The sequence below is a fragment of the Microcebus murinus genome, chromosome 10 (assembly GCF_040939455.1).
Source record: "Microcebus murinus isolate Inina chromosome 10, M.murinus_Inina_mat1.0, whole genome shotgun sequence".
In the NCBI taxonomy this organism is placed as follows: domain Eukaryota; kingdom Metazoa; phylum Chordata; class Mammalia; order Primates; family Cheirogaleidae; genus Microcebus; species Microcebus murinus.
This window is the reverse complement of record NC_134113.1, coordinates 102,761,767-102,817,952: the sequence shown is the minus strand read 5'-3', so window position 1 is coordinate 102,817,952 and position 56,186 is coordinate 102,761,767. Positions and strand designations below refer to the sequence as shown.

Genomic DNA, 56,186 nt, shown 5'->3' with positions numbered 1-56,186 from the left:
GTATTCCCGGGCGGTCTCCCATCCAAGTTCTAACCAGGCCCGACCCTGCTTAGCTTCCGAGACCAGACGGGATCGGGCGCGTTCGGGGTGGTGTGGCCGTGGACGGCGGAGGGCGCCCCTGCCCCGCTCAAGAAGCCGAGCCTCTCTGCGCTTCCCCGCCGCCTCCTCCCGCCCCAGGCCCCGCGCCGGGCCGGGCCTGTTGAGTTCGCCGGCCGGGTCCCGCGGGCTCCGAGGGACGGGGGTGACAGGCGGGGCGGGCAGGGAGCGGCGGGCCGGGGTTGGGGGCTGTCTCTGTATACACACACACTCACACTCACACTCACTCACTCACACTCACACTCACACAAGATGCGCCTCCACGGCTGGACCCGCCAAGGTGGAGACCTTCAAGCCCCCCTCCTCTCCTTGCCTGGCCTCCTTCACCTCCCCGCCCCCCACCCCCAGCGCGCCGGGGCCGCTGACTGCGCACGGGCGGGAGGGGCGGGGGGCTCGCCCTTTGACCCCAGCCAGGGGCGGCCCTCCCCCACAACCCCTTTCAGCTGCGCCCCCCACCCTGTGGCCCGGCGGCCGCCTATTCCCCGGGGCCAGGGCTGGGGCACAGCGCACGGGGGAGGGGAGCCAGTGTATGGGGCGTCTCTCTCTCTCTCGGGATGTGTCCCATGGGTGGGGTGGGGTGGCGTGGTTTGTGGGGCGCTGAAGAAATCAGTCCCCTCCATCTCCTCCCTCTGGAAAACACCCAAGCCCTTGGAGAACTGCCCGCACCGCTACCGTGGGGGCCGGGACCCTCCTCTGTGTCCTCCTGTGGCCCAGTCCAAGGGGCCTGGGCCTGGCCGGGGCTGCATTGGACCCCAACCACCCTGGCGTGTGGACTCGCTAAAAATCGGCGATTAGATATTGGATTCCAGCGTCATTGAGGTCATTTCACTAATGAGTGCACCGCAAAGAGTTTCCTAATCCATCTGTGAGGGTGGCAACCGAAAGAGAATTTTAGAGCTGACAGAATAGGCGAGGAAAGGCATAGGAGATTTCCACACCCAGTAAGGAAGCCTTTCCCGAAATGGAAGAAAGAAAGGAGCAAACAGAGACACCGGTAGCCCGCCCGGATGAGAGTCTGCCCCCGAGAGAAAGTACCCTGACCAGGTTCACCCGTGGGTGGGTCGCGAGCTAGCGGCATTCAGAAGAGCGAGGCCCGCAGTCTGTGCAGAAGACACCTGCACTCGGGTGTGTGTGGCGGCACAATTCACAAGCAGCTCCAGATGTTAAACCAAGGAGAAGCCAGGGAGTTCCCAACGCCCCAGGTGTCCTCAGCCCACGACTGGCTGCTGTGGGAATGCGAAGCCCGGCTCCTTGTCTCAGAGCGGGGCAACCAGGAGGTGTGATGTCCACCCCGGGGTTCCCAGGAGGATCAGGCTGAAGCTGGGACTTGGCCTCAAAGTGTCCCCTCGCATGGCCACCCCCTTCCCCTTCCTGCTCCTCTACTCCTGGTGCCCCTCCATCCAGGGGCCAGACCTTAAAGAGTCACCCGCAAGAGAATCCTGGTCCCAAAGGAGCCTTCTGGGGGACCCCTGCTGAGAGAGGTTGTGGGCATGGCCCGCTGGGGCTCTGCCCGACCCAGGGCTGAGAGATGCAACCTCCCAGCTCTGGGTCCCTGCAGGAAGTGTTGGCAAGCACAGGGCCAGTCCTCCAAAGGCCCAGGTGCAGGGAGCCCAGGCCAAGCAGCCTGTGGAAGAAGCCACATGCTGTGCCACCCCGGGGAACACGACTGCAGGCCACGGCCCTTCCCACCTCCTCCTCCTCCACCTCCTCCTCCTCCTCCTCCTCCTCCTCCTCCTCCTCCTCCCACCCCGCCCCCGCCCCCGCCCCCACATGGCACAGGGCCCAGAGACACCTCAGACACTTGCTACCCAAAGTGCAAAGGGCATCAGTTGCTCCTCCAAACCCCCCCCCAGCCCAGCAGACCGCGTTGTCCAGCCAGCCCCCGGGCCTCCCTGGGGTGCCCAGCACAAAAGTGCAGACACCCACCGGACCCTCAATCTCAGTTTTCGGATGTTTTTGCCACTCTAAGGATCCGCAGGCCAGCTGGGCCTTCTGGCAGGACAGAGAGCCCCGGAATCCGACGTGGAGAGCTGGGTATACATCCCCATGAGGAGGCGGTCCCCACCTCCGCGGCTATCCCCTTGCGGGGAGCGGCAGCCGCGGGGCCTCAGAGAAGACACCAGGCTGGGCCCCCACGGCACAGCGGGAGCACGTCCCCCGCAGGCCACTTAGCGACGGCGGCCAGCCGGCGGACGGTTGGGTTGCGCGAGACGCTGCGGCCGCCCTGCTACCGGGTTCCTGGGAGGGCGTCCTGGAACCAGCGTCCACACCAAGCCCTTGGAAGGCCCAGGCGACGGAGGAGCCCCGTCAGGCAGGGGCCGAGGACGGTGACGGCCCGGGCGGGGAGGAGCGTGTCAGGCAGGGGCAGAGGACGGTGACAGGTGATAGGCCGGGCGGGAAGGAGTCAGTCAGGCAGGGGCCGTGGAGGAGACGGGCTGGGTAAGGGTTAGGGTTAGTGTCAGGGCACAAGTCACAATCGCAAAGACCTGGAAGCCACCCGAGTGCCCATCGACCCACGAGTGGGTAAATAAAATGTGGCGCGTGGACACCACGGAGTGCTATTCGGCTATGAGGAGCAGCGGTGAGGGGGCACCTCTCGTGGTTCTCCTGGCCAGAGCTGGAACCCGTTCCAGTAAGCCAAGTATCCCAAGAATGGACACACGAGCACCACGTGCTCGCGCTCACCAGCAAATGGGTACGAACCGATGGACACCTAAGTGGACACAGAGGAATCACCTTCTTCGGGTGGGTGTCGGGCGGGTGGGGGGAGGGGATGGGCATACACATCCATTAGGAATGGGGTGGGTACGCACCGACTGGGGGATGGGCGCACTTGAAGCTCTGACCCGAGGGGGGAGGCTGGGAGAGGGCAACGCACCCGACCTTAACATTGGTGCCCCCACAATATGCTGGAACAACATGAGAGGTAAATGAATAAGAACACGGGGGGGGGGAGGGGGGCACGGGCAACACATGTCACCTTAATACTTGGACTCCCATCATCTGCTTGAAAAGAGAGAGAAAAGAAAATGCAATAATAGAGATAAGAGACACTTTTTCAAAATAATGAATCCGGCCGGGCGCTGTGGCTCACGCCTGTAATCCTAGCACTTGGGAGGCCGAGGCGGGCGGATTGCTCAAGGTCAGGAGTTCAAAACCAGCCTGAGCAAGAGCGAGACCCCGTCTCTACTATAAATAGTAAGAAATTAATTGGCCAACTGATATATATATAAAAAATTAGCGGGGCATGGTGGCGCATGCCTGCAGTCCCAGCTACCCGGGAGGCTGAGGCAGAAGGATCACTCGAGCCCAGGAGTTTGAAGTTGCTGTGAGCTAGGCTGACGCCACGGCACTCACTCTAGCCTGGGCAACAAACCGAGACTCTGTCTCAAAAAAAAAAAAAAAAAAAAAAATGAATCCGAAGAGAAAAGTAAAAGGAGGCCTGTGGAGCAGGTCTGGGTGTGACTCCGGATCCCCGAACATCAGGTGCCACCACCAAAGATTCCTACGTGTAGCTCATAGAACCCCAAAAGCAACGGGAGGAGTTCTGGTCACATACTCCCTCAAAATGACATCCTGGCCTTCTTCTGGAACTCCCTCCCCTCTCAGACTCTCAAGGTTTCCTCCAGCGTGTCGGCTCCCACAGAGCAGACCTTAGGTCTGAGACCTGACTGTCCAGAAGCCACGCATGCTGCCGCGTGGCGGCGGTGTCACGGCTCGGGACAAGAGGAGGCCCCACGGTGCGGGCTGGGGCGCCAGGCACCGCGGCGGGCGCTGAGGGTGGGGGTCACCCCCACCCCGGGCCGCCCCCGCACTCCCAGAAACGCTACAGAACCAGAGGCAAAAAAAAAAAAGAAGAAGCCTACGGCACCCGGTATTCCCGGGCGGTCTCCCATCCAAGTTCTAACCAGGCCCGACCCTGCTTAGCTTCCGAGACCAGACGGGATCGGGCGCGTTCGGGGTGGTGTGGCCGTGGACGGCGGAGGGCGCCCCTGCCCCGCTCAAGAAGCCGAGCCTCTCTGCGCTTCCCCGCCGCCTCCTCCCGCCCCAGGCCCCGCGCCGGGCCGGGCCTGTTGAGTTCGCCGGCCGGGTCCCGCGGGCTCCGAGGGACGGGGGTGACAGGCGGGGCGGGCAGGGAGCGGCGGGCCGGGGTTGGGGGCTGTCTCTGTATACACACACACTCACACTCACACTCACTCACTCACACTCACACTCACACAAGATGCGCCTCCACGGCTGGACCCGCCAAGGTGGAGACCTTCAAGCCCCCCTCCTCTCCTTGCCTGGCCTCCTTCACCTCCCCGCCCCCCACCCCCAGCGCGCCGGGGCCGCTGACTGCGCACGGGCGGGAGGGGCGGGGGGCTCGCCCTTTGACCCCAGCCAGGGGCGGCCCTCCCCCACAACCCCTTTCAGCTGCGCCCCCCACCCTGTGGCCCGGCGGCCGCCTATTCCCCGGGGCCAGGGCTGGGGCACAGCGCACGGGGGAGGGGAGCCAGTGTATGGGGCGTCTCTCTCTCTCTCGGGATGTGTCCCATGGGTGGGGTGGGGTGGCGTGGTTTGTGGGGCGCTGAAGAAATCAGTCCCCTCCATCTCCTCCCTCTGGAAAACACCCAAGCCCTTGGAGAACTGCCCGCACCGCTACCGTGGGGGCCGGGACCCTCCTCTGTGTCCTCCTGTGGCCCAGTCCAAGGGGCCTGGGCCTGGCCGGGGCTGCATTGGACCCCAACCACCCTGGCGTGTGGACTCGCTAAAAATCGGCGATTAGATATTGGATTCCAGCGTCATTGAGGTCATTTCACTAATGAGTGCACCGCAAAGAGTTTCCTAATCCATCTGTGAGGGTGGCAACCGAAAGAGAATTTTAGAGCTGACAGAATAGGCGAGGAAAGGCATAGGAGATTTCCACACCCAGTAAGGAAGCCTTTCCCGAAATGGAAGAAAGAAAGGAGCAAACAGAGACACCGGTAGCCCGCCCGGATGAGAGTCTGCCCCCGAGAGAAAGTACCCTGACCAGGTTCACCCGTGGGTGGGTCGCGAGCTAGCGGCATTCAGAAGAGCGAGGCCCGCAGTCTGTGCAGAAGACACCTGCACTCGGGTGTGTGTGGCGGCACAATTCACAAGCAGCTCCAGATGTTAAACCAAGGAGAAGCCAGGGAGTTCCCAACGCCCCAGGTGTCCTCAGCCCACGACTGGCTGCTGTGGGAATGCGAAGCCCGGCTCCTTGTCTCAGAGCGGGGCAACCAGGAGGTGTGATGTCCACCCCGGGGTTCCCAGGAGGATCAGGCTGAAGCTGGGACTTGGCCTCAAAGTGTCCCCTCGCATGGCCACCCCCTTCCCCTTCCTGCTCCTCTACTCCTGGTGCCCCTCCATCCAGGGGCCAGACCTTAAAGAGTCACCCGCAAGAGAATCCTGGTCCCAAAGGAGCCTTCTGGGGGACCCCTGCTGAGAGAGGTTGTGGGCATGGCCCGCTGGGGCTCTGCCCGACCCAGGGCTGAGAGATGCAACCTCCCAGCTCTGGGTCCCTGCAGGAAGTGTTGGCAAGCACAGGGCCAGTCCTCCAAAGGCCCAGGTGCAGGGAGCCCAGGCCAAGCAGCCTGTGGAAGAAGCCACATGCTGTGCCACCCCGGGGAACACGACTGCAGGCCACGGCCCTTCCCACCTCCTCCTCCTCCACCTCCTCCTCCTCCTCCTCCTCCTCCTCCTCCTCCTCCTCCCACCCCGCCCCCGCCCCCGCCCCCACATGGCACAGGGCCCAGAGACACCTCAGACACTTGCTACCCAAAGTGCAAAGGGCATCAGTTGCTCCTCCAAACCCCCCCCCCAGCCCAGCAGACCGCGTTGTCCAGCCAGCCCCCGGGCCTCCCTGGGGTGCCCAGCACAAAAGTGCAGACACCCACCGGACCCTCAATCTCAGTTTTCGGATGTTTTTGCCACTCTAAGGATCCGCAGGCCAGCTGGGCCTTCTGGCAGGACAGAGAGCCCCGGAATCCGACGTGGAGAGCTGGGTATACATCCCCATGAGGAGGCGGTCCCCACCTCCGCGGCTATCCCCTTGCGGGGAGCGGCAGCCGCGGGGCCTCAGAGAAGACACCAGGCTGGGCCCCCACGGCACAGCGGGAGCACGTCCCCCGCAGGCCACTTAGCGACGGCGGCCAGCCGGCGGACGGTTGGGTTGCGCGAGACGCTGCGGCCGCCCTGCTACCGGGTTCCTGGGAGGGCGTCCTGGAACCAGCGTCCACACCAAGCCCTTGGAAGGCCCAGGCGACGGAGGAGCCCCGTCAGGCAGGGGCCGAGGACGGTGACGGCCCGGGCGGGGAGGAGCGTGTCAGGCAGGGGCAGAGGACGGTGACAGGTGATAGGCCGGGCGGGAAGGAGTCAGTCAGGCAGGGGCCGTGGAGGAGACGGGCTGGGTAAGGGTTAGGGTTAGTGTCAGGGCACAAGTCACAATCGCAAAGACCTGGAAGCCACCCGAGTGCCCATCGACCCACGAGTGGGTAAATAAAATGTGGCGCGTGGACACCACGGAGTGCTATTCGGCTATGAGGAGCAGCGGTGAGGGGGCACCTCTCGTGGTTCTCCTGGCCAGAGCTGGAACCCGTTCCAGTAAGCCAAGTATCCCAAGAATGGACACACGAGCACCACGTGCTCGCGCTCACCAGCAAATGGGTACGAACCGATGGACACCTAAGTGGACACAGAGGAATCACCTTCTTCAGGTGGGTGTCGGGCGGGTGGGGGGAGGGGATGGGCATACACATCCATTAGGAATGGGGTGGGTACGCACCGACTGGGGGATGGGCGCACTTGAAGCTCTGACCCGAGGGGGGAGGCTGGGAGAGGGCAACGCACCCGACCTTAACATTGGTGCCCCCACAATATGCTGGAACAACATGAGAGGTAAATGAATAAGAACACGGGGGGGGGAGGGGGGCACGGGCAACACATGTCACCTTAATACTTGGACTCCCATCATCTGCTTGAAAAGAGAGAGAAAAGAAAATGCAATAATAGAGATAAGAGACACTTTTTCAAAATAATGAATCCGGCCGGGCGCTGTGGCTCACGCCTGTAATCCTAGCACTTGGGAGGCCGAGGCGGGCGGATTGCTCAAGGTCAGGAGTTCAAAACCAGCCTGAGCAAGAGCGAGACCCCGTCTCTACTATAAATAGTAAGAAATTAATTGGCCAACTGATATATATATAAAAAATTAGCGGGGCATGGTGGCGCATGCCTGCAGTCCCAGCTACCCGGGAGGCTGAGGCAGAAGGATCACTCGAGCCCAGGAGTTTGAAGTTGCTGTGAGCTAGGCTGACGCCACGGCACTCACTCTAGCCTGGGCAACAAACCGAGACTCTGTCTCAAAAAAAAAAAAAAAAAAAAAATGAATCCGAAGAGAAAAGTAAAAGGAGGCCTGTGGAGCAGGTCTGGGTGTGACTCCGGATCCCCGAACATCAGGTGCCACCACCAAAGATTCCTACGTGTAGCTCATAGAACCCCAAAAGCAACGGGAGGAGTTCTGGTCACATACTCCCTCAAAATGACATCCTGGCCTTCTTCTGGAACTCCCTCCCCTCTCAGACTCTCAAGGTTTCCTCCAGCGTGTCGGCTCCCACAGAGCAGACCTTAGGTCTGAGACCTGACTGTCCAGAAGCCACGCATGCTGCCGCGTGGCGGCGGTGTCACGGCTCGGGACAAGAGGAGGCCCCACGGTGCGGGCTGGGGCGCCAGGCACCGCGGCGGGCGCTGAGGGTGGGGGTCACCCCCACCCCGGGCCGCCCCCGCACTCCCAGAAACGCTACAGAACCAGAGGCAAAAAAAAAAAAGAAGAAGCCTACGGCACCCGGTATTCCCGGGCGGTCTCCCATCCAAGTTCTAACCAGGCCCGACCCTGCTTAGCTTCCGAGACCAGACGGGATCGGGCGCGTTCGGGGTGGTGTGGCCGTGGACGGCGGAGGGCGCCCCTGCCCCGCTCAAGAAGCCGAGCCTCTCTGCGCTTCCCCGCCGCCTCCTCCCGCCCCAGGCCCCGCGCCGGGCCGGGCCTGTTGAGTTCGCCGGCCGGGTCCCGCGGGCTCCGAGGGACGGGGGTGACAGGCGGGGCGGGCAGGGAGCGGCGGGCCGGGGTTGGGGGCTGTCTCTGTATACACACACACTCACACTCACACTCACTCACTCACTCACACTCACACAAGATGCGCCTCCACGGCTGGACCCGCCAAGGTGGAGCCCTCCCAGCCCCCCTCGTCTCCTCGCCTGGCCTCCTTCACCTACCCGCTGCCCACCCCCAGCGCGTCGCCGCCGCTGACTGCGCACGCGCGCACCGGCACCGGGCGCTCGCCCTTTGACCCCAGCCAGGGGCCGCCCTCCCCCACAACCCCTTTCAGCTGTGCCCCCCGCCCTGTGGGCGGGCTGCCGCCTATTCCCCCGGGCCAGGGCTGGGGCACAGCGCAAGGGGGAGGGGAGCGAGTGTATGGGGCATCTCTCTCTGGGGATGTGTCCCATGGGTGGGGTGGGGTGGGGTGGGGTGGCGTGGTTTGTGGGGCGCTGAAGAAATCAGTCCCCTCCATCTCCTACCTCTGGAAAACGCCCAAGCCCTTGGAGAACTGCCGGCACCGCGACCGTGGGGGCCGGGACCCTCCTCTGTGTCCTCCTGTGGCCCGGTCCAAGGGGCCTGGGCCTGGCCGGGGCTGCATTGGACCCCGACCACCCTGGCGTGTGGACTCGCTAAAAATCGGCGATTAGATATTGGATTCCAGCTTCCTTGAGGTCATTTCACTAATGAGTGCACCGGAAAGAGTTTCCTAATCCATCTGTGAGGGTGGCAACTGAAAGAGAATTTGAAAGCTGACAGAATAGGCGAGGGAAGGCATAGGAGATTTCCACACCCAGCAAGGAAGACTTTCCCGAAATGGAAGAAAGAAAGGAGCAAACAGAGACACCGGTAGCCCGCCCGGAAAAGAGTCTGCCCCTGAGAGAAAGTACCCTGACCAGGTTCACCCGTGGGTGGGTGGCCAGCTAGCGGCATTCAGAAGAGCGAGGCCCGCAGTCTGTGCGGAAGACACCTGCACTCGGGTGTGTGTGGCGGCACGATTCACAAGCAGCTCCAGATGTTAAACCAAGGAGAAGCCAGGGAGTTCCCAACGCCCCAGGTGTCCTCAGCCCACGACTGGCTGCTGTGGGAATGCGAAGCCCGGCTCCTTGTCTCAGAGCGGCACAACCAGGAGGTGTGACGTACACCCCGGGGTTCCCAGGAGGATCAGGCTGAAGCTGGGACTTGGCCTCAAAGTGTCCCCTCGCATGGCCACCCCCTTCCCCTTCCTGCTCCTCTACTCCTGGTGCCCCTCCATCCAGGGGCCAGACCTTAAAGAGTCACTGCAAGAGAATCCTGGTCCCCAAGGAGCCTTCTGGGGGACCGGTGCTGAGAGAGGTTGTGGGCATGGCCCGCTGGGGCTCTGCCCGACCCAGGGCTGAGAGATGCAACCTCCCAGCTCTGGGTCCCTGCAGGAAGCGTTGGCAAGCACAGGGCCGGTCCTCCAAAGGCCCAGGTGCAGGGAGCCCAGGCCAAGCAGCCTGTGGAAGAAGCCACTTGCCCTGCCACCCCGGGAACACGACTGCAGGCCCCGGCCCTTCCCACCTCCTCCTCCTCCTCCTCTTCCCCCCCCGCCCCCCCCCGACATGGCACAGGGCTCAGAGACACCTCAGACTCTTGCTACCCAAAGTGCAAAGGGCATCAGTTGCTCCTCTAACCCCCCCCCCCCCCCGCCCAGCAGACCGCGTTGTCCAGCCAGCCCCCGGGCCTCCCTGGGGTGCCCAGCACAAAAGCGCAGACACCCACCGGACCCTCAATCTCAGCTTTCGGATGTTTTTGCCACTCTAAGGACCCGCAGGCCAGCTGGGCCTTCGGGCAGGACAGAGAGCCCCGGAATCCGACGTGGAGAGCTGCGTGTACGTCCCCATCAGGAGGCGGTCCCCACCTCCGCGACTCTCCCCTTGCGGGGAGCGGCAGCCGCAGGGCCTCAGGGAAGACACCAGGCTGGGTCCCCGCGGCACAGCGGGGGCCCCGCACGCGACTTAGGGACGGCTGCTGGAGACTGCTGCGGCCACCCTGCTGCCGGGTTTCTGGAGGGCTTCCTGGAAGCAGCGTCCACACCAAGCCCTTGGAAGGCCCAGGCGACGGAGGAGCCGGTCAGGCAGGGGCCGAGGACGGTGAGAGGCCGGACGGGCGGGAAGGAGCATGTCAGGCAGGGGCAGAGGACGGTGACAGGCCGGGCGGGAAGGAGCCGGTCAGGCGGGGGCCCGGGACAGTGACGGGCCTGGGCCTGGCCGGGGAGGAGTGCGTCAGGCAGGGGCAGAGGACACGGGCTGGGTAAGGGTTAGGGTGACAGTTAGGGCACAATTCACACAATCGCAAAGATGTGGAAGCGACCCGAGTGCCCATCCATCCAGGAGTGCATTAATAAAATGTGGCGCGTGGACACCACGGAGTGCCATTGGGCTGTGAGGAGCAGCGGTGAGAGGGCGCCTCTCGTGTTCTCCTGGCCAGAGCTGGAACCCGTTCCAGTAAGCCAAGTATCCCAAGAATGGACACACGAGCGCCCCGTGAGCGCGCTCACCAGCAAATGGGTACGAACGGATGGACACCTAAGTGGACAGAGAGGAATCACCTTCATCATCGGGTGGGTGTCGGGCGGGTGGGGGGAGGGGAGGGGCATACACCTCCATTAGGAATGGGGTGGGTGCGCACCGACTGGGGGATGGGCGCACTTGAAGCTCTGACCCGAGGGGGGAGGCTGGGAGAGGGCAACGTACCCGACCTTAACATTGGTGCCCCCACAATACGCTGGAACAACATGAGAGGTAAATGAATAAGAACACAGGGGGGAGGGGGCACGGGCAACACATGTCACCTGAATACTTGTACTCCCATCATCTGCTTGAAAAGAGAGAGAAAAGAAAATGCAATGAGAGAGGTAAGAGACACTTTTTAAAAATAACGACTCCAAAGAGAAAAGTAAAAGGAGGCCTGTGGAGCAGGTCTGGGTGTGACTCCGGATCCCCCAACATCAGCTGCCACCACCAAAGATTCCTACGTGGAGCCCATAGAACCCCAAAAGCAACGGGACGAGTTCTGGTCCCATACTCCCTCAAAATGACATCCTGGCCTCCTTCTGGAACTCCCTCCCCTCTCAGACTCTCAAGGTTTCCTCCAGCGTGTCGGTTCCCACAGAGCAGACCTTTGGTCTGAGACCTGACAGTCCAGATGCCACGCATGCTGCCGCGTGGCGGCGGTGTCGCGGCTTGGGACAAGAGGAGGCCCCACGGTGCGGGCTGGGGCGCCAGGCACCCCACGGCGGGCGCTGAGGGTGGGGGTGACCCCCACCCCGGGCCGCCGCCGCGCTCCCAGAAAGGGGACAGAACAAGAGGCAAAAAAAAAAAAAAAAGAAGAAGAAGCCTACGGCACCCGGTATTCCCAGGCGGTCTTCTCCCATCCAAGTACTAACCAGGCCCGACCCTGCTTAGCTTCCGAGACCAGAGGAGACCGGGGGGCGTTCAGGGTGGTGTGGCCCTAGACGGCGGAGGGCGCCCCTGCCCCACTCAAGATCCCAGCGTCTCTGCGCTTCCCCGCCGCCTCCTCCCGCCCCAGGCCCCGCGCCCGGCAGGGCCTGTTGAGTTCGCCGGCCGGGTCCGGCGGGCTCCGAGGGACGGGGGTGACGGGCCGGGCCGGGCGGCCGGGGCGGGCCGGGGCGGGGGGCTGTCTCTCTCTCCACACACACACACTCACACTCACTCACACTCACACAAGATGCGCCTCCACGGCTGGACCCGCCAAGGTGGAGCCCTCCCAGCCCCCCTCGTCTCCTCGCCTGGCCTCCTTCACCTACCCGCTGCCCACCCCCAGTGCGTCGCCACCGCTGACTGCGCACGCGCGCACCGGGCGCTCGCCCTTTGACCCCAGCCAGGGGCCGCCCTCCCCCACAACCCCTTTCAGCTGTGCCCCCCGCCCTGTGGGCGGGCTGCCGCCTATTCCCCCGGGCCAGGGCTGGGGCACAGCGCAAGGGGGAGGGGAGCGAGTGTATGGGGCATCTCTCTCTGGGGATGTGTCCCATGGGTGGGGTGGGGTGGGGTGGGGTGGCGTGGTTTGTGGGGCGCTGAAGAAATCAGTCCCCTCCATCTCCTACCTCTGGAAAACGCCCAAGCCCTTGGAGAACTGCCGGCACCGCTACCGTGGGGGCCGGGACCCTCCTCTGTGTCCTCCTGTGGCCCGGTCCAAGGGGCCTGGGCCTGGCCGGGGCTGCATTGGACCCCGACCACCCTGGCGTGTGGACTCGCTAAAAATCGGCGATTAGATATTGGATTCCAGCTTCCTTGAGGTCATTTCACTAATGAGTGCACCGGAAAGAGTTTCCTAATCCATCTGTGAGGGTGGCAACTGAAAGAGAATTTGAAAGCTGACAGAATAGGCGAGGGAAGGCATAGGAGATTTCCACACCCAGCAAGGAAGACTTTCCCGAAATGGAAGAAAGAAAGGAGCAAACAGAGACACCGGTAGCCCGCCCGGAAAAGAGTCTGCCCCTGAGAGAAAGTACCCTGACCAGGTTCACCCGTGGGTGGGTGGCCAGCTAGCGGCATTCAGAAGAGCGAGGCCCGCAGTCTGTGCGGAAGACACCTGCACTCGGGTGTGTGTGGCGGCACGATTCACAAGCAGCTCCAGATGTTAAACCAAGGAGAAGCCAGGGAGTTCCCAACGCCCCAGGTGTCCTCAGCCCACGACTGGCTGCTGTGGGAATGCGACGCCCGGCTCCTTGTCTCAGAGCGGGACAACCAGGAGGTGTGACGTACACCCCGGGGTTCCCAGGAGGATCAGGCTGAAGCTGGGACTTGGCCTGAAAGTGTCCCCTCGCATGGCCACCCCCTTCCCCTTCCTGCTCCTCTACTCCTGGTGCCCCTCCATCCAGGGGCCAGACCTTAAAGAGTCACCGCAAGAGAATCCTGGTCCCCAAGGAGCCTTCTGGGGGACCGGTACTGAGAGAGGTTGTGGGCATGGCCCGCTGGGGCTCTGCCCGACCCAGGGCTGAGAGATGCAACCTCCCAGCTCTGGGTCCCTGCAGGAAGCGTTGGCAAGCACAGGGCCGGTCCTCCAAAGGCCCAGGTGCAGGGAGCCCAGGCCAAGCAGCCTGTGGAAGAAGCCACTTGCCCTGCCACCCCGGGAACACGACTGCAGGCCCCGGCCCTTCCCACCTCCTCCTCCTCCTCCTCTTCCCCCCCCGCCCCCCCCCCGACATGGCACAGGGCTCAGAGACACCTCAGACTCTTGCTACCCAAAGTGCAAAGGGCATCAGTTGCTCCTCTAACCCCCCCCCCCGCCCAGCAGACCGCGTTGTCCAGCCAGCCCCCGGGCCTCCCTGGGGTGCCCAGCACAAAAGCGCAGACACCCACCGGACCCTCAATCTCAGTTTTCGGATGTTTTTGCCACTCTAAGGATCCGCAGGCCAGCTGGGCCTTCTGGCAGGACAGAGAGCCCCGGAATCCGACGTGGAGAGCTGGGTATACGTCCCCATGAGGATGCGGTCCCCACCTCCGCGGCTATCCCCTTGCGGGGAGCGGCAGCCGCGGGGCCTCAGAGAAGACACCAGGCTGGGCCCCCACGGCACAGCGGGAGCACGTCCCCCGCAGGCCACTTAGCGACGGCGGCCAGCCGGCGGACGGTTGGGTTGCGCGAGACGCTGCGGCCGCCCTGCTACCGGGTTCCTGGGAGGGCGTCCTGGAACCAGCGTCCACACCAAGCCCTTGGAAGGCCCAGGCGACGGAGGAGCCCCGTCAGGCAGGGGCCGAGGACGGTGACGGCCCGGGCGGGGAGGAGCGTGTCAGGCAGGGGCAGAGGACGGTGACAGGTGATAGGCCGGGCGGGAAGGAGTCAGTCAGGCAGGGGCCGTGGAGGAGACGGGCTGGGCAAGGGTTAGGGTTAGTGTCAGGGCACAAGTCACAATCGCAAAGACCTGGAAGCCACCCGAGTGCCCATCGACCCACGAGTGGGTAAATAAAATGTGGCGCGTGGACACCACGGAGTGCTATTCGGCTATGAGGAGCAGCGGTGAGGGGGCACCTCTCGTGGTTCTCCTGGCCAGAGCTGGAACCCGTTCCAGTAAGCCAAGTATCCCAAGAATGGACACACGAGCACCACGTGCTCGCGCTCACCAGCAAATGGGTACGAACCGATGGACACCTAAGTGGACACAGAGGAATCACCTTCTTCGGGTGGGTGTCGGGCGGGTGGGGGGAGGGGATGGGCATACACATCCATTAGGAATGGGGTGGGTACGCACCGACTGGGGGATGGGCGCACTTGAAGCTCTGACCCGAGGGGGGAGGCTGGGAGAGGGCAACGCACCCGACCTTAACATTGGTGCCCCCACAATATGCTGGAACAACATGAGAGGTAAATGAATAAGAACACGGGGGGGGGAGGGGGGCACGGGCAACACATGTCACCTTAATACTTGGACTCCCATCATCTGCTTGAAAAGAGAGAGAAAAGAAAATGCAATAATAGAGATAAGAGACACTTTTTCAAAATAATGAATCCGGCCGGGCGCTGTGGCTCACGCCTGTAATCCTAGCACTTGGGAGGCCGAGGCGGGCGGATTGCTCAAGGTCAGGAGTTCAAAACCAGCCTGAGCAAGAGCGAGACCCCGTCTCTACTATAAATAGTAAGAAATTAATTGGCCAACTGATATATATATAAAAAATTAGCGGGGCATGGTGGCGCATGCCTGCAGTCCCAGCTACCCGGGAGGCTGAGGCAGAAGGATCACTCGAGCCCAGGAGTTTGAAGTTGCTGTGAGCTAGGCTGACGCCACGGCACTCACTCTAGCCTGGGCAACAAACCGAGACTCTGTCTCAAAAAAAAAAAAAAAAAAAAAAATGAATCCGAAGAGAAAAGTAAAAGGAGGCCTGTGGAGCAGGTCTGGGTGTGACTCCGGATCCCCGAACATCAGGTGCCACCACCAAAGATTCCTACGTGTAGCTCATAGAACCCCAAAAGCAACGGGAGGAGTTCTGGTCACATACTCCCTCAAAATGACATCCTGGCCTTCTTCTGGAACTCCCTCCCCTCTCAGACTCTCAAGGTTTCCTCCAGCGTGTCGGCTCCCACAGAGCAGACCTTAGGTCTGAGACCTGACTGTCCAGAAGCCACGCATGCTGCCGCGTGGCGGCGGTGTCACGGCTCGGGACAAGAGGAGGCCCCACGGTGCGGGCTGGGGCGCCAGGCACCGCGGCGGGCGCTGAGGGTGGGGGTCACCCCCACCCTGGGCCGCCCCCGCACTCCCAGAAACGCTACAGAACCAGAGGCAAAAAAAAAAAAGAAGAAGCCTACGGCACCCGGTATTCCCGGGCGGTCTCCCATCCAAGTTCTAACCAGGCCCGACCCTGCTTAGCTTCCGAGACCAGACGGGATCGGGCGCGTTCGGGGTGGTGTGGCCGTGGACGGCGGAGGGCGCCCCTGCCCCGCTCAAGAAGCCGAGCCTCTCTGCGCTTCCCCGCCGCCTCCTCCCGCCCCAGGCCCCGCGCCGGGCCGGGCCTGTTGAGTTCGCCGGCCGGGTCCCGCGGGCTCCGAGGGACGGGGGTGACAGGCGGGGCGGGCAGGGAGCGGCGGGCCGGGGTTGGGGGCTGTCTCTGTATACACACACACTCACACTCACACTCACTCACTCACACTCACACTCACACAAGATGCGCCTCCACGGCTGGACCCGCCAAGGTGGAGACCTTCAAGCCCCCCTCCTCTCCTTGCCTGGCCTCCTTCACCTCCCCGCCCCCCACCCCCAGCGCGCCGGGGCCGCTGACTGCGCACGGGCGGGAGGGGCGGGGGGCTCGCCCTTTGACCCCAGCCAGGGGCGGCCCTCCCCCACAACCCCTTTCAGCTGCGCCCCCACCCTGTGGCCCGGCGGCCGCCTATTCCCCGGGGCCAGGGCTGGGGCACAGCGCACGGGGGAGGGGAGCCAGTGTATGGGGCGTCTCTCTCTCTCTCGGGATGTGTCCCATGGGTGGGGTGGGGTGGCGTGGTTTGTGGGGCGCTGAAGAAATCAGTCCCCTCCATCTCCTCCCTCTGGAAAACACCCAAGCCCTTGGAGAACTGCCCGCACCGCTACCGTGGGGGCCGGGACCCTCCTCTGTGTCCTCCTGTGGCCCAGTCCAAGGGGCCTGGGCCTGGCCGGGGCTGCATTGGACCCCAACCACCCTGGCGTGTGGACTCGCTAAAAATCGGCGATTAGATATTGGATTCCAGCGTCATTGAGGTCATTTCACTAATGAGTGCACCGCAAAGAGTTTCCTAATCCATCTGTGAGGGTGGCAACCGAAAGAGAATTTTAGAGCTGACAGAATAGGCGAGGAAAGGCATAGGAGATTTCCACACCCAGTAAGGAAGCCTTTCCCGAAATGGAAGAAAGAAAGGAGCAAACAGAGACACCGGTAGCCCGCCCGGATGAGAGTCTGCCCCCGAGAGAAAGTACCCTGACCAGGTTCACCCGTGGGTGGGTCGCGAGCTAGCGGCATTCAGAAGAGCGAGGCCCGCAGTCTGTGCAGAAGACACCTGCACTCGGGTGTGTGTGGCGGCACAATTCACAAGCAGCTCCAGATGTTAAACCAAGGAGAAGCCAGGGAGTTCCCAACGCCCCAGGTGTCCTCAGCCCACGACTGGCTGCTGTGGGAATGCGAAGCCCGGCTCCTTGTCTCAGAGCGGGGCAACCAGGAGGTGTGATGTCCACCCCGGGGTTCCCAGGAGGATCAGGCTGAAGCTGGGACTTGGCCTCAAAGTGTCCCCTCGCATGGCCACCCCCTTCCCCTTCCTGCTCCTCTACTCCTGGTGCCCCTCCATCCAGGGGCCAGACCTTAAAGAGTCACCCGCAAGAGAATCCTGGTCCCAAAGGAGCCTTCTGGGGGACCCCTGCTGAGAGAGGTTGTGGGCATGGCCCGCTGGGGCTCTGCCCGACCCAGGGCTGAGAGATGCAACCTCCCAGCTCTGGGTCCCTGCAGGAAGTGTTGGCAAGCACAGGGCCAGTCCTCCAAAGGCCCAGGTGCAGGGAGCCCAGGCCAAGCAGCCTGTGGAAGAAGCCACATGCTGTGCCACCCCGGGGAACACGACTGCAGGCCACGGCCCTTCCCACCTCCTCCTCCTCCACCTCCTCCTCCTCCTCCTCCTCCTCCTCCTCCTCCTCCTCCCACCCCGCCCCCGCCCCCGCCCCCACATGGCACAGGGCCCAGAGACACCTCAGACACTTGCTACCCAAAGTGCAAAGGGCATCAGTTGCTCCTCCAAACCCCCCCCCCAGCCCAGCAGACCGCGTTGTCCAGCCAGCCCCCGGGCCTCCCTGGGGTGCCCAGCACAAAAGTGCAGACACCCACCGGACCCTCAATCTCAGTTTTCGGATGTTTTTGCCACTCTAAGGATCCGCAGGCCAGCTGGGCCTTCTGGCAGGACAGAGAGCCCCGGAATCCGACGTGGAGAGCTGGGTATACATCCCCATGAGGAGGCGGTCCCCACCTCCGCGGCTATCCCCTTGCGGGGAGCGGCAGCCGCGGGGCCTCAGAGAAGACACCAGGCTGGGCCCCCACGGCACAGCGGGAGCACGTCCCCCGCAGGCCACTTAGCGACGGCGGCCAGCCGGCGGACGGTTGGGTTGCGCGAGACGCTGCGGCCGCCCTGCTACCGGGTTCCTGGGAGGGCGTCCTGGAACCAGCGTCCACACCAAGCCCTTGGAAGGCCCAGGCGACGGAGGAGCCCCGTCAGGCAGGGGCCGAGGACGGTGACGGCCCGGGCGGGGAGGAGCGTGTCAGGCAGGGGCAGAGGACGGTGACAGGTGATAGGCCGGGCGGGAAGGAGTCAGTCAGGCAGGGGCCGTGGAGGAGACGGGCTGGGTAAGGGTTAGGGTTAGTGTCAGGGCACAAGTCACAATCGCAAAGACCTGGAAGCCACCCGAGTGCCCATCGACCCACGAGTGGGTAAATAAAATGTGGCGCGTGGACACCACGGAGTGCTATTCGGCTATGAGGAGCAGCGGTGAGGGGGCACCTCTCGTGGTTCTCCTGGCCAGAGCTGGAACCCGTTCCAGTAAGCCAAGTATCCCAAGAATGGACACACGAGCACCACGTGCTCGCGCTCACCAGCAAATGGGTACGAACCGATGGACACCTAAGTGGACACAGAGGAATCACCTTCTTCGGGTGGGTGTCGGGCGGGTGGGGGGAGGGGATGGGCATACACATCCATTAGGAATGGGGTGGGTACGCACCGACTGGGGGATGGGCGCACTTGAAGCTCTGACCCGAGGGGGGAGGCTGGGAGAGGGCAACGCACCCGACCTTAACATTGGTGCCCCCACAATATGCTGGAACAACATGAGAGGTAAATGAATAAGAACACGGGGGGGGGAGGGGGGCACGGGCAACACATGTCACCTTAATACTTGGACTCCCATCATCTGCTTGAAAAGAGAGAGAAAAGAAAATGCAATAATAGAGATAAGAGACACTTTTTCAAAATAATGAATCCGGCCGGGCGCTGTGGCTCACGCCTGTAATCCTAGCACTTGGGAGGCCGAGGCGGGCGGATTGCTCAAGGTCAGGAGTTCAAAACCAGCCTGAGCAAGAGCGAGACCCCGTCTCTACTATAAATAGTAAGAAATTAATTGGCCAACTGATATATATATAAAAAATTAGCGGGGCATGGTGGCGCATGCCTGCAGTCCCAGCTACCCGGGAGGCTGAGGCAGAAGGATCACTCGAGCCCAGGAGTTTGAAGTTGCTGTGAGCTAGGCTGACGCCACGGCACTCACTCTAGCCTGGGCAACAAACCGAGACTCTGTCTCAAAAAAAAAAAAAAAAAAAAAAATGAATCCGAAGAGAAAAGTAAAAGGAGGCCTGTGGAGCAGGTCTGGGTGTGACTCCGGATCCCCGAACATCAGGTGCCACCACCAAAGATTCCTACGTGTAGCTCATAGAACCCCAAAAGCAACGGGAGGAGTTCTGGTCACATACTCCCTCAAAATGACATCCTGGCCTTCTTCTGGAACTCCCTCCCCTCTCAGACTCTCAAGGTTTCCTCCAGCGTGTCGGCTCCCACAGAGCAGACCTTAGGTCTGAGACCTGACTGTCCAGAAGCCACGCATGCTGCCGCGTGGCGGCGGTGTCACGGCTCGGGACAAGAGGAGGCCCCACGGTGCGGGCTGGGGCGCCAGGCACCGCGGCGGGCGCTGAGGGTGGGGGTCACCCCCACCCCGGGCCGCCCCCGCACTCCCAGAAACGCTACAGAACCAGAGGCAAAAAAAAAAAAGAAGAAGCCTACGGCACCCGGTATTCCCGGGCGGTCTCCCATCCAAGTTCTAACCAGGCCCGACCCTGCTTAGCTTCCGAGACCAGACGGGATCGGGCGCGTTCGGGGTGGTGTGGCCGTGGACGGCGGAGGGCGCCCCTGCCCCGCTCAAGAAGCCGAGCCTCTCTGCGCTTCCCCGCCGCCTCCTCCCGCCCCAGGCCCCGCGCCGGGCCGGGCCTGTTGAGTTCGCCGGCCGGGTCCCGCGGGCTCCGAGGGACGGGGGTGACAGGCGGGGCGGGCAGGGAGCGGCGGGCCGGGGTTGGGGGCTGTCTCTGTATACACACACACTCACACTCACACTCACTCACTCACACTCACACTCACACAAGATGCGCCTCCACGGCTGGACCCGCCAAGGTGGAGACCTTCAAGCCCCCCTCCTCTCCTTGCCTGGCCTCCTTCACCTCCCCGCCCCCCACCCCCAGCGCGCCGGGGCCGCTGACTGCGCACGGGCGGGAGGGGCGGGGGGCTCGCCCTTTGACCCCAGCCAGGGGCGGCCCTCCCCCACAACCCCTTTCAGCTGCGCCCCCACCCTGTGGCCCGGCGGCCGCCTATTCCCCGGGGCCAGGGCTGGGGCACAGCGCACGGGGGAGGGGAGCCAGTGTATGGGGCGTCTCTCTCTCTCTCGGGATGTGTCCCATGGGTGGGGTGGGGTGGCGTGGTTTGTGGGGCGCTGAAGAAATCAGTCCCCTCCATCTCCTCCCTCTGGAAAACACCCAAGCCCTTGGAGAACTGCCCGCACCGCTACCGTGGGGGCCGGGACCCTCCTCTGTGTCCTCCTGTGGCCCAGTCCAAGGGGCCTGGGCCTGGCCGGGGCTGCATTGGACCCCAACCACCCTGGCGTGTGGACTCGCTAAAAATCGGCGATTAGATATTGGATTCCAGCGTCATTGAGGTCATTTCACTAATGAGTGCACCGCAAAGAGTTTCCTAATCCATCTGTGAGGGTGGCAACCGAAAGAGAATTTTAGAGCTGACAGAATAGGCGAGGAAAGGCATAGGAGATTTCCACACCCAGTAAGGAAGCCTTTCCCGAAATGGAAGAAAGAAAGGAGCAAACAGAGACACCGGTAGCCCGCCCGGATGAGAGTCTGCCCCCGAGAGAAAGTACCCTGACCAGGTTCACCCGTGGGTGGGTCGCGAGCTAGCGGCATTCAGAAGAGCGAGGCCCGCAGTCTGTGCAGAAGACACCTGCACTCGGGTGTGTGTGGCGGCACAATTCACAAGCAGCTCCAGATGTTAAACCAAGGAGAAGCCAGGGAGTTCCCAACGCCCCAGGTGTCCTCAGCCCACGACTGGCTGCTGTGGGAATGCGAAGCCCGGCTCCTTGTCTCAGAGCGGGGCAACCAGGAGGTGTGATGTCCACCCCGGGGTTCCCAGGAGGATCAGGCTGAAGCTGGGACTTGGCCTCAAAGTGTCCCCTCGCATGGCCACCCCCTTCCCCTTCCTGCTCCTCTACTCCTGGTGCCCCTCCATCCAGGGGCCAGACCTTAAAGAGTCACCCGCAAGAGAATCCTGGTCCCAAAGGAGCCTTCTGGGGGACCCCTGCTGAGAGAGGTTGTGGGCATGGCCCGCTGGGGCTCTGCCCGACCCAGGGCTGAGAGATGCAACCTCCCAGCTCTGGGTCCCTGCAGGAAGTGTTGGCAAGCACAGGGCCAGTCCTCCAAAGGCCCAGGTGCAGGGAGCCCAGGCCAAGCAGCCTGTGGAAGAAGCCACATGCTGTGCCACCCCGGGGAACACGACTGCAGGCCACGGCCCTTCCCACCTCCTCCTCCTCCACCTCCTCCTCCTCCTCCTCCTCCTCCTCCTCCTCCTCCTCCCACCCCGCCCCCGCCCCCGCCCCCACATGGCACAGGGCCCAGAGACACCTCAGACACTTGCTACCCAAAGTGCAAAGGGCATCAGTTGCTCCTCCAAACCCCCCCCCCAGCCCAGCAGACCGCGTTGTCCAGCCAGCCCCCGGGCCTCCCTGGGGTGCCCAGCACAAAAGTGCAGACACCCACCGGACCCTCAATCTCAGTTTTCGGATGTTTTTGCCACTCTAAGGATCCGCAGGCCAGCTGGGCCTTCTGGCAGGACAGAGAGCCCCGGAATCCGACGTGGAGAGCTGGGTATACATCCCCATGAGGAGGCGGTCCCCACCTCCGCGGCTATCCCCTTGCGGGGAGCGGCAGCCGCGGGGCCTCAGAGAAGACACCAGGCTGGGCCCCCACGGCACAGCGGGAGCACGTCCCCCGCAGGCCACTTAGCGACGGCGGCCAGCCGGCGGACGGTTGGGTTGCGCGAGACGCTGCGGCCGCCCTGCTACCGGGTTCCTGGGAGGGCGTCCTGGAACCAGCGTCCACACCAAGCCCTTGGAAGGCCCAGGCGACGGAGGAGCCCCGTCAGGCAGGGGCCGAGGACGGTGACGGCCCGGGCGGGGAGGAGCGTGTCAGGCAGGGGCAGAGGACGGTGACAGGTGATAGGCCGGGCGGGAAGGAGTCAGTCAGGCAGGGGCCGTGGAGGAGACGGGCTGGGCAAGGGTTAGGGTTAGTGTCAGGGCACAAGTCACAATCGCAAAGACCTGGAAGCCACCCGAGTGCCCATCGACCCACGAGTGGGTAAATAAAATGTGGCGCGTGGACACCACGGAGTGCTATTCGGCTATGAGGAGCAGCGGTGAGGGGGCACCTCTCGTGGTTCTCCTGGCCAGAGCTGGAACCCGTTCCAGTAAGCCAAGTATCCCAAGAATGGACACACGAGCACCACGTGCTCGCGCTCACCAGCAAATGGGTACGAACCGATGGACACCTAAGTGGACACAGAGGAATCACCTTCTTCGGGTGGGTGTCGGGCGGGTGGGGGGAGGGGATGGGCATACACATCCATTAGGAATGGGGTGGGTACGCACCGACTGGGGGATGGGCGCACTTGAAGCTCTGACCCGAGGGGGGAGGCTGGGAGAGGGCAACGCACCCGACCTTAACATTGGTGCCCCCACAATATGCTGGAACAACATGAGAGGTAAATGAATAAGAACACGGGGGGGGGAGGGGGGCACGGGCAACACATGTCACCTTAATACTTGGACTCCCATCATCTGCTTGAAAAGAGAGAGAAAAGAAAATGCAATAATAGAGATAAGAGACACTTTTTCAAAATAATGAATCCGGCCGGGCGCTGTGGCTCACGCCTGTAATCCTAGCACTTGGGAGGCCGAGGCGGGCGGATTGCTCAAGGTCAGGAGTTCAAAACCAGCCTGAGCAAGAGCGAGACCCCGTCTCTACTATAAATAGTAAGAAATTAATTGGCCAACTGATATATATATAAAAAATTAGCGGGGCATGGTGGCGCATGCCTGCAGTCCCAGCTACCCGGGAGGCTGAGGCAGAAGGATCACTCGAGCCCAGGAGTTTGAAGTTGCTGTGAGCTAGGCTGACGCCACGGCACTCACTCTAGCCTGGGCAACAAACCGAGACTCTGTCTCAAAAAAAAAAAAAAAAAAAAAAATGAATCCGAAGAGAAAAGTAAAAGGAGGCCTGTGGAGCAGGTCTGGGTGTGACTCCGGATCCCCGAACATCAGGTGCCACCACCAAAGATTCCTACGTGTAGCTCATAGAACCCCAAAAGCAACGGGAGGAGTTCTGGTCACATACTCCCTCAAAATGACATCCTGGCCTTCTTCTGGAACTCCCTCCCCTCTCAGACTCTCAAGGTTTCCTCCAGCGTGTCGGCTCCCACAGAGCAGACCTTAGGTCTGAGACCTGACTGTCCAGAAGCCACGCATGCTGCCGCGTGGCGGCGGTGTCACGGCTCGGGACAAGAGGAGGCCCCACGGTGCGGGCTGGGGCGCCAGGCACCGCGGCGGGCGCTGAGGGTGGGGGTCACCCCCACCCCGGGCCGCCCCCGCACTCCCAGAAACGCTACAGAACCAGAGGCAAAAAAAAAAAAGAAGAAGCCTACGGCACCCGGTATTCCCGGGCGGTCTCCCATCCAAGTTCTAACCAGGCCCGACCCTGCTTAGCTTCCGAGACCAGACGGGATCGGGCGCGTTCGGGGTGGTGTGGCCGTGGACGGCGGAGGGCGCCCCTGCCCCGCTCAAGAAGCCGAGCCTCTCTGCGCTTCCCCGCCGCCTCCTCCCGCCCCAGGCCCCGCGCCGGGCCGGGCCTGTTGAGTTCGCCGGCCGGGTCCCGCGGGCTCCGAGGGACGGGGGTGACAGGCGGGGCGGGCAGGGAGCGGCGGGCCGGGGTTGGGGGCTGTCTCTGTATACACACACACTCACACTCACACTCACTCACTCACACTCACACTCACACAAGATGCGCCTCCACGGCTGGACCCGCCAAGGTGGAGACCTTCAAGCCCCCCTCCTCTCCTTGCCTGGCCTCCTTCACCTCCCCGCCCCCCACCCCCAGCGCGCCGGGGCCGCTGACTGCGCACGGGCGGGAGGGGCGGGGGGCTCGCCCTTTGACCCCAGCCAGGGGCGGCCCTCCCCCACAACCCCTTTCAGCTGCGCCCCCCACCCTGTGGCCCGGCGGCCGCCTATTCCCCGGGGCCAGGGCTGGGGCACAGCGCACGGGGGAGGGGAGCCAGTGTATGGGGCGTCTCTCTCTCTCTCGGGATGTGTCCCATGGGTGGGGTGGGGTGGCGTGGTTTGTGGGGCGCTGAAGAAATCAGTCCCCTCCATCTCCTCCCTCTGGAAAACACCCAAGCCCTTGGAGAACTGCCCGCACCGCTACCGTGGGGGCCGGGACCCTCCTCTGTGTCCTCCTGTGGCCCAGTCCAAGGGGCCTGGGCCTGGCCGGGGCTGCATTGGACCCCAACCACCCTGGCGTGTGGACTCGCTAAAAATCGGCGATTAGATATTGGATTCCAGCGTCATTGAGGTCATTTCACTAATGAGTGCACCGCAAAGAGTTTCCTAATCCATCTGTGAGGGTGGCAACCGAAAGAGAATTTTAGAGCTGACAGAATAGGCGAGGAAAGGCATAGGAGATTTCCACACCCAGTAAGGAAGCCTTTCCCGAAATGGAAGAAAGAAAGGAGCAAACAGAGACACCGGTAGCCCGCCCGGATGAGAGTCTGCCCCCGAGAGAAAGTACCCTGACCAGGTTCACCCGTGGGTGGGTCGCGAGCTAGCGGCATTCAGAAGAGCGAGGCCCGCAGTCTGTGCAGAAGACACCTGCACTCGGGTGTGTGTGGCGGCACAATTCACAAGCAGCTCCAGATGTTAAACCAAGGAGAAGCCAGGGAGTTCCCAACGCCCCAGGTGTCCTCAGCCCACGACTGGCTGCTGTGGGAATGCGAAGCCCGGCTCCTTGTCTCAGAGCGGGGCAACCAGGAGGTGTGATGTCCACCCCGGGGTTCCCAGGAGGATCAGGCTGAAGCTGGGACTTGGCCTCAAAGTGTCCCTTCGCATGGCCACCCCCTTCCCCTTCCTGCTCCTCTACTCCTGGTGCCCCTCCATCCAGGGGCCAGACCTTAAAGAGTCACCCGCAAGAGAATCCTGGTCCCAAAGGAGCCTTCTGGGGGACCCCTGCTGAGAGAGGTTGTGGGCATGGCCCGCTGGGGCTCTGCCCGACCCAGGGCTGAGAGATGCAACCTCCCAGCTCTGGGTCCCTGCAGGAAGTGTTGGCAAGCACAGGGCCAGTCCTCCAAAGGCCCAGGTGCAGGGAGCCCAGGCCAAGCAGCCTGTGGAAGAAGCCACATGCTGTGCCACCCCGGGGAACACGACTGCAGGCCACGGCCCTTCCCACCTCCTCCTCCTCCACCTCCTCCTCCTCCTTCTCCTCCTCCTCCTCCTCCTCCTCCCACCCCGCCCCCGCCCCCGCCCCCACATGGCACAGGGCCCAGAGACACCTCAGACACTTGCTACCCAAAGTGCAAAGGGCATCAGTTGCTCCTCCAAACCCCCCCCCCAGCCCAGCAGACCGCGTTGTCCAGTCAGCCCCCGGGCCTCCCTGGGGTGCCCAGCACAAAAGTGCAGACACCCACCGGACCCTCAATCTCAGTTTTCGGATGTTTTTGCCACTCTAAGGATCCGCAGGCCAGCTGGGCCTTCTGGCAGGACAGAGAGCCCCGGAATCCGACGTGGAGAGCTGGGTATACATCCCCATGAGGAGGCGGTCCCCACCTCCGCGGCTATCCCCTTGCGGGGAGCGGCAGCCGCGGGGCCTCAGAGAAGACACCAGGCTGGGCCCCCACGGCACAGCGGGAGCACGTCCCCCGCAGGCCACTTAGCGACGGCGGCCAGCCGGCGGACGGTTGGGTTGCGCGAGACGCTGCGGCCGCCCTGCTACCGGGTTCCTGGGAGGGCGTCCTGGAACCAGCGTCCACACCAAGCCCTTGGAAGGCCCAGGCGACGGAGGAGCCCCGTCAGGCAGGGGCCGAGGACGGTGACGGCCCGGGCGGGGAGGAGCGTGTCAGGCAGGGGCAGAGGACGGTGACAGGTGATAGGCCGGGCGGGAAGGAGTCAGTCAGGCAGGGGCCGTGGAGGAGACGGGCTGGGTAAGGGTTAGGGTTAGTGTCAGGGCACAAGTCACAATCGCAAAGACCTGGAAGCCACCCGAGTGCCCATCGACCCACGAGTGGGTAAATAAAATGTGGCGCGTGGACACCACGGAGTGCTATTCGGCTATGAGGAGCAGCGGTGAGGGGGCACCTCTCGTGGTTCTCCTGGCCAGAGCTGGAACCCGTTCCAGTAAGCCAAGTATCCCAAGAATGGACACACGAGCACCACGTGCTCGCGCTCACCAGCAAATGGGTACGAACCGATGGACACCTAAGTGGACACAGAGGAATCACCTTCTTCGGGTGGGTGTCGGGCGGGTGGGGGGAGGGGATGGGCATACACATCCATTAGGAATGGGGTGGGTACGCACCGACTGGGGGATGGGCGCACTTGAAGCTCTGACCCGAGGGGGGAGGCTGGGAGAGGGCAACGCACCCGACCTTAACATTGGTGCCCCCACAATATGCTGGAACAACATGAGAGGTAAATGAATAAGAACACGGGGGGGGGAGGGGGGCACGGGCAACACATGTCACCTTAATACTTGGACTCCCATCATCTGCTTGAAAAGAGAGAGAAAAGAAAATGCAATAATAGAGATAAGAGACACTTTTTCAAAATAATGAATCCGGCCGGGCGCTGTGGCTCACGCCTGTAATCCTAGCACTTGGGAGGCCGAGGCGGGCGGATTGCTCAAGGTCAGGAGTTCAAAACCAGCCTGAGCAAGAGCGAGACCCCGTCTCTACTATAAATAGTAAGAAATTAATTGGCCAACTGATATATATATAAAAAATTAGCGGGGCATGGTGGCGCATGCCTGCAGTCCCAGCTACCCGGGAGGCTGAGGCAGAAGGATCACTCGAGCCCAGGAGTTTGAAGTTGCTGTGAGCTAGGCTGACGCCACGGCACTCACTCTAGCCTGGGCAACAAACCGAGACTCTGTCTCAAAAAAAAAAAAAAAAAAAAATGAATCCGAAGAGAAAAGTAAAAGGAGGCCTGTGGAGCAGGTCTGGGTGTGACTCCGGATCCCCGAACATCAGGTGCCACCACCAAAGATTCCTACGTGTAGCTCATAGAACCCCAAAAGCAACGGGAGGAGTTCTGGTCACATACTCCCTCAAAATGACATCCTGGCCTTCTTCTGGAACTCCCTCCCCTCTCAGACTCTCAAGGTTTCCTCCAGCGTGTCGGCTCCCACAGAGCAGACCTTAGGTCTGAGACCTGACTGTCCAGAAGCCACGCATGCTGCCGCGTGGCGGCGGTGTCACGGCTCGGGACAAGAGGAGGCCCCACGGTGCGGGCTGGGGCGCCAGGCACCGCGGCGGGCGCTGAGGGTGGGGGTCACCCCCACCCCGGGCCGCCCCCGCACTCCCAGAAACGCTACAGAACCAGAGGCAAAAAAAAAAAAGAAGAAGCCTACGGCACCCGGTATTCCCGGGCGGTCTCCCATCCAAGTTCTAACCAGGCCCGACCCTGCTTAGCTTCCGAGACCAGACGGGATCGGGCGCGTTCGGGGTGGTGTGGCCGTGGACGGCGGAGGGCGCCCCTGCCCCGCTCAAGAAGCCGAGCCTCTCTGCGCTTCCCCGCCGCCTCCTCCCGCCCCAGGCCCCGCGCCGGGCCGGGCCTGTTGAGTTCGCCGGCCGGGTCCCGCGGGCTCCGAGGGACGGGGGTGACAGGCGGGGCGGGCAGGGAGCGGCGGGCCGGGGTTGGGGGCTGTCTCTGTATACACACACACTCACACTCACACTCACTCACTCACACTCACACTCACACAAGATGCGCCTCCACGGCTGGACCCGCCAAGGTGGAGACCTTCAAGCCCCCCTCCTCTCCTTGCCTGGCCTCCTTCACCTCCCCGCCCCCCACCCCCAGCGCGCCGGGGCCGCTGACTGCGCACGGGCGGGAGGGGCGGGGGGCTCGCCCTTTGACCCCAGCCAGGGGCGGCCCTCCCCCACAACCCCTTTCAGCTGCGCCCCCCACCCTGTGGCCCGGCGGCCGCCTATTCCCCGGGGCCAGGGCTGGGGCACAGCGCACGGGGGAGGGGAGCCAGTGTATGGGGCGTCTCTCTCTCTCTCTCGGGATGTGTCCCATGGGTGGGGTGGGGTGGCGTGGTTTGTGGGGCGCTGAAGAAATCAGTCCCCTCCATCTCCTCCCTCTGGAAAACACCCAAGCCCTTGGAGAACTGCCCGCACCGCTACCGTGGGGGCCGGGACCCTCCTCTGTGTCCTCCTGTGGCCCAGTCCAAGGGGCCTGGGCCTGGCCGGGGCTGCATTGGACCCCAACCACCCTGGCGTGTGGACTCGCTAAAAATCGGCGATTAGATATTGGATTCCAGCGTCATTGAGGTCATTTCACTAATGAGTGCACCGCAAAGAGTTTCCTAATCCATCTGTGAGGGTGGCAACCGAAAGAGAATTTTAGAGCTGACAGAATAGGCGAGGAAAGGCATAGGAGATTTCCACACCCAGTAAGGAAGCCTTTCCCGAAATGGAAGAAAGAAAGGAGCAAACAGAGACACCGGTAGCCCGCCCGGATGAGAGTCTGCCCCCGAGAGAAAGTACCCTGACCAGGTTCACCCGTGGGTGGGTCGCGAGCTAGCGGCATTCAGAAGAGCGAGGCCCGCAGTCTGTGCAGAAGACACCTGCACTCGGGTGTGTGTGGCGGCACAATTCACAAGCAGCTCCAGATGTTAAACCAAGGAGAAGCCAGGGAGTTCCCAACGCCCCAGGTGTCCTCAGCCCACGACTGGCTGCTGTGGGAATGCGAAGCCCGGCTCCTTGTCTCAGAGCGGGGCAACCAGGAGGTGTGATGTCCACCCCGGGGTTCCCAGGAGGATCAGGCTGAAGCTGGGACTTGGCCTCAAAGTGTCCCCTCGCATGGCCACCCCCTTCCCCTTCCTGCTCCTCTACTCCTGGTGCCCCTCCATCCAGGGGCCAGACCTTAAAGAGTCACCCGCAAGAGAATCCTGGTCCCAAAGGAGCCTTCTGGGGGACCCCTGCTGAGAGAGGTTGTGGGCATGGCCCGCTGGGGCTCTGCCCGACCCAGGGCTGAGAGATGCAACCTCCCAGCTCTGGGTCCCTGCAGGAAGTGTTGGCAAGCACAGGGCCAGTCCTCCAAAGGCCCAGGTGCAGGGAGCCCAGGCCAAGCAGCCTGTGGAAGAAGCCACATGCTGTGCCACCCCGGGGAACACGACTGCAGGCCACGGCCCTTCCCACCTCCTCCTCCTCCACCTCCTCCTCCTCCTCCTCCTCCTCCTCCTCCTCCTCCTCCCACCCCGCCCCCGCCCCCGCCCCCACATGGCACAGGGCCCAGAGACACCTCAGACACTTGCTACCCAAAGTGCAAAGGGCATCAGTTGCTCCTCCAAACCCCCCCCCCAGCCCAGCAGACCGCGTTGTCCAGCCAGCCCCCGGGCCTCCCTGGGGTGCCCAGCACAAAAGTGCAGACACCCACCGGACCCTCAATCTCAGTTTTCGGATGTTTTTGCCACTCTAAGGATCCGCAGGCCAGCTGGGCCTTCTGGCAGGACAGAGAGCCCCGGAATCCGACGTGGAGAGCTGGGTATACATCCCCATGAGGAGGCGGTCCCCACCTCCGCGGCTATCCCCTTGCGGGGAGCGGCAGCCGCGGGGCCTCAGAGAAGACACCAGGCTGGGCCCCCACGGCACAGCGGGAGCACGTCCCCCGCAGGCCACTTAGCGACGGCGGCCAGCCGGCGGACGGTTGGGTTGCGCGAGACGCTGCGGCCGCCCTGCTACCGGGTTCCTGGGAGGGCGTCCTGGAACCAGCGTCCACACCAAGCCCTTGGAAGGCCCAGGCGACGGAGGAGCCCCGTCAGGCAGGGGCCGAGGACGGTGACGGCCCGGGCGGGGAGGAGCGTGTCAGGCAGGGGCAGAGGACGGTGACAGGTGATAGGCCGGGCGGGAAGGAGTCAGTCAGGCAGGGGCCGTGGAGGAGACGGGCTGGGTAAGGGTTAGGGTTAGTGTCAGGGCACAAGTCACAATCGCAAAGACCTGGAAGCCACCCGAGTGCCCATCGACCCACGAGTGGGTAAATAAAATGTGGCGCGTGGACACCACGGAGTGCTATTCGGCTATGAGGAGCAGCGGTGAGGGGGCACCTCTCGTGGTTCTCCTGGCCAGAGCTGGAACCCGTTCCAGTAAGCCAAGTATCCCAAGAATGGACACACGAGCACCACGTGCTCGCGCTCACCAGCAAATGGGTACGAACCGATGGACACCTAAGTGGACACAGAGGAATCACCTTCTTCGGGTGGGTGTCGGGCGGGTGGGGGGAGGGGATGGGCATACACATCCATTAGGAATGGGGTGGGTACGCACCGACTGGGGGATGGGCGCACTTGAAGCTCTGACCCGAGGGGGGAGGCTGGGAGAGGGCAACGCACCGGACCTTAACATTGGTGCCCCCACAATATGCTGGAACAACATGAGAGGTAAATGAATAAGAACACGGGGGGGGGGAGGGGGGCACGGGCAACACATGTCACCTTAATACTTGGACTCCCATCATCTGCTTGAAAAGAGAGAGAAAAGAAAATGCAATAATAGAGATAAGAGACACTTTTTCAAAATAATGAATCCGGCCGGGCGCTGTGGCTCACGCCTGTAATCCTAGCACTTGGGAGGCCGAGGCGGGCGGATTGCTCAAGGTCAGGAGTTCAAAACCAGCCTGAGCAAGAGCGAGACCCCGTCTCTACTATAAATAGTAAGAAATTAATTGGCCAACTGATATATATATAAAAAATTAGCGGGGCATGGTGGCGCATGCCTGCAGTCCCAGCTACCCGGGAGGCTGAGGCAGAAGGATCACTCGAGCCCAGGAGTTTGAAGTTGCTGTGAGCTAGGCTGACGCCACGGCACTCACTCTAGCCTGGGCAACAAACCGAGACTCTGTCTCAAAAAAAAAAAAAAAAAAAAAAATGAATCCGAAGAGAAAAGTAAAAGGAGGCCTGTGGAGCAGGTCTGGGTGTGACTCCGGATCCCCGAACATCAGGTGCCACCACCAAAGATTCCTACGTGTAGCTCATAGAACCCCAAAAGCAACGGGAGGAGTTCTGGTCACATACTCCCTCAAAATGACATCCTGGCCTTCTTCTGGAACTCCCTCCCCTCTCAGACTCTCAAGGTTTCCTCCAGCGTGTCGGCTCCCACAGAGCAGACCTTAGGTCTGAGACCTGACTGTCCAGAAGCCACGCATGCTGCCGCGTGGCGGCGGTGTCACGGCTCGGGACAAGAGGAGGCCCCACGGTGCGGGCTGGGGCGCCAGGCACCGCGGCGGGCGCTGAGGGTGGGGGTCACCCCCACCCCGGGCCGCCCCCGCACTCCCAGAAACGCTACAGAACCAGAGGCAAAAAAAAAAAAGAAGAAGCCTACGGCACCCGGTATTCCCGGGCGGTCTCCCATCCAAGTTCTAACCAGGCCCGACCCTGCTTAGCTTCCGAGACCAGACGGGATCGGGCGCGTTCGGGGTGGTGTGGCCGTGGACGGCGGAGGGCGCCCCTGCCCCGCTCAAGAAGCCGAGCCTCTCTGCGCTTCCCCGCCGCCTCCTCCCGCCCCAGGCCCCGCGCCGGGCCGGGCCTGTTGAGTTCGCCGGCCGGGTCCCGCGGGCTCCGAGGGACGGGGGTGACAGGCGGGGCGGGCAGGGAGCGGCGGGCCGGGGTTGGGGGCTGTCTCTGTATACACACACACTCACACTCACACTCACTCACTCACACTCACACTCACACAAGATGCGCCTCCACGGCTGGACCCGCCAAGGTGGAGACCTTCAAGCCCCCCTCCTCTCCTTGCCTGGCCTCCTTCACCTCCCCGCCCCCCACCCCCAGCGCGCCGGGGCCGCTGACTGCGCACGGGCGGGAGGGGCGGGGGGCTCGCCCTTTGACCCCAGCCAGGGGCGGCCCTCCCCCACAACCCCTTTCAGCTGCGCCCCCCACCCTGTGGCCCGGCGGCCGCCTATTCCCCGGGGCCAGGGCTGGGGCACAGCGCACGGGGGAGGGGAGCCAGTGTATGGGGCGTCTCTCTCTCTCTCGGGATGTGTCCCATGGGTGGGGTGGGGTGGCGTGGTTTGTGGGGCGCTGAAGAAATCAGTCCCCTCCATCTCCTCCCTCTGGAAAACACCCAAGCCCTTGGAGAACTGCCCGCACCGCTACCGTGGGGGCCGGGACCCTCCTCTGTGTCCTCCTGTGGCCCAGTCCAAGGGGCCTGGGCCTGGCCGGGGCTGCATTGGACCCCAACCACCCTGGCGTGTGGACTCGCTAAAAATCGGCGATTAGATATTGGATTCCAGCGTCATTGAGGTCATTTCACTAATGAGTGCACCGCAAAGAGTTTCCTAATCCATCTGTGAGGGTGGCAACCGAAAGAGAATTTTAGAGCTGACAGAATAGGCGAGGAAAGGCATAGGAGATTTCCACACCCAGTAAGGAAGCCTTTCCCGAAATGGAAGAAAGAAAGGAGCAAACAGAGACACCGGTAGCCCGCCCGGATGAGAGTCTGCCCCCGAGAGAAAGTACCCTGACCAGGTTCACCCGTGGGTGGGTCGCGAGCTAGCGGCATTCAGAAGAGCGAGGCCCGCAGTCTGTGCAGAAGACACCTGCACTCGGGTGTGTGTGGCGGCACAATTCACAAGCAGCTCCAGATGTTAAACCAAGGAGAAGCCAGGGAGTTCCCAACGCCCCAGGTGTCCTCAGCCCACGACTGGCTGCTGTGGGAATGCGAAGCCCGGCTCCTTGTCTCAGAGCGGGGCAACCAGGAGGTGTGATGTCCACCCCGGGGTTCCCAGGAGGATCAGGCTGAAGCTGGGACTTGGCCTCAAAGTGTCCCCTCGCATGGCCACCCCCTTCCCCTTCCTGCTCCTCTACTCCTGGTGCCCCTCCATCCAGGGGCCAGACCTTAAAGAGTCACCCGCAAGAGAATCCTGGTCCCAAAGGAGCCTTCTGGGGGACCCCTGCTGAGAGAGGTTGTGGGCATGGCCCGCTGGGGCTCTGCCCGACCCAGGGCTGAGAGATGCAACCTCCCAGCTCTGGGTCCCTGCAGGAAGTGTTGGCAAGCACAGGGCCAGTCCTCCAAAGGCCCAGGTGCAGGGAGCCCAGGCCAAGCAGCCTGTGGAAGAAGCCACATGCTGTGCCACCCCGGGGAACACGACTGCAGGCCACGGCCCTTCCCACCTCCTCCTCCTCCACCTCCTCCTCCTCCTCCTCCTCCTCCTCCTCCTCCTCCTCCCACCCCGCCCCCGCCCCCGCCCCCACATGGCACAGGGCCCAGAGACACCTCAGACACTTGCTACCCAAAGTGCAAAGGGCATCAGTTGCTCCTCCAAACCCCCCCCCCAGCCCAGCAGACCGCGTTGTCCAGCCAGCCCCCGGGCCTCCCTGGGGTGCCCAGCACAAAAGTGCAGACACCCACCGGACCCTCAATCTCAGTTTTCGGATGTTTTTGCCACTCTAAGGATCCGCAGGCCAGCTGGGCCTTCTGGCAGGACAGAGAGCCCCGGAATCCGACGTGGAGAGCTGGGTATACATCCCCATGAGGAGGCGGTCCCCACCTCCGCGGCTATCCCCTTGCGGGGAGCGGCAGCCGCGGGGCCTCAGAGAAGACACCAGGCTGGGCCCCCACGGCACAGCGGGAGCACGTCCCCCGCAGGCCACTTAGCGACGGCGGCCAGCCGGCGGACGGTTGGGTTGCGCGAGACGCTGCGGCCGCCCTGCTACCGGGTTCCTGGGAGGGCGTCCTGGAACCAGCGTCCACACCAAGCCCTTGGAAGGCCCAGGCGACGGAGGAGCCCCGTCAGGCAGGGGCCGAGGACGGTGACGGCCCGGGCGGGGAGGAGCGTGTCAGGCAGGGGCAGAGGACGGTGACAGGTGATAGGCCGGGCGGGAAGGAGTCAGTCAGGCAGGGGCCGTGGAGGAGACGGGCTGGGTAAGGGTTAGGGTTAGTGTCAGGGCACAAGTCACAATCGCAAAGACCTGGAAGCCACCCGAGTGCCCATCGACCCACGAGTGGGTAAATAAAATGTGGCGCGTGGACACCACGGAGTGCTATTCGGCTATGAGGAGCAGCGGTGAGGGGGCACCTCTCGTGGTTCTCCTGGCCAGAGCTGGAACCCGTTCCAGTAAGCCAAGTATCCCAAGAATGGACACACGAGCACCACGTGCTCGCGCTCACCAGCAAATGGGTACGAACCGATGGACACCTAAGTGGACACAGAGGAATCACCTTCTTCAGGTGGGTGTCGGGCGGGTGGGGGGAGGGGATGGGCATACACATCCATTAGGAATGGGGTGGGTACGCACCGACTGGGGGATGGGCGCACTTGAAGCTCTGACCCGAGGGGGGAGGCTGGGAGAGGGCAACGCACCCGACCTTAACATTGGTGCCCCCACAATATGCTGGAACAACATGAGAGGTAAATGAATAAGAACACGGGGGGGGGAGGGGGGCACGGGCAACACATGTCACCTTAATACTTGGACTCCCATCATCTGCTTGAAAAGAGAGAGAAAAGAAAATGCAATAATAGAGATAAGAGACACTTTTTCAAAATAATGAATCCGGCCGGGCGCTGTGGCTCACGCCTGTAATCCTAGCACTTGGGAGGCCGAGGCGGGCGGATTGCTCAAGGTCAGGAGTTCAAAACCAGCCTGAGCAAGAGCGAGACCCCGTCTCTACTATAAATAGTAAGAAATTAATTGGCCAACTGATATATATATAAAAAATTAGCGGGGCATGGTGGCGCATGCCTGCAGTCCCAGCTACCCGGGAGGCTGAGGCAGAAGGATCACTCGAGCCCAGGAGTTTGAAGTTGCTGTGAGCTAGGCTGACGCCACGGCACTCACTCTAGCCTGGGCAACAAACCGAGACTCTGTCTCAAAAAAAAAAAAAAAAAAAAAATGAATCCGAAGAGAAAAGTAAAAGGAGGCCTGTGGAGCAGGTCTGGGTGTGACTCCGGATCCCCGAACATCAGGTGCCACCACCAAAGATTCCTACGTGTAGCTCATAGAACCCCAAAAGCAACGGGAGGAGTTCTGGTCACATACTCCCTCAAAATGACATCCTGGCCTTCTTCTGGAACTCCCTCCCCTCTCAGACTCTCAAGGTTTCCTCCAGCGTGTCGGCTCCCACAGAGCAGACCTTAGGTCTGAGACCTGACTGTCCAGAAGCCACGCATGCTGCCGCGTGGCGGCGGTGTCACGGCTCGGGACAAGAGGAGGCCCCACGGTGCGGGCTGGGGCGCCAGGCACCGCGGCGGGCGCTGAGGGTGGGGGTCACCCCCACCCCGGGCCGCCCCCGCACTCCCAGAAACGCTACAGAACCAGAGGCAAAAAAAAAAAAGAAGAAGCCTACGGCACCCGGTATTCCCGGGCGGTCTCCCATCCAAGTTCTAACCAGGCCCGACCCTGCTTAGCTTCCGAGACCAGACGGGATCGGGCGCGTTCGGGGTGGTGTGGCCGTGGACGGCGGAGGGCGCCCCTGCCCCGCTCAAGAAGCCGAGCCTCTCTGCGCTTCCCCGCCGCCTCCTCCCGCCCCAGGCCCCGCGCCGGGCCGGGCCTGTTGAGTTCGCCGGCCGGGTCCCGCGGGCTCCGAGGGACGGGGGTGACAGGCGGGGCGGGCAGGGAGCGGCGGGCCGGGGTTGGGGGCTGTCTCTGTATACACACACACTCACACTCACACTCACTCACTCACACTCACACTCACACAAGATGCGCCTCCACGGCTGGACCCGCCAAGGTGGAGACCTTCAAGCCCCCCTCCTCTCCTTGCCTGGCCTCCTTCACCTCCCCGCCCCCCACCCCCAGCGCGCCGGGGCCGCTGACTGCGCACGGGCGGGAGGGGCGGGGGGCTCGCCCTTTGACCCCAGCCAGGGGCGGCCCTCCCCCACAACCCCTTTCAGCTGCGCCCCCCACCCTGTGGCCCGGCGGCCGCCTATTCCCCGGGGCCAGGGCTGGGGCACAGCGCACGGGGGAGGGGAGCCAGTGTATGGGGCGTCTCTCTCTCTCTCGGGATGTGTCCCATGGGTGGGGTGGGGTGGCGTGGTTTGTGGGGCGCTGAAGAAATCAGTCCCCTCCATCTCCTCCCTCTGGAAAACACCCAAGCCCTTGGAGAACTGCCCGCACCGCTACCGTGGGGGCCGGGACCCTCCTCTGTGTCCTCCTGTGGCCCAGTCCAAGGGGCCTGGGCCTGGCCGGGGCTGCATTGGACCCCAACCACCCTGGCGTGTGGACTCGCTAAAAATCGGCGATTAGATATTGGATTCCAGCGTCATTGAGGTCATTTCACTAATGAGTGCACCGCAAAGAGTTTCCTAATCCATCTGTGAGGGTGGCAACCGAAAGAGAATTTTAGAGCTGACAGAATAGGCGAGGAAAGGCATAGGAGATTTCCACACCCAGTAAGGAAGCCTTTCCCGAAATGGAAGAAAGAAAGGAGCAAACAGAGACACCGGTAGCCCGCCCGGATGAGAGTCTGCCCCCGAGAGAAAGTACCCTGACCAGGTTCACCCGTGGGTGGGTCGCGAGCTAGCGGCATTCAGAAGAGCGAGGCCCGCAGTCTGTGCAGAAGACACCTGCACTCGGGTGTGTGTGGCGGCACAATTCACAAGCAGCTCCAGATGTTAAACCAAGGAGAAGCCAGGGAGTTCCCAACGCCCCAGGTGTCCTCAGCCCACGACTGGCTGCTGTGGGAATGCGAAGCCCGGCTCCTTGTCTCAGAGCGGGGCAACCAGGAGGTGTGATGTCCACCCCGGGGTTCCCAGGAGGATCAGGCTGAAGCTGGGACTTGGCCTCAAAGTGTCCCCTCGCATGGCCACCCCCTTCCCCTTCCTGCTCCTCTACTCCTGGTGCCCCTCCATCCAGGGGCCAGACCTTAAAGAGTCACCCGCAAGAGAATCCTGGTCCCAAAGGAGCCTTCTGGGGGACCCCTGCTGAGAGAGGTTGTGGGCATGGCCCGCTGGGGCTCTGCCCGACCCAGGGCTGAGAGATGCAACCTCCCAGCTCTGGGTCCCTGCAGGAAGTGTTGGCAAGCACAGGGCCAGTCCTCCAAAGGCCCAGGTGCAGGGAGCCCAGGCCAAGCAGCCTGTGGAAGAAGCCACATGCTGTGCCACCCCGGGGAACACGACTGCAGGCCACGGCCCTTCCCACCTCCTCCTCCTCCACCTCCTCCTCCTCCTCCTCCTCCTCCTCCTCCTCCTCCTCCCACCCCGCCCCCGCCCCCGCCCCCACATGGCACAGGGCCCAGAGACACCTCAGACACTTGCTACCCAAAGTGCAAAGGGCATCAGTTGCTCCTCCAAACCCCCCCCCCAGCCCAGCAGACCGCGTTGTCCAGCCAGCCCCCGGGCCTCCCTGGGGTGCCCAGCACAAAAGTGCAGACACCCACCGGACCCTCAATCTCAGTTTTCGGATGTTTTTGCCACTCTAAGGATCCGCAGGCCAGCTGGGCCTTCTGGCAGGACAGAGAGCCCCGGAATCCGACGTGGAGAGCTGGGTATACATCCCCATGAGGAGGCGGTCCCCACCTCCGCGGCTATCCCCTTGCGGGGAGCGGCAGCCGCGGGGCCTCAGAGAAGACACCAGGCTGGGCCCCCACGGCACAGCGGGAGCACGTCCCCCGCAGGCCACTTAGCGACGGCGGCCAGCCGGCGGACGGTTGGGTTGCGCGAGACGCTGCGGCCGCCCTGCTACCGGGTTCCTGGGAGGGCGTCCTGGAACCAGCGTCCACACCAAGCCCTTGGAAGGCCCAGGCGACGGAGGAGCCCCGTCAGGCAGGGGCCGAGGACGGTGACGGCCCGGGCGGGGAGGAGCGTGTCAGGCAGGGGCAGAGGACGGTGACAGGTGATAGGCCGGGCGGGAAGGAGTCAGTCAGGCAGGGGCCGTGGAGGAGACGGGCTGGGTAAGGGTTAGGGTTAGTGTCAGGGCACAAGTCACAATCGCAAAGACCTGGAAGCCACCCGAGTGCCCATCGACCCACGAGTGGGTAAATAAAATGTGGCGCGTGGACACCACGGAGTGCTATTCGGCTATGAGGAGCAGCGGTGAGGGGGCACCTCTCGTGGTTCTCCTGGCCAGAGCTGGAACCCGTTCCAGTAAGCCAAGTATCCCAAGAATGGACACACGAGCACCACGTGCTCGCGCTCACCAGCAAATGGGTACGAACCGATGGACACCTAAGTGGACACAGAGGAATCACCTTCTTCGGGTGGGTGTCGGGCGGGTGGGGGGAGGGGATGGGCATACACATCCATTAGGAATGGGGTGGGTACGCACCGACTGGGGGATGGGCGCACTTGAAGCTCTGACCCGAGGGGGGAGGCTGGGAGAGGGCAACGCACCCGACCTTAACATTGGTGCCCCCACAATATGCTGGAACAACATGAGAGGTAAATGAATAAGAACACGGGGGGGGGAGGGGGGCACGGGCAACACATGTCACCTTAATACTTGGACTCCCATCATCTGCTTGAAAAGAGAGAGAAAAGAAAATGCAATAATAGAGATAAGAGACACTTTTTCAAAATAATGAATCCGGCCGGGCGCTGTGGCTCACGCCTGTAATCCTAGCACTTGGGAGGCCGAGGCGGGCGGATTGCTCAAGGTCAGGAGTTCAAAACCAGCCTGAGCAAGAGCGAGACCCCGTCTCTACTATAAATAGTAAGAAATTAATTGGCCAACTGATATATATATAAAAAATTAGCGGGGCATGGTGGCGCATGCCTGCAGTCCCAGCTACCCGGGAGGCTGAGGCAGAAGGATCACTCGAGCCCAGGAGTTTGAAGTTGCTGTGAGCTAGGCTGACGCCACGGCACTCACTCTAGCCTGGGCAACAAACCGAGACTCTGTCTCAAAAAAAAAAAAAAAAAAAAAAATGAATCCGAAGAGAAAAGTAAAAGGAGGCCTGTGGAGCAGGTCTGGGTGTGACTCCGGATCCCCGAACATCAGGTGCCACCACCAAAGATTCCTACGTGTAGCTCATAGAACCCCAAAAGCAACGGGAGGAGTTCTGGTCACATACTCCCTCAAAATGACATCCTGGCCTTCTTCTGGAACTCCCTCCCCTCTCAGACTCTCAAGGTTTCCTCCAGCGTGTCGGCTCCCACAGAGCAGACCTTAGGTCTGAGACCTGACTGTCCAGAAGCCACGCATGCTGCCGCGTGGCGGCGGTGTCACGGCTCGGGACAAGAGGAGGCCCCACGGTGCGGGCTGGGGCGCCAGGCACCGCGGCGGGCGCTGAGGGTGGGGGTCACCCCCACCCCGGGCCGCCCCCGCACTCCCAGAAACGCTACAGAACCAGAGGCAAAAAAAAAAAAGAAGAAGCCTACGGCACCCGGTATTCCCGGGCGGTCTCCCATCCAAGTTCTAACCAGGCCCGACCCTGCTTAGCTTCCGAGACCAGACGGGATCGGGCGCGTTCGGGGTGGTGTGGCCGTGGACGGCGGAGGGCGCCCCTGCCCCGCTCAAGAAGCCGAGCCTCTCTGCGCTTCCCCGCCGCCTCCTCCCGCCCCAGGCCCCGCGCCGGGCCGGGCCTGTTGAGTTCGCCGGCCGGGTCCCGCGGGCTCCGAGGGACGGGGGTGACAGGCGGGGCGGGCAGGGAGCGGCGGGCCGGGGTTGGGGGCTGTCTCTGTATACACACACACTCACACTCACACTCACTCACTCACACTCACACTCACACAAGATGCGCCTCCACGGCTGGACCCGCCAAGGTGGAGACCTTCAAGCCCCCCTCCTCTCCTTGCCTGGCCTCCTTCACCTCCCCGCCCCCCACCCCCAGCGCGCCGGGGCCGCTGACTGCGCACGGGCGGGAGGGGCGGGGGGCTCGCCCTTTGACCCCAGCCAGGGGCGGCCCTCCCCCACAACCCCTTTCAGCTGCGCCCCCACCCTGTGGCCCGGCGGCCGCCTATTCCCCGGGGCCAGGGCTGGGGCACAGCGCACGGGGGAGGGGAGCCAGTGTATGGGGCGTCTCTCTCTCTCTCGGGATGTGTCCCATGGGTGGGGTGGGGTGGCGTGGTTTGTGGGGCGCTGAAGAAATCAGTCCCCTCCATCTCCTCCCTCTGGAAAACACCCAAGCCCTTGGAGAACTGCCCGCACCGCTACCGTGGGGGCCGGGACCCTCCTCTGTGTCCTCCTGTGGCCCAGTCCAAGGGGCCTGGGCCTGGCCGGGGCTGCATTGGACCCCAACCACCCTGGCGTGTGGACTCGCTAAAAATCGGCGATTAGATATTGGATTCCAGCGTCATTGAGGTCATTTCACTAATGAGTGCACCGCAAAGAGTTTCCTAATCCATCTGTGAGGGTGGCAACCGAAAGAGAATTTTAGAGCTGACAGAATAGGCGAGGAAAGGCATAGGAGATTTCCACACCCAGTAAGGAAGCCTTTCCCGAAATGGAAGAAAGAAAGGAGCAAACAGAGACACCGGTAGCCCGCCCGGATGAGAGTCTGCCCCCGAGAGAAAGTACCCTGACCAGGTTCACCCGTGGGTGGGTCGCGAGCTAGCGGCATTCAGAAGAGCGAGGCCCGCAGTCTGTGCAGAAGACACCTGCACTCGGGTGTGTGTGGCGGCACAATTCACAAGCAGCTCCAGATGTTAAACCAAGGAGAAGCCAGGGAGTTCCCAACGCCCCAGGTGTCCTCAGCCCACGACTGGCTGCTGTGGGAATGCGAAGCCCGGCTCCTTGTCTCAGAGCGGGGCAACCAGGAGGTGTGATGTCCACCCCGGGGTTCCCAGGAGGATCAGGCTGAAGCTGGGACTTGGCCTCAAAGTGTCCCCTCGCATGGCCACCCCCTTCCCCTTCCTGCTCCTCTACTCCTGGTGCCCCTCCATCCAGGGGCCAGACCTTAAAGAGTCACCCGCAAGAGAATCCTGGTCCCAAAGGAGCCTTCTGGGGGACCCCTGCTGAGAGAGGTTGTGGGCATGGCCCGCTGGGGCTCTGCCCGACCCAGGGCTGAGAGATGCAACCTCCCAGCTCTGGGTCCCTGCAGGAAGTGTTGGCAAGCACAGGGCCAGTCCTCCAAAGGCCCAGGTGCAGGGAGCCCAGGCCAAGCAGCCTGTGGAAGAAGCCACATGCTGTGCCACCCCGGGGAACACGACTGCAGGCCACGGCCCTTCCCACCTCCTCCTCCTCCACCTCCTCCTCCTCCTCCTCCTCCTCCTCCTCCTCCTCCTCCCACCCCGCCCCCGCCCCCGCCCCCACATGGCACAGGGCCCAGAGACACCTCAGACACTTGCTACCCAAAGTGCAAAGGGCATCAGTTGCTCCTCCAAACCCCCCCCCCAGCCCAGCAGACCGCGTTGTCCAGCCAGCCCCCGGGCCTCCCTGGGGTGCCCAGCACAAAAGTGCAGACACCCACCGGACCCTCAATCTCAGTTTTCGGATGTTTTTGCCACTCTAAGGATCCGCAGGCCAGCTGGGCCTTCTGGCAGGACAGAGAGCCCCGGAATCCGACGTGGAGAGCTGGGTATACATCCCCATGAGGAGGCGGTCCCCACCTCCGCGGCTATCCCCTTGCGGGGAGCGGCAGCCGCGGGGCCTCAGAGAAGACACCAGGCTGGGCCCCCACGGCACAGCGGGAGCACGTCCCCCGCAGGCCACTTAGCGACGGCGGCCAGCCGGCGGACGGTTGGGTTGCGCGAGACGCTGCGGCCGCCCTGCTACCGGGTTCCTGGGAGGGCGTCCTGGAACCAGCGTCCACACCAAGCCCTTGGAAGGCCCAGGCGACGGAGGAGCCCCGTCAGGCAGGGGCCGAGGACGGTGACGGCCCGGGCGGGGAGGAGCGTGTCAGGCAGGGGCAGAGGACGGTGACAGGTGATAGGCCGGGCGGGAAGGAGTCAGTCAGGCAGGGGCCGTGGAGGAGACGGGCTGGGCAAGGGTTAGGGTTAGTGTCAGGGCACAAGTCACAATCGCAAAGACCTGGAAGCCACCCGAGTGCCCATCGACCCACGAGTGGGTAAATAAAATGTGGCGCGTGGACACCACGGAGTGCTATTCGGCTATGAGGAGCAGCGGTGAGGGGGCACCTCTCGTGGTTCTCCTGGCCAGAGCTGGAACCCGTTCCAGTAAGCCAAGTATCCCAAGAATGGACACACGAGCACCACGTGCTCGCGCTCACCAGCAAATGGGTACGAACCGATGGACACCTAAGTGGACACAGAGGAATCACCTTCTTCGGGTGGGTGTCGGGCGGGTGGGGGGAGGGGATGGGCATACACATCCATTAGGAATGGGGTGGGTACGCACCGACTGGGGGATGGGCGCACTTGAAGCTCTGACCCGAGGGGGGAGGCTGGGAGAGGGCAACGCACCCGACCTTAACATTGGTGCCCCCACAATATGCTGGAACAACATGAGAGGTAAATGAATAAGAACACGGGGGGGGGAGGGGGGCACGGGCAACACATGTCACCTTAATACTTGGACTCCCATCATCTGCTTGAAAAGAGAGAGAAAAGAAAATGCAATAATAGAGATAAGAGACACTTTTTCAAAATAATGAATCCGGCCGGGCGCTGTGGCTCACGCCTGTAATCCTAGCACTTGGGAGGCCGAGGCGGGCGGATTGCTCAAGGTCAGGAGTTCAAAACCAGCCTGAGCAAGAGCGAGACCCCGTCTCTACTATAAATAGTAAGAAATTAATTGGCCAACTGATATATATATAAAAAATTAGCGGGGCATGGTGGCGCATGCCTGCAGTCCCAGCTACCCGGGAGGCTGAGGCAGAAGGATCACTCGAGCCCAGGAGTTTGAAGTTGCTGTGAGCTAGGCTGACGCCACGGCACTCACTCTAGCCTGGGCAACAAACCGAGACTCTGTCTCAAAAAAAAAAAAAAAAAAAAAAATGAATCCGAAGAGAAAAGTAAAAGGAGGCCTGTGGAGCAGGTCTGGGTGTGACTCCGGATCCCCGAACATCAGGTGCCACCACCAAAGATTCCTACGTGTAGCTCATAGAACCCCAAAAGCAACGGGAGGAGTTCTGGTCACATACTCCCTCAAAATGACATCCTGGCCTTCTTCTGGAACTCCCTCCCCTCTCAGACTCTCAAGGTTTCCTCCAGCGTGTCGGCTCCCACAGAGCAGACCTTAGGTCTGAGACCTGACTGTCCAGAAGCCACGCATGCTGCCGCGTGGCGGCGGTGTCACGGCTCGGGACAAGAGGAGGCCCCACGGTGCGGGCTGGGGCGCCAGGCACCGCGGCGGGCGCTGAGGGTGGGGGTCACCCCCACCCCGGGCCGCCCCCGCACTCCCAGAAACGCTACAGAACCAGAGGCAAAAAAAAAAAAGAAGAAGCCTACGGCACCCGGTATTCCCGGGCGGTCTCCCATCCAAGTTCTAACCAGGCCCGACCCTGCTTAGCTTCCGAGACCAGACGGGATCGGGCGCGTTCGGGGTGGTGTGGCCGTGGACGGCGGAGGGCGCCCCTGCCCCGCTCAAGAAGCCGAGCCTCTCTGCGCTTCCCCGCCGCCTCCTCCCGCCCCAGGCCCCGCGCCGGGCCGGGCCTGTTGAGTTCGCCGGCCGGGTCCCGCGGGCTCCGAGGGACGGGGGTGACAGGCGGGGCGGGCAGGGAGCGGCGGGCCGGGGTTGGGGGCTGTCTCTGTATACACACACACTCACACTCACACTCACTCACTCACACTCACACTCACACAAGATGCGCCTCCACGGCTGGACCCGCCAAGGTGGAGACCTTCAAGCCCCCCTCCTCTCCTTGCCTGGCCTCCTTCACCTCCCCGCCCCCCACCCCCAGCGCGCCGGGGCCGCTGACTGCGCACGGGCGGGAGGGGCGGGGGGCTCGCCCTTTGACCCCAGCCAGGGGCGGCCCTCCCCCACAACCCCTTTCAGCTGCGCCCCCCACCCTGTGGCCCGGCGGCCGCCTATTCCCCGGGGCCAGGGCTGGGGCACAGCGCACGGGGGAGGGGAGCCAGTGTATGGGGCGTCTCTCTCTCTCTCGGGATGTGTCCCATGGGTGGGGTGGGGTGGCGTGGTTTGTGGGGCGCTGAAGAAATCAGTCCCCTCCATCTCCTCCCTCTGGAAAACACCCAAGCCCTTGGAGAACTGCCCGCACCGCTACCGTGGGGGCCGGGACCCTCCTCTGTGTCCTCCTGTGGCCCAGTCCAAGGGGCCTGGGCCTGGCCGGGGCTGCATTGGACCCCAACCACCCTGGCGTGTGGACTCGCTAAAAATCGGCGATTAGATATTGGATTCCAGCGTCATTGAGGTCATTTCACTAATGAGTGCACCGCAAAGAGTTTCCTAATCCATCTGTGAGGGTGGCAACCGAAAGAGAATTTTAGAGCTGACAGAATAGGCGAGGAAAGGCATAGGAGATTTCCACACCCAGTAAGGAAGCCTTTCCCGAAATGGAAGAAAGAAAGGAGCAAACAGAGACACCGGTAGCCCGCCCGGATGAGAGTCTGCCCCCGAGAGAAAGTACCCTGACCAGGTTCACCCGTGGGTGGGTCGCGAGCTAGCGGCATTCAGAAGAGCGAGGCCCGCAGTCTGTGCAGAAGACACCTGCACTCGGGTGTGTGTGGCGGCACAATTCACAAGCAGCTCCAGATGTTAAACCAAGGAGAAGCCAGGGAGTTCCCAACGCCCCAGGTGTCCTCAGCCCACGACTGGCTGCTGTGGGAATGCGAAGCCCGGCTCCTTGTCTCAGAGCGGGGCAACCAGGAGGTGTGATGTCCACCCCGGGGTTCCCAGGAGGATCAGGCTGAAGCTGGGACTTGGCCTCAAAGTGTCCCTTCGCATGGCCACCCCCTTCCCCTTCCTGCTCCTCTACTCCTGGTGCCCCTCCATCCAGGGGCCAGACCTTAAAGAGTCACCCGCAAGAGAATCCTGGTCCCAAAGGAGCCTTCTGGGGGACCCCTGCTGAGAGAGGTTGTGGGCATGGCCCGCTGGGGCTCTGCCCGACCCAGGGCTGAGAGATGCAACCTCCCAGCTCTGGGTCCCTGCAGGAAGTGTTGGCAAGCACAGGGCCAGTCCTCCAAAGGCCCAGGTGCAGGGAGCCCAGGCCAAGCAGCCTGTGGAAGAAGCCACATGCTGTGCCACCCCGGGGAACACGACTGCAGGCCACGGCCCTTCCCACCTCCTCCTCCTCCACCTCCTCCTCCTCCTTCTCCTCCTCCTCCTCCTCCTCCTCCCACCCCGCCCCCGCCCCCGCCCCCACATGGCACAGGGCCCAGAGACACCTCAGACACTTGCTACCCAAAGTGCAAAGGGCATCAGTTGCTCCTCCAAACCCCCCCCCCAGCCCAGCAGACCGCGTTGTCCAGTCAGCCCCCGGGCCTCCCTGGGGTGCCCAGCACAAAAGTGCAGACACCCACCGGACCCTCAATCTCAGTTTTCGGATGTTTTTGCCACTCTAAGGATCCGCAGGCCAGCTGGGCCTTCTGGCAGGACAGAGAGCCCCGGAATCCGACGTGGAGAGCTGGGTATACATCCCCATGAGGAGGCGGTCCCCACCTCCGCGGCTATCCCCTTGCGGGGAGCGGCAGCCGCGGGGCCTCAGAGAAGACACCAGGCTGGGCCCCCACGGCACAGCGGGAGCACGTCCCCCGCAGGCCACTTAGCGACGGCGGCCAGCCGGCGGACGGTTGGGTTGCGCGAGACGCTGCGGCCGCCCTGCTACCGGGTTCCTGGGAGGGCGTCCTGGAACCAGCGTCCACACCAAGCCCTTGGAAGGCCCAGGCGACGGAGGAGCCCCGTCAGGCAGGGGCCGAGGACGGTGACGGCCCGGGCGGGGAGGAGCGTGTCAGGCAGGGGCAGAGGACGGTGACAGGTGATAGGCCGGGCGGGAAGGAGTCAGTCAGGCAGGGGCCGTGGAGGAGACGGGCTGGGTAAGGGTTAGGGTTAGTGTCAGGGCACAAGTCACAATCGCAAAGACCTGGAAGCCACCCGAGTGCCCATCGACCCACGAGTGGGTAAATAAAATGTGGCGCGTGGACACCACGGAGTGCTATTCGGCTATGAGGAGCAGCGGTGAGGGGGCACCTCTCGTGGTTCTCCTGGCCAGAGCTGGAACCCGTTCCAGTAAGCCAAGTATCCCAAGAATGGACACACGAGCACCACGTGCTCGCGCTCACCAGCAAATGGGTACGAACCGATGGACACCTAAGTGGACACAGAGGAATCACCTTCTTCGGGTGGGTGTCGGGCGGGTGGGGGGAGGGGATGGGCATACACATCCATTAGGAATGGGGTGGGTACGCACCGACTGGGGGATGGGCGCACTTGAAGCTCTGACCCGAGGGGGGAGGCTGGGAGAGGGCAACGCACCCGACCTTAACATTGGTGCCCCCACAATATGCTGGAACAACATGAGAGGTAAATGAATAAGAACACGGGGGGGGGAGGGGGGCACGGGCAACACATGTCACCTTAATACTTGGACTCCCATCATCTGCTTGAAAAGAGAGAGAAAAGAAAATGCAATAATAGAGATAAGAGACACTTTTTCAAAATAATGAATCCGGCCGGGCGCTGTGGCTCACGCCTGTAATCCTAGCACTTGGGAGGCCGAGGCGGGCGGATTGCTCAAGGTCAGGAGTTCAAAACCAGCCTGAGCAAGAGCGAGACCCCGTCTCTACTATAAATAGTAAGAAATTAATTGGCCAACTGATATATATATAAAAAATTAGCGGGGCATGGTGGCGCATGCCTGCAGTCCCAGCTACCCGGGAGGCTGAGGCAGAAGGATCACTCGAGCCCAGGAGTTTGAAGTTGCTGTGAGCTAGGCTGACGCCACGGCACTCACTCTAGCCTGGGCAACAAACCGAGACTCTGTCTCAAAAAAAAAAAAAAAAAAAAATGAATCCGAAGAGAAAAGTAAAAGGAGGCCTGTGGAGCAGGTCTGGGTGTGACTCCGGATCCCCGAACATCAGGTGCCACCACCAAAGATTCCTACGTGTAGCTCATAGAACCCCAAAAGCAACGGGAGGAGTTCTGGTCACATACTCCCTCAAAATGACATCCTGGCCTTCTTCTGGAACTCCCTCCCCTCTCAGACTCTCAAGGTTTCCTCCAGCGTGTCGGCTCCCACAGAGCAGACCTTAGGTCTGAGACCTGACTGTCCAGAAGCCACGCATGCTGCCGCGTGGCGGCGGTGTCACGGCTCGGGACAAGAGGAGGCCCCACGGTGCGGGCTGGGGCGCCAGGCACCGCGGCGGGCGCTGAGGGTGGGGGTCACCCCCACCCCGGGCCGCCCCCGCACTCCCAGAAACGCTACAGAACCAGAGGCAAAAAAAAAAAAGAAGAAGCCTACGGCACCCGGTATTCCCGGGCGGTCTCCCATCCAAGTTCTAACCAGGCCCGACCCTGCTTAGCTTCCGAGACCAGACGGGATCGGGCGCGTTCGGGGTGGTGTGGCCGTGGACGGCGGAGGGCGCCCCTGCCCCGCTCAAGAAGCCGAGCCTCTCTGCGCTTCCCCGCCGCCTCCTCCCGCCCCAGGCCCCGCGCCGGGCCGGGCCTGTTGAGTTCGCCGGCCGGGTCCCGCGGGCTCCGAGGGACGGGGGTGACAGGCGGGGCGGGCAGGGAGCGGCGGGCCGGGGTTGGGGGCTGTCTCTGTATACACACACACTCACACTCACACTCACTCACTCACACTCACACTCACACAAGATGCGCCTCCACGGCTGGACCCGCCAAGGTGGAGACCTTCAAGCCCCCCTCCTCTCCTTGCCTGGCCTCCTTCACCTCCCCGCCCCCCACCCCCAGCGCGCCGGGGCCGCTGACTGCGCACGGGCGGGAGGGGCGGGGGGCTCGCCCTTTGACCCCAGCCAGGGGCGGCCCTCCCCCACAACCCCTTTCAGCTGCGCCCCCCACCCTGTGGCCCGGCGGCCGCCTATTCCCCGGGGCCAGGGCTGGGGCACAGCGCACGGGGGAGGGGAGCCAGTGTATGGGGCGTCTCTCTCTCTCTCTCGGGATGTGTCCCATGGGTGGGGTGGGGTGGCGTGGTTTGTGGGGCGCTGAAGAAATCAGTCCCCTCCATCTCCTCCCTCTGGAAAACACCCAAGCCCTTGGAGAACTGCCCGCACCGCTACCGTGGGGGCCGGGACCCTCCTCTGTGTCCTCCTGTGGCCCAGTCCAAGGGGCCTGGGCCTGGCCGGGGCTGCATTGGACCCCAACCACCCTGGCGTGTGGACTCGCTAAAAATCGGCGATTAGATATTGGATTCCAGCGTCATTGAGGTCATTTCACTAATGAGTGCACCGCAAAGAGTTTCCTAATCCATCTGTGAGGGTGGCAACCGAAAGAGAATTTTAGAGCTGACAGAATAGGCGAGGAAAGGCATAGGAGATTTCCACACCCAGTAAGGAAGCCTTTCCCGAAATGGAAGAAAGAAAGGAGCAAACAGAGACACCGGTAGCCCGCCCGGATGAGAGTCTGCCCCCGAGAGAAAGTACCCTGACCAGGTTCACCCGTGGGTGGGTCGCGAGCTAGCGGCATTCAGAAGAGCGAGGCCCGCAGTCTGTGCAGAAGACACCTGCACTCGGGTGTGTGTGGCGGCACAATTCACAAGCAGCTCCAGATGTTAAACCAAGGAGAAGCCAGGGAGTTCCCAACGCCCCAGGTGTCCTCAGCCCACGACTGGCTGCTGTGGGAATGCGAAGCCCGGCTCCTTGTCTCAGAGCGGGGCAACCAGGAGGTGTGATGTCCACCCCGGGGTTCCCAGGAGGATCAGGCTGAAGCTGGGACTTGGCCTCAAAGTGTCCCCTCGCATGGCCACCCCCTTCCCCTTCCTGCTCCTCTACTCCTGGTGCCCCTCCATCCAGGGGCCAGACCTTAAAGAGTCACCCGCAAGAGAATCCTGGTCCCAAAGGAGCCTTCTGGGGGACCCCTGCTGAGAGAGGTTGTGGGCATGGCCCGCTGGGGCTCTGCCCGACCCAGGGCTGAGAGATGCAACCTCCCAGCTCTGGGTCCCTGCAGGAAGTGTTGGCAAGCACAGGGCCAGTCCTCCAAAGGCCCAGGTGCAGGGAGCCCAGGCCAAGCAGCCTGTGGAAGAAGCCACATGCTGTGCCACCCCGGGGAACACGACTGCAGGCCACGGCCCTTCCCACCTCCTCCTCCTCCACCTCCTCCTCCTCCTCCTCCTCCTCCTCCTCCTCCTCCTCCCACCCCGCCCCCGCCCCCGCCCCCACATGGCACAGGGCCCAGAGACACCTCAGACACTTGCTACCCAAAGTGCAAAGGGCATCAGTTGCTCCTCCAAACCCCCCCCCCAGCCCAGCAGACCGCGTTGTCCAGCCAGCCCCCGGGCCTCCCTGGGGTGCCCAGCACAAAAGTGCAGACACCCACCGGACCCTCAATCTCAGTTTTCGGATGTTTTTGCCACTCTAAGGATCCGCAGGCCAGCTGGGCCTTCTGGCAGGACAGAGAGCCCCGGAATCCGACGTGGAGAGCTGGGTATACATCCCCATGAGGAGGCGGTCCCCACCTCCGCGGCTATCCCCTTGCGGGGAGCGGCAGCCGCGGGGCCTCAGAGAAGACACCAGGCTGGGCCCCCACGGCACAGCGGGAGCACGTCCCCCGCAGGCCACTTAGCGACGGCGGCCAGCCGGCGGACGGTTGGGTTGCGCGAGACGCTGCGGCCGCCCTGCTACCGGGTTCCTGGGAGGGCGTCCTGGAACCAGCGTCCACACCAAGCCCTTGGAAGGCCCAGGCGACGGAGGAGCCCCGTCAGGCAGGGGCCGAGGACGGTGACGGCCCGGGCGGGGAGGAGCGTGTCAGGCAGGGGCAGAGGACGGTGACAGGTGATAGGCCGGGCGGGAAGGAGTCAGTCAGGCAGGGGCCGTGGAGGAGACGGGCTGGGTAAGGGTTAGGGTTAGTGTCAGGGCACAAGTCACAATCGCAAAGACCTGGAAGCCACCCGAGTGCCCATCGACCCACGAGTGGGTAAATAAAATGTGGCGCGTGGACACCACGGAGTGCTATTCGGCTATGAGGAGCAGCGGTGAGGGGGCACCTCTCGTGGTTCTCCTGGCCAGAGCTGGAACCCGTTCCAGTAAGCCAAGTATCCCAAGAATGGACACACGAGCACCACGTGCTCGCGCTCACCAGCAAATGGGTACGAACCGATGGACACCTAAGTGGACACAGAGGAATCACCTTCTTCGGGTGGGTGTCGGGCGGGTGGGGGGAGGGGATGGGCATACACATCCATTAGGAATGGGGTGGGTACGCACCGACTGGGGGATGGGCGCACTTGAAGCTCTGACCCGAGGGGGGAGGCTGGGAGAGGGCAACGCACCGGACCTTAACATTGGTGCCCCCACAATATGCTGGAACAACATGAGAGGTAAATGAATAAGAACACGGGGGGGGGGAGGGGGGCACGGGCAACACATGTCACCTTAATACTTGGACTCCCATCATCTGCTTGAAAAGAGAGAGAAAAGAAAATGCAATAATAGAGATAAGAGACACTTTTTCAAAATAATGAATCCGGCCGGGCGCTGTGGCTCACGCCTGTAATCCTAGCACTTGGGAGGCCGAGGCGGGCGGATTGCTCAAGGTCAGGAGTTCAAAACCAGCCTGAGCAAGAGCGAGACCCCGTCTCTACTATAAATAGTAAGAAATTAATTGGCCAACTGATATATATATAAAAAATTAGCGGGGCATGGTGGCGCATGCCTGCAGTCCCAGCTACCCGGGAGGCTGAGGCAGAAGGATCACTCGAGCCCAGGAGTTTGAAGTTGCTGTGAGCTAGGCTGACGCCACGGCACTCACTCTAGCCTGGGCAACAAACCGAGACTCTGTCTCAAAAAAAAAAAAAAAAAAAAAAATGAATCCGAAGAGAAAAGTAAAAGGAGGCCTGTGGAGCAGGTCTGGGTGTGACTCCGGATCCCCGAACATCAGGTGCCACCACCAAAGATTCCTACGTGTAGCTCATAGAACCCCAAAAGCAACGGGAGGAGTTCTGGTCACATACTCCCTCAAAATGACATCCTGGCCTTCTTCTGGAACTCCCTCCCCTCTCAGACTCTCAAGGTTTCCTCCAGCGTGTCGGCTCCCACAGAGCAGACCTTAGGTCTGAGACCTGACTGTCCAGAAGCCACGCATGCTGCCGCGTGGCGGCGGTGTCACGGCTCGGGACAAGAGGAGGCCCCACGGTGCGGGCTGGGGCGCCAGGCACCGCGGCGGGCGCTGAGGGTGGGGGTCACCCCCACCCCGGGCCGCCCCCGCACTCCCAGAAACGCTACAGAACCAGAGGCAAAAAAAAAAAAGAAGAAGCCTACGGCACCCGGTATTCCCGGGCGGTCTCCCATCCAAGTTCTAACCAGGCCCGACCCTGCTTAGCTTCCGAGACCAGACGGGATCGGGCGCGTTCGGGGTGGTGTGGCCGTGGACGGCGGAGGGCGCCCCTGCCCCGCTCAAGAAGCCGAGCCTCTCTGCGCTTCCCCGCCGCCTCCTCCCGCCCCAGGCCCCGCGCCGGGCCGGGCCTGTTGAGTTCGCCGGCCGGGTCCCGCGGGCTCCGAGGGACGGGGGTGACAGGCGGGGCGGGCAGGGAGCGGCGGGCCGGGGTTGGGGGCTGTCTCTGTATACACACACACTCACACTCACACTCACTCACTCACACTCACACTCACACAAGATGCGCCTCCACGGCTGGACCCGCCAAGGTGGAGACCTTCAAGCCCCCCTCCTCTCCTTGCCTGGCCTCCTTCACCTCCCCGCCCCCCACCCCCAGCGCGCCGGGGCCGCTGACTGCGCACGGGCGGGAGGGGCGGGGGGCTCGCCCTTTGACCCCAGCCAGGGGCGGCCCTCCCCCACAACCCCTTTCAGCTGCGCCCCCCACCCTGTGGCCCGGCGGCCGCCTATTCCCCGGGGCCAGGGCTGGGGCACAGCGCACGGGGGAGGGGAGCCAGTGTATGGGGCGTCTCTCTCTCTCTCGGGATGTGTCCCATGGGTGGGGTGGGGTGGCGTGGTTTGTGGGGCGCTGAAGAAATCAGTCCCCTCCATCTCCTCCCTCTGGAAAACACCCAAGCCCTTGGAGAACTGCCCGCACCGCTACCGTGGGGGCCGGGACCCTCCTCTGTGTCCTCCTGTGGCCCAGTCCAAGGGGCCTGGGCCTGGCCGGGGCTGCATTGGACCCCAACCACCCTGGCGTGTGGACTCGCTAAAAATCGGCGATTAGATATTGGATTCCAGCGTCATTGAGGTCATTTCACTAATGAGTGCACCGCAAAGAGTTTCCTAATCCATCTGTGAGGGTGGCAACCGAAAGAGAATTTTAGAGCTGACAGAATAGGCGAGGAAAGGCATAGGAGATTTCCACACCCAGTAAGGAAGCCTTTCCCGAAATGGAAGAAAGAAAGGAGCAAACAGAGACACCGGTAGCCCGCCCGGATGAGAGTCTGCCCCCGAGAGAAAGTACCCTGACCAGGTTCACCCGTGGGTGGGTCGCGAGCTAGCGGCATTCAGAAGAGCGAGGCCCGCAGTCTGTGCAGAAGACACCTGCACTCGGGTGTGTGTGGCGGCACAATTCACAAGCAGCTCCAGATGTTAAACCAAGGAGAAGCCAGGGAGTTCCCAACGCCCCAGGTGTCCTCAGCCCACGACTGGCTGCTGTGGGAATGCGAAGCCCGGCTCCTTGTCTCAGAGCGGGGCAACCAGGAGGTGTGATGTCCACCCCGGGGTTCCCAGGAGGATCAGGCTGAAGCTGGGACTTGGCCTCAAAGTGTCCCCTCGCATGGCCACCCCCTTCCCCTTCCTGCTCCTCTACTCCTGGTGCCCCTCCATCCAGGGGCCAGACCTTAAAGAGTCACCCGCAAGAGAATCCTGGTCCCAAAGGAGCCTTCTGGGGGACCCCTGCTGAGAGAGGTTGTGGGCATGGCCCGCTGGGGCTCTGCCCGACCCAGGGCTGAGAGATGCAACCTCCCAGCTCTGGGTCCCTGCAGGAAGTGTTGGCAAGCACAGGGCCAGTCCTCCAAAGGCCCAGGTGCAGGGAGCCCAGGCCAAGCAGCCTGTGGAAGAAGCCACATGCTGTGCCACCCCGGGGAACACGACTGCAGGCCACGGCCCTTCCCACCTCCTCCTCCTCCACCTCCTCCTCCTCCTCCTCCTCCTCCTCCTCCTCCTCCTCCCACCCCGCCCCCGCCCCCGCCCCCACATGGCACAGGGCCCAGAGACACCTCAGACACTTGCTACCCAAAGTGCAAAGGGCATCAGTTGCTCCTCCAAACCCCCCCCCCAGCCCAGCAGACCGCGTTGTCCAGCCAGCCCCCGGGCCTCCCTGGGGTGCCCAGCACAAAAGTGCAGACACCCACCGGACCCTCAATCTCAGTTTTCGGATGTTTTTGCCACTCTAAGGATCCGCAGGCCAGCTGGGCCTTCTGGCAGGACAGAGAGCCCCGGAATCCGACGTGGAGAGCTGGGTATACATCCCCATGAGGAGGCGGTCCCCACCTCCGCGGCTATCCCCTTGCGGGGAGCGGCAGCCGCGGGGCCTCAGAGAAGACACCAGGCTGGGCCCCCACGGCACAGCGGGAGCACGTCCCCCGCAGGCCACTTAGCGACGGCGGCCAGCCGGCGGACGGTTGGGTTGCGCGAGACGCTGCGGCCGCCCTGCTACCGGGTTCCTGGGAGGGCGTCCTGGAACCAGCGTCCACACCAAGCCCTTGGAAGGCCCAGGCGACGGAGGAGCCCCGTCAGGCAGGGGCCGAGGACGGTGACGGCCCGGGCGGGGAGGAGCGTGTCAGGCAGGGGCAGAGGACGGTGACAGGTGATAGGCCGGGCGGGAAGGAGTCAGTCAGGCAGGGGCCGTGGAGGAGACGGGCTGGGTAAGGGTTAGGGTTAGTGTCAGGGCACAAGTCACAATCGCAAAGACCTGGAAGCCACCCGAGTGCCCATCGACCCACGAGTGGGTAAATAAAATGTGGCGCGTGGACACCACGGAGTGCTATTCGGCTATGAGGAGCAGCGGTGAGGGGGCACCTCTCGTGGTTCTCCTGGCCAGAGCTGGAACCCGTTCCAGTAAGCCAAGTATCCCAAGAATGGACACACGAGCACCACGTGCTCGCGCTCACCAGCAAATGGGTACGAACCGATGGACACCTAAGTGGACACAGAGGAATCACCTTCTTCAGGTGGGTGTCGGGCGGGTGGGGGGAGGGGATGGGCATACACATCCATTAGGAATGGGGTGGGTACGCACCGACTGGGGGATGGGCGCACTTGAAGCTCTGACCCGAGGGGGGAGGCTGGGAGAGGGCAACGCACCCGACCTTAACATTGGTGCCCCCACAATATGCTGGAACAACATGAGAGGTAAATGAATAAGAACACGGGGGGGGGAGGGGGGCACGGGCAACACATGTCACCTTAATACTTGGACTCCCATCATCTGCTTGAAAAGAGAGAGAAAAGAAAATGCAATAATAGAGATAAGAGACACTTTTTCAAAATAATGAATCCGGCCGGGCGCTGTGGCTCACGCCTGTAATCCTAGCACTTGGGAGGCCGAGGCGGGCGGATTGCTCAAGGTCAGGAGTTCAAAACCAGCCTGAGCAAGAGCGAGACCCCGTCTCTACTATAAATAGTAAGAAATTAATTGGCCAACTGATATATATATAAAAAATTAGCGGGGCATGGTGGCGCATGCCTGCAGTCCCAGCTACCCGGGAGGCTGAGGCAGAAGGATCACTCGAGCCCAGGAGTTTGAAGTTGCTGTGAGCTAGGCTGACGCCACGGCACTCACTCTAGCCTGGGCAACAAACCGAGACTCTGTCTCAAAAAAAAAAAAAAAAAAAAAATGAATCCGAAGAGAAAAGTAAAAGGAGGCCTGTGGAGCAGGTCTGGGTGTGACTCCGGATCCCCGAACATCAGGTGCCACCACCAAAGATTCCTACGTGTAGCTCATAGAACCCCAAAAGCAACGGGAGGAGTTCTGGTCACATACTCCCTCAAAATGACATCCTGGCCTTCTTCTGGAACTCCCTCCCCTCTCAGACTCTCAAGGTTTCCTCCAGCGTGTCGGCTCCCACAGAGCAGACCTTAGGTCTGAGACCTGACTGTCCAGAAGCCACGCATGCTGCCGCGTGGCGGCGGTGTCACGGCTCGGGACAAGAGGAGGCCCCACGGTGCGGGCTGGGGCGCCAGGCACCGCGGCGGGCGCTGAGGGTGGGGGTCACCCCCACCCCGGGCCGCCCCCGCACTCCCAGAAACGCTACAGAACCAGAGGCAAAAAAAAAAAAGAAGAAGCCTACGGCACCCGGTATTCCCGGGCGGTCTCCCATCCAAGTTCTAACCAGGCCCGACCCTGCTTAGCTTCCGAGACCAGACGGGATCGGGCGCGTTCGGGGTGGTGTGGCCGTGGACGGCGGAGGGCGCCCCTGCCCCGCTCAAGAAGCCGAGCCTCTCTGCGCTTCCCCGCCGCCTCCTCCCGCCCCAGGCCCCGCGCCGGGCCGGGCCTGTTGAGTTCGCCGGCCGGGTCCCGCGGGCTCCGAGGGACGGGGGTGACAGGCGGGGCGGGCAGGGAGCGGCGGGCCGGGGTTGGGGGCTGTCTCTGTATACACACACACTCACACTCACACTCACTCACTCACTCACACTCACACAAGATGCGCCTCCACGGCTGGACCCGCCAAGGTGGAGCCCTCCCAGCCCCCCTCGTCTCCTCGCCTGGCCTCCTTCACCTACCCGCTGCCCACCCCCAGCGCGTCGCCGCCGCTGACTGCGCACGCGCGCACCGGCACCGGGCGCTCGCCCTTTGACCCCAGCCAGGGGCCGCCCTCCCCCACAACCCCTTTCAGCTGTGCCCCCCGCCCTGTGGGCGGGCTGCCGCCTATTCCCCCGGGCCAGGGCTGGGGCACAGCGCAAGGGGGAGGGGAGCGAGTGTATGGGGCATCTCTCTCTGGGGATGTGTCCCATGGGTGGGGTGGGGTGGGGTGGGGTGGCGTGGTTTGTGGGGCGCTGAAGAAATCAGTCCCCTCCATCTCCTACCTCTGGAAAACGCCCAAGCCCTTGGAGAACTGCCGGCACCGCGACCGTGGGGGCCGGGACCCTCCTCTGTGTCCTCCTGTGGCCCGGTCCAAGGGGCCTGGGCCTGGCCGGGGCTGCATTGGACCCCGACCACCCTGGCGTGTGGACTCGCTAAAAATCGGCGATTAGATATTGGATTCCAGCTTCCTTGAGGTCATTTCACTAATGAGTGCACCGGAAAGAGTTTCCTAATCCATCTGTGAGGGTGGCAACTGAAAGAGAATTTGAAAGCTGACAGAATAGGC

General features: G+C 62.7%; 14 pseudogenes; all 14 read right to left on the bottom strand.

The window, feature by feature from the left end:
* Nucleotides 1–3,955: 3,955 nt before the first annotated feature.
* On the bottom strand, nt 3,956–4,074 carry LOC142873596 (uncharacterized; annotated as a pseudogene).
* Nucleotides 4,075–7,924: 3,850 nt separating this feature from the next.
* Nucleotides 7,925–8,043, bottom strand: LOC142873585 (uncharacterized; annotated as a pseudogene).
* A 3,499-nt stretch (nt 8,044–11,542) lies between these two features.
* On the bottom strand, nt 11,543–11,665 carry LOC142873629 (uncharacterized; annotated as a pseudogene).
* Nucleotides 11,666–15,462: 3,797 nt separating this feature from the next.
* LOC142873574 (uncharacterized) lies at nt 15,463–15,581 on the bottom strand (annotated as a pseudogene).
* Nucleotides 15,582–19,431: 3,850 nt separating this feature from the next.
* On the bottom strand, nt 19,432–19,550 carry LOC142873563 (uncharacterized; annotated as a pseudogene).
* Nucleotides 19,551–23,400: 3,850 nt separating this feature from the next.
* Nucleotides 23,401–23,519, bottom strand: LOC142873552 (uncharacterized; annotated as a pseudogene).
* Nucleotides 23,520–27,368: 3,849 nt separating this feature from the next.
* On the bottom strand, nt 27,369–27,487 carry LOC142873541 (uncharacterized; annotated as a pseudogene).
* A 3,854-nt stretch (nt 27,488–31,341) lies between these two features.
* On the bottom strand, nt 31,342–31,460 carry LOC142873529 (uncharacterized; annotated as a pseudogene).
* A 3,850-nt stretch (nt 31,461–35,310) lies between these two features.
* LOC142873518 (uncharacterized) lies at nt 35,311–35,429 on the bottom strand (annotated as a pseudogene).
* Nucleotides 35,430–39,280: 3,851 nt separating this feature from the next.
* LOC142873507 (uncharacterized) lies at nt 39,281–39,399 on the bottom strand (annotated as a pseudogene).
* Nucleotides 39,400–43,249: 3,850 nt separating this feature from the next.
* LOC142873496 (uncharacterized) lies at nt 43,250–43,368 on the bottom strand (annotated as a pseudogene).
* A 3,849-nt stretch (nt 43,369–47,217) lies between these two features.
* On the bottom strand, nt 47,218–47,336 carry LOC142873485 (uncharacterized; annotated as a pseudogene).
* Nucleotides 47,337–51,190: 3,854 nt separating this feature from the next.
* LOC142873474 (uncharacterized) lies at nt 51,191–51,309 on the bottom strand (annotated as a pseudogene).
* A 3,850-nt stretch (nt 51,310–55,159) lies between these two features.
* Nucleotides 55,160–55,278, bottom strand: LOC142873463 (uncharacterized; annotated as a pseudogene).
* Nucleotides 55,279–56,186: the final 908 nt, after the last annotated feature.